The sequence below is a fragment of the Esox lucius genome, chromosome 2 (genome assembly GCF_011004845.1).
Source record: "Esox lucius isolate fEsoLuc1 chromosome 2, fEsoLuc1.pri, whole genome shotgun sequence".
Classification (NCBI taxonomy): domain Eukaryota; kingdom Metazoa; phylum Chordata; class Actinopteri; order Esociformes; family Esocidae; genus Esox; species Esox lucius.
In genome coordinates, this window is record NC_047570.1 from 32050150 (window position 1) to 32122064 (window position 71915).

General features: G+C 40.8%; 3 protein-coding genes and 2 long non-coding RNA genes across 9 annotated transcripts; 3 read left to right on the forward strand and 2 right to left on the reverse strand.

Annotated features, from left to right (window-relative positions):
• Window positions 1-4566: 4566 nt before the first annotated feature.
• On the forward strand, window positions 4567-14896 carry scamp2l (secretory carrier membrane protein 2, like). Of its 2 annotated transcripts, XM_010875615.4 has the most exons (9): window positions 4567-4739; window positions 5240-5317; window positions 5473-5559; window positions 6766-6883; window positions 7030-7158; window positions 7447-7606; window positions 7745-7846; window positions 10300-10417; window positions 12459-14896. In XM_010875615.4, the coding sequence occupies exons 1-9, from the start codon at window positions 4683-4685 to the stop codon at window positions 12603-12605; spliced, it is 996 nt and encodes a 331-aa protein (XP_010873917.1). In that variant the 5' UTR covers window positions 4567-4682; the 3' UTR covers window positions 12606-14896. The 2 variants fall into 2 exon arrangements, with proteins under 2 accessions (XP_010873917.1, XP_019910509.2); XM_020054950.2 differs by lacking the exon at window positions 10300-10417.
• A 268-nt stretch (window positions 14897-15164) lies between these two features.
• Window positions 15165-22781, reverse strand: LOC105013825. Its single transcript, XM_013137384.4, has 4 exons — window positions 16539-22781; window positions 16217-16335; window positions 16037-16122; window positions 15165-15768 (listed from the first exon to the last, which is right to left on the reverse strand). Exon 1 carries the CDS (start codon window positions 22112-22114, stop codon window positions 17222-17224), a length of 4893 nt encoding a protein of 1630 aa, XP_012992838.3. The 5' UTR covers window positions 22115-22781; the 3' UTR covers window positions 15165-15768; window positions 16037-16122; window positions 16217-16335; window positions 16539-17221.
• A 4034-nt stretch (window positions 22782-26815) lies between these two features.
• LOC105013828 lies at window positions 26816-30419 on the forward strand. 2 transcript variants are annotated; one of them, XR_002197993.2, is made up of 4 exons: window positions 26816-26955; window positions 27282-27374; window positions 28612-28748; window positions 29482-30419. It is a non-coding gene; the product is annotated as an uncharacterized LOC105013828 (long non-coding RNA). The 2 variants fall into 2 exon arrangements; XR_828265.3 differs by having other exon boundaries at window positions 26820-26955; window positions 27308-27374.
• Window positions 30420-31265: 846 nt separating this feature from the next.
• On the reverse strand, window positions 31266-32736 carry LOC114840509. Its single transcript, XR_004576575.1, has 4 exons — window positions 32353-32736; window positions 32055-32173; window positions 31881-31960; window positions 31266-31615 (listed from the first exon to the last, which is right to left on the reverse strand). It is a non-coding gene; the product is annotated as an uncharacterized LOC114840509 (long non-coding RNA).
• Window positions 32737-42052: 9316 nt separating this feature from the next.
• Window positions 42053-60544, forward strand: LOC105013791 (Bardet-Biedl syndrome 4 protein homolog). Of its 3 annotated transcripts, none has more exons than XM_010875578.4 (16): window positions 42053-42623; window positions 47141-47183; window positions 48995-49074; window positions 49777-49840; window positions 50029-50140; window positions 50400-50472; window positions 50711-50764; window positions 50871-51016; window positions 55885-55939; window positions 56082-56150; window positions 56262-56414; window positions 56664-56835; window positions 56940-57009; window positions 57314-57452; window positions 58884-59097; window positions 59782-60544. In XM_010875578.4, the coding sequence occupies exons 1-16, from the start codon at window positions 42597-42599 to the stop codon at window positions 59967-59969; spliced, it is 1659 nt and encodes a 552-aa protein (XP_010873880.2). In that variant the 5' UTR covers window positions 42053-42596; the 3' UTR covers window positions 59970-60544. The 3 variants fall into 3 exon arrangements, with proteins under 3 accessions (XP_010873880.2, XP_010873897.2, XP_010873889.2); XM_010875595.4 differs by having other exon boundaries at window positions 42055-42623; window positions 50889-51016; XM_010875587.4 differs by lacking the exon at window positions 42053-42623 and adding an exon at window positions 43182-43694.
• Window positions 60545-71915: the final 11371 nt, after the last annotated feature.

The following is a 71915-nucleotide window of genomic DNA, read 5'->3' on the forward strand; positions in this document are numbered from 1 at the left end:
TTTAGCGGCTTTGACCCATCTGTTAGCTCGCAGGATTCCTGTCATTCTCCTTTAAACTCTCTCGTCAATTAGCTGTTTTTGCCTGCAGGACTGAAACGGACAGGTTTTTATTTAAATTCTTGCACCACTTTTTGAATACTCTAGACACTGTTGTTCTATGAAAAGCCCAGGAGGAAATGGCAAACAGCACACCCAGCCCTGACCATCATGTGTCACAGCAATCACACTCAGGTCCTTTGTGTTGCACATTCTAACGTTCTATCGACCTTTAACTGATGCTTGTTTGCCTGCTTTATATAGCATGCCATGGCCCTGTTACTCATGAGTAATCAGTGCCCATAATAAACTGACCAATAAGTGTAAATACATAACGTCCTTTAGCCATTTATTTTGTGGTTCTGTCAGTAAAATGCATTTTACCATAACCCTGACATTAGCATAACACAGCATTTCAACTAAAAACTACTCCTATTTCCTAAGAAAACTACAGTGGCTGCAGAAAGTATTCAGACCACTTCACTTCTTCATTGTGTTGACTTAATTTTCTATTGATTAAACAACCAAGTCTCTTCCAAAATCAAACTATTAGGATAACCAAGCACTGTGTTTCTCAAAAAGTATATTCCACTCATGCCCCCTACTGCCCCTCCAACACCACTTCCAGTGGCATCTGGTCTCCCATACTGGAACAAACCAGCACACACCTTGCTTCTCTTCCGAAGCTAGCCAGCAGTGGGATACAGGTCGCTATGCTGCTGTGTTATTACCAAATGTACTGAATGCTACAACTTGGTGGTATTAACAGCTGAAGAATGTGTATTTCAATTAAATGATTGCAGCCAACAATACTATCGTTCCTGATAAGATGCAAAGTGTTTTTTAAGTACGTTCCTTTTTCAAAATGTCCCTAAAAATCAACCATCCATTCCTGGTTTGGATTTTTAGGGGGGCGGTAGCATAAATAGATTCAATACTTACTGGCCAGAGTTCGGTGATGGAATTATATCTTTATAATTAGATAAACAAGGCTGTCTAACATGACCACATGCTGCTAAAACAGATAAAACATCGGGTGACATCTACAGAGGTGCTGCTAACAGATTCAGTTGAACATTCCATTAATATATTGAGACAAGATAGACAAGGATTCTGGGACAATCTGAAATAAGTGTTGGGATTAATAGGAATCAAACAGGGCCATGGACTTTCTTGTCTATCATAATCATTCTTCACAATTGGTAGGTTTTTCCGGCACATAGTGTTTTATGGGTGTTTTTAACTTTTTTGGGGGGAACCGTTTTATGTGGAGATATCATAGACAGTCTGCGCTTTGTTTTAAGGAAAAGTCAAAATCCTTTTAACATTCCCAAGGGAATCTGTTCCGTAAGGGAGATCTTTAAACAACAACACAAATGTATGACTAATTATAGCAAATACCATTGATAATTAGATCACTGGCAGCTCAGTTCTTAATCCACTAATTTGTCTTGTGACCAGTGATGTTGCACAACTATGTGGCCAGTAATTGAGGAAGTGATCAGAATTGTCAGAACATTGCCCAGAGCATCAGACTCCCTCCACCAGCTTATTGTCTTTCCACAGTGCATCCTGGTGCCATCACTTCCCCAGGTAAACGGTTTTCCAACATGATATAAAAGAAAACAGAACTCATCGGACAAGGCAAACTTCTTCCATTGTTCCTAGGACCAGTTCCAACATTCGCTTGCCCATTGTAGGCTCTTTCGATAGTGGACAGGTGTCATCATGGGCACTCTGACCGGTCCGCAGCTATGCAACCCCATATGCAGCAGGGTGCGATGCATTGTGTGTTGTGACACGTTCTTCACATAACCATCATAAACAGATTATAACAGATGATCAGATTGAAGGCCAAATAAATGCTTCACAGAGTTGCAGTTACAGAAACATCTCAACATGAAATGTTCATAGGAGACTGTGTGAATAAGGAATTCAAAGTCACATTTCTGCAAAGAAACTACTAGTGGAGGACACCAATAAGAAGAGACTTGCTTAGGTCAAGAAACACAAGAAATTGACATTAGACCACTGGAAATCTGTCCTTTTGTCCACATTTTTGATTGTTGGTTCCAACTAACATAACACATTACTCTACAATGTGGAAAATAGTAAAAATAAAAAATAGCCTTGAATGAGTGTGTCCAAACTTTTGACTGGTACTATATATACAGGATCTCACAAAAGTGAATACACCCCTCACATTTTTGTAAATATTTGAATATATCTTTTCATGTAACAACACTGAAGAAATGACACTTTGTTACAATATAAAGTAGCGAGTGTACAGCTTGTATAACAATGTAAATTTGCTGTCCCCTCAAAATAACACAACACAGCCATTAATGCCTAAACCTCTGGCAACAAAAGTGAGTGCACCACTAAGCGAAAATATCCACATTGGGCCCAAAGTGTCAATATTTTGTGCGGCCACCATAATTTTTCAGCACTGCTTCAACACTTTTGGGCATGGAGTTCACCATAGCTTCACAGATTGCCACTGGAGTCCTCATCCACTCCTCAATGACGACATCACGGAGCTGCTGGATGTTAGAGACCTTGCGCTCATCCACCTTACGTTTAAGGATGCCCCACAGATGCTCAATAGGGTTTAGGTCTGGAGACATGCTTGGCCAGTCCATCACCATTACCCTCAGCTTCTTTAGCAAGGCAGTGGTCGTCTTGTAGGTGTGTTTGGAGTCAGTATCATGTTGGAATACTGCCCTGCGGCCAAGTCTCCAAAGGGAGGGGATCATGCTCTGCTTCTGTATGTCACAGTACATTTTGGCATTCATGGTTCCCTCAAAGAACTGTAGCTCCCCAGTGCCGGCAGCACTCATGCAGCCCCAGACCATGACACTTCCACCACCATGCTTGACTCTAGGCAAGACACACTTGTCTTTGTACTCCTCACCTGGTTGCCGCCACACACGCTTGACACCATTTGAACCAAATACGTTTATTTTGGTCTCATCAGACTACAGGACATGTTTCCAGTAATCCATGTCCTTAGTCTGCTTGTCTTTAGCAAGCTATTTGCGGGCTTTCTTGTGCATCATCTTTAGAAGAGGCTTCCTTCTCGGACGACAGCCATTCACATCAATTTGATGCCTGTGTGCGGCGTATGGTCTGAGCACTGACAGGCTTACCCCCACGCCTCATTTTCACTTAGGGGTGTACTCACTTTTTTTTGCCAGCGGTTTAGGCATTAATGGCTGTGTGTTGTGTTATTTTGAGGGGACAGCAAATTGACACTGTTATACAAGCTGTACACTCACTACTTAACATTGTAGCAAAGTGTCATTTCTTCAGTGTTGTCACATAAAAAGATATACTCAGATATTTACAAAGATGTGAGGGGTGTACTCACTTGAGATACTGTATGTATCAAATATATATTGAAATCCCTTGAAGAAATGGCACTAGACAAATGCAATGAGAGATGCATGCAATGCTTTGCATATATAAAAATATGCTGAAAGGAATCTATGTCAGGCTCCAGTCTCAACTCTAGGGAGCGGTTTCCCGGAAACAGATTAAGCCTACAGTAGTCTGGGGACTAAAAATACATTTCTATGGAGATTTTCCATTGACCTTTGTTTTTAGTCCATGACTAGTATTAATCTTTGATTTGGAATCTCTGGAAAAGATTATCTAAAAAGCATTTTCCAGGACCATCTCACAAAAAAAAATACCTCACCTGTTTTATTCGGTCTTGACTGGCTCCCTGTTCAATGAACTTCTCAAAATCCTTTCCCCAACTCTCACTCTAGTAAAATCACCAGGCTGAAACAGATCCTAGTCAAAACCCTGTGTACCATGGGGGATAAGACTTTCTCCTAAGTGACACTTCAGATGCTGAACACCACATATCAAGCAAGCATCTCCAATTTCTGCCAATTATTTGTGTATTTTTTATGCACTGTGACTATGCTGGTTGGGTTTCCCAAATCACAACTCGACCTCTCTGTGTTTCTGAACCAGTCGTTTGATACAACAGTTTGGTTCAGTGGAATGTGCCTTTCGATAATTTTTTTGGTATGGCCTGTTCTCAAGGTAAAAAAAAACGAATTATGTTTCTCGTATTTTTTGTGTCAGGGACATGTCCTCTTCCTCTCTTTCACTTGGATACAAAATAAATAAACATGTAGCCTATTACAGCATCAGACCAGAACAAAATGCTGCTTAATTAAACTCTGATGGAACACGATACTACATCTGTTGTTCTGTCCCTGAGCAAGGCAGTTAACCCCAACTTTCACCAAATTCTATACATATGACTTTAGGCAGTAACGAGAATGACTAATCAATCTGACCTTATTTTTTCAAAAAATATATTTGATTATGACGGCTCGAGACTCAGAAGAAACATTTCGTCAAATAACGAAACAAGGAGTGATCTGCCGGAATGTCTCCAATACAAACTCTGTTTCACGAAACTGTATGTCATTTTAAATGGTGCTGCTTGACGGAATGAATACACCCCATATTACGTAGCGTTATGTTACGTATATTGCAACGCATGCGCAGTTCACACATCAGCACGGTCGACCTGAGCTATCAATATCAACAGAGACATAAGAGTAAGCAGCCAGACACAAGCTGGCGTTTTGTTTACGTCCAGTAGAACATACACTTATTGCAACATGTCTGGATTTGACCAGAACCCCTTTGTAGATCCAGTTGATGTGAATCCTTTCCAGGTAAGACGTTTGTTTTTATATGTGGCGTACGTTTCCTCATGTATTTTTTAATGCCGCAATTATAGGATACAGATACGCCGCAACAGAAACCTGTTAGGTTGGTTGCTGGGTTGGGTATGAGTTTACTTCCTCATTGTGACTAAAGAACGTGGTTTGATTGACAATGTTTTGAGCCAGTCATTTTAGGAAATTAGTTAGGTGGGCCAATAAGCAAACGTGTAAGTTGGGCTAGTATTATTTTTATCTATGCAAGATGGACTTGTATAGGCCATGGCTATGAACAACCTGTCATTTCATCACCTAACCAAAATGATTACCGGGAGCTTTGTTGTAATTTTTCTCATTTCATTTATCGGCCTAGAGTTATCAGCCAGAATGGCTTTCCAATTAATCAAAATGTTAATACACCCGTAACAAAAGTGCCCTGTTAAAACTACCTGTTCATCAACAAAACTACTTGAATATACCATGAGAAATAAGGAATCTTCTGTTTAATTCAGGATGCCTCAGTTACACAAATCACCAAAGGTGGGATTGAAACCGTTGAGGAGTTCAACCCGTTCACAGCCAGTGCTATGGTAAGATGAGCCTTTGGATCACATATTTATTCATAAGCAAATACATTCATGACTGAGGCCAAATAATGTACACACGGTTGTCTTGTGGGTCTGATCATATGCTTATGATGTGCTTGAGGCATGTCGGACAAACATTTAGTGTGTGTGTGTTACAGGTGAACTACTCTGGGAGCACTATCCCCATCTCCAACACCTCCCAACCAGCTGTCCTGCAGGCTTCTGTAGTGGAGCCCACCCCTCAAGTGAGTAACAGAATTAATGTCAGACGGGTTGAAAAGATTACGGGGAAGGTGGCCCACGGCACTATGACACTCTTAGCCACAAAGAGATCCCTTTGACTGTTGGCTGTATCTCGGAGACGAGTACAACGCACAGTGGGTCTTCTGTCTCGGAGACGAGTACAACACACAGTGGGTCTTCTGTCTCTGAGACGAGTACAACACACAGTGGGTCTTCTGTCTCTGAGACGAGTACAACACACAGTGGGTCTTCTGTCTCGGAGACGAGTACAACACACAGTGGGTCTTCTGTCTCGGAGACGAGTACAACGCACAGTGGGTCTTCTGTCTCGGAGACGAGTACAACACACAGTGGGTCTTCTGTCTCTGAGACGAGTACAACACACAGTGGGTCTTCTGTCTCGGAGACGAGTACAACGCACAGTGGGTCTTCTGTCTCGGAGACGAGTACAACACACAGTGGGTCTTCTGTCTCGGAGACGAGTACAACACACAGGGGGTCTTCTGTCTCGGAGACGAGTACAACACACAGTGGGTCTTCTGTCTCGGAGACGAGTACAACACACAGTGGGTCTTCTGTCTCGGAGACGAGTACAACACACAGTGGGTCTTCTGTCTCGGAGACGAGTACAACACACAGTGGGTCTTCTGTCTCGGAGACGAGTACAACGCACAGTGGGTCTTCTGTCTCGGAGACGAGTACAACACACAGTGGGTCTTCTGTCTCGGAGACGAGTACAACACACAGGGGGTCTTCTGTCTCGGAGACGAGTACAACACACAGTGGGTCTTCTGTCTCGGAGACGAGTACAACACACAGTGGGTCTTCTGAGTTGTTTGTGATGTCTAAGTGGATAAGAGGGGCCACGTGAAAGCAATAACACATGATGATTATTTTTAGTTTAAATTAATTATTTTATTTAAATTGGCGCATTGAAACAAAGGTCAGAGCTAACTGGAAGCACAGCCATACTTGGTCGTATAAAGTTCTTTGCGAGGGCCCTTGCTTTGGTGGTAAATTAAGTGAACAGGGTATTTACACAGGAAAGCACTTGGTAGTAACTGTGTAGCTTTGGTACATAGTGTTCCAACTGTTTGATAACTTCACTTCTTGCACTATTTTTTTATACAGAGATGTGTATGTATTGAGCATCTACTCAATTACTCAAAGGTAAATGTTAATATAGGCTATTTTCCGTCATCCGCCAGGAGACTGCGGCAGCTGCCCAAGCTAACCTGCTTAGGCAACAGGAGGAGCTGGAGAAGAAAGCTGCCGAACTTGATCGAAAAGAAAAGGACCTCCAGAACAGGCCTGGTGGCCCAGCTAGTAAGTCAGAGATTTACTGAAGTTTAACCAGTTAAATGGTTTTCAGTAGTTAAAGTTTAGCTGGTTTGAACTGCATTGAAATTGAGTAAATTTTGAGTGTTTTATTTCTCATCTTGATAGTAAGCAATACTCTCTTTTTTCGATAGCTAAAGAAAACAACTGGCCGCGGTTCCCTAAGTTTTCCCCCATAAAGCCATGCTTCTACCAGGACTTTGACGAAGACATTCCTGAAGAGTACCAGAAGATCTGCAAAAGAATGTACTACCTTTGGATTTGTATGTACGATTCATGTTTTCGGGGGTAATGCAGTTTGAACAGACCCACAAACCCAAAGTACCTTTCAAATGATGTTAGCCAGGTCCAGCTCTAGCCTTTCGGGGGGACCTAAGCAGCATTTTTTTATTTTGGGCCCCCTTGCCTAGTGGTCCCTAGTGGTCGGGGGCCCTAAGCGACCGCTCATGTTGCATATGCCTAGAAACGTCCCTGACATCTGCCGCTATGCTCCCCTCTGACATGACGCTAGTTCTTCCCTGGTCTCACATTCATGAGTTTTGCCTCTGCAGTTCACAGTGTCACCCTCTTCCTTAACCTCCTGGCCTGCCTGGCCTACTTCACGGTGGACACATCAGCTGGGGTGGACTTCGGTCTGTCCATTCTCTGGCTCGTCCTCTTCACCCCCGTGTCTTTCCTCTGTTGGTACAGGCCGGTGTACAAAGCCTTCAGGCAAGTTCTTCGCTCAAATATTGTCCTACTTCTCTCCTGAATAAATGTTTGTATGAGTTATGCTGCTAATGGCAAATTAATTGTGCACTGTTATTGTGTTTCTAACTCTGAATCCTTTCTCCTCGTTTCTTTCTCCAGGTCGGACAGTTCTTTTAGTTTTTTCTTCTTCTTCTTTGTTTTTTTCTTCCAAGTGGGTGTCTACATAATCCAGTGTGTGGGGATCCCTAGATGGGGAAACAGGTTGGTGAAACGTTGTAAATAATATAAACCGACTAGCACAAAGACAAATGTCCTTCACTTGTGCCCCGTGTGTCAGAGAGAGTGCAGTTTGTCATTTGTGTATGTATTTTACACACACACACACACACACACACACACACGAGTGGGTGGTGGTGTGGTGGTTCTGTGTGTCCCCTCACATCTGTGCGTTTGGGTTTGTGTGTGTATGCGCATCCTGTCCTGCATCTTCTCTCTTGCCATCTCTTTGACAGATCTCCTGCTGCCTAATCTGATGGTGTTCTCTTTGTCCTGGGGGGCTATTTTGTAAGTGTGTGGCTCTCTGCTTCTCTCTCTTACTGTTTTCACAATGTTGTGCGGAGCCAAACCTTCTGGTTTTTCATTAAGTAGGTGTCACTGTCTCTTGTCGTCCCAAGTCTTCATCCTCATAAGCTTTTCCTGTGTTTTTCTCTTGGTTATCGGTGTGGGTTTGTGAGTCTTTTCCTTTGACTAAGAGTTGTGTGTAACTCATTGATTTTACACCGCGCCTGCTTTAAAAATGATTATCCGCTGGGAAAAGGGATCCAGACCTTTCCGAAGTCCCTGCTCATGTGTCACGTTTTGAGCGTGTTACTACACTTTACACAGTCTCTGGAATACTTGTTGAGAACAATCAAGTTTAATCAAAGGACAATCGTCTGTAAGATTGCTAAATTATCACAGTATTCTACATAACAGAAATGTAAAGCCTGCTGTTTTTCTAGCATAGCCTACTCTCAATTGCCCATTTGAGTTGTTTTGGTCTCCGATGAGAGAACAAAGTGGTATTATTGTCTTATAGTAACATGTATAGCACTAATTAGAAAAGCGTGACTACTATGTAAACACTGACAGTAAAGGGAAACCAGCTTTTTCTGGAAAGCATATAAAAAACAGCATGTTCACTTTTCCGCCCTAACAAAATGCCTCATTACTGATATTAAAGGCTATTATTAATGTATTTAACCACAACCTTATCTCAGCTGGCTATTGTCCTGAAACAACATTTGCACCTACTCCGTGCGAATTCAGGCGAATATCGCAGCTGGGATCTCTCTCTTCCTGGGTCCTCCAAAACCCCTGTCTCAGTTCATTTCTCTTTGGGGAACCCTTACTGTAGTTTAGCTAGGTAAGCTGATCCATGTGACCTCGTAGCAGACTCCCTTGTTCACCAGTGTTATCAACAGGTTTCCCCAAGAACAGTCTCTTGGGTTTTTACTCTCTACTGTGGCTTCTTGGAACCGCTCATAAATCCTGGATGATCACCTAGCGCAAAGTCAACCGGGGGAAACGCAACACTAATGTGTATGGGCGTGTACGTGCGTGTCCGCCCCCAAACAAACAAGTCAAGTTCTCGTTCTGGCACAAGATTCTAACCTCTTCACAAGCCTCAGTTCCCTCTCCCTACAAATATACTTTCGCTTTCTTTTATTCCTCTTTTTCCATTTTCTTTTCTCCGGTCAATTCATGTAATAAAATATGTTTTCCACCTATCGTTCTAAAAAAACAACATATCCACCAGCGGTCACTAATTCTCAGCTCAGTTTTTCCCCCTCTTTTGTTCCTGCCGTGCTACCATTCAGGAAGATGGTTCCCTGTGTCAATAAAAGGTCATAATAGGGCCGCAAAGCTGGTTGGGAGTTATTCTATCTTCATGAATGATTGTTGGGAAGTTGCCATAGTAATTGTTATCACTTTCTGCAACACTACATGATATGAAAATGTTTTAATTGAACCAGGTCTGTTTCAAGGTGAAAGACAAAACGTAGATATTCTGTGTTCACAAATCGCTTGAAGGATTGTGGGGCTGTTTCTCTATGCACACAATTCTCTCATTTAGGGAAAGCAGAGTTGAGCTAGCTCAAGTGTAGAGAGGAATACATAAAGTAATTTGATAGAATTTTGTAAAGTAACAATTATCTACTTGAAAATTTTCTGTCACATAGAAAACACATAGTTGGGGAACCCCAGTCGATTACGGTTACCAGATAAAGTGTAAGTGATAAAAGTCAGTGGAAAATATTTGCTTGGACCGTCAGCCCGAAAGCAGTCTATGGGGTTCCCCAATGTTGTGTTTATATTGAGACAGAACATTGTTATTTCACAAAGTTTTGCTGGTGGATAGCTAATAATTTGTTTCAGGACACACATGCAAAAGAAAAGGTTATCCCAGACTAAATATAATGGAAAAACACTGCTATTATATTTGCATCTTTTGTGTAGAATACTGTTATCATTATTGAAGTTACATTGGTGTGTAACTATTTAACAAAACCCAATTGGCTAGAGAGTAACCATGTGCAAAAGGTGACCTACTCATGATGCAGATATTTCGGGATGCCCCAGGTCACTTGGTCTGGCAAACACAAAATCCAGACAATGATAAATCCACAGCCACTCGGTTGATGTTATGGTGCTATGTACTTCTTATTTTCCAGCGGATGGATTTCATCAATTTCCATGATAAAAGTACACTTGGCTGTATCTGTGGTCATGATGGTTGTGGCCGGCTTTTTCACTGTGAACGCTGTCCTCGCGGTTATCCTGCTAAAAATGGTACAGTAACAGCTGTTGTTTTGGCTTTCATTCCTTTCAAACCCAATGAAATGTATTGCCAAGTATTGAACCCAAAACTGATAAAACATGCAAACACCAAGGTCATTTCAGCCTTGAAAAGTTCAGAACAGCAACTAATTTGCCTACCATAACATTTAATTTTGACAAGTTTAGTAAAGGGAAAATAAAGCAACTTGTGGAGGACAATGATGACAAACCAGACCAGATCATGTTCTGATATACATTTGTGTTCATGGGTGTTTTCCAGCAGGTTATGTGTGTATTGAATTGCATTGGGCTTGGAAATGTAATGTTTTATCAGAATAAGAGCATCTGGAAAAAGATAAGTCACAGAATCAGCTGTAGTAACCCAAATTAGTAAATTACATTTTGAATGTAGAGGGAACAAGATTGTGTCTTTGTCTTCACGATTACAGAATATATTATGTAATATGGTTGTTTTTGCTAAAGCAGTCAGGACCATTACAATCACTGCACAGTCTGGAACACATAAGTGTTGTGGTTGTGCACTGCAACACGCATTAATTAAAATCCACCTAATGGTAGAGTTTTGCTCAAAAGTTTGCATACCCTTGGAGAATTGATAATATATGAACCATTTGTAAAGAAAACATGAGGGGGCAGGCAAAACAAGTCTTATTTCTTATGGGATTCATATTCAACTGTAGGTTATAACAGAATGGCACAATCATAAAACAAAACATGGCAACAAATAAATAAATTAACTGACCCCTGTTCAAAAGTCTGCATACCCATAATAATGTGTATTGCCCCCTTTAGCATCAATGACAGCGTGCAGTCTTTTGTAATAGTTGTATATGCAGGTGGTATAGCTACCCATTCGTCTTGGCAAAATGGCTCCAGGTCATGCAAGGTCTTTGGTCGTCTTGCATGAACCACATGTTTGATATCTCCCCAGGGTGGCTCAATGATATTGTGGTCAGGATATTCTGATGGCCACTCCAGAACCTTCACCTTTTTCTGCTGTAACCACTGGAGGGTCTACTTGGCCTTGTGCTTAGGGTCATTGTCGTGCTAGAAATTCCAAGAGCGTCCCATGCGCAGCTTTCGTGCAGAAGAATGCAAATTGTCTGCAAGTATTTTCTGATAACATGCTGCAATCATTTTGCCATACATTTTCAGAAGATTCCCCGTGCTTTTAGAACTCACACAATCTTAAAACCTCAGTGAGCCACCACCATGCTTCACAATGGGGATGGTATCCTTTTCACTGTAGGCCTTGTTGACTCCTCTCCAAATATATTGCTTATGGTTGTGAGAATACAGCTCTATTTTGGTCTCGTCACTCCAAATTACAGTGTGCCAGAAGCTGTGAGGCGTGTCAAGGCATTGTTAGGCATATTGTAACCTGGCTTTTTTGTGGAATTTGGCGCAGTAAAGACTTCTTTCTAGCAACTCGACCATGCAGCAAATTTTTGTTCAAGTATCGTCGTATTGTGCTTCTTGAAACAACAACACCGTCTTTTTCCAGAGCAACCTGTATTTCTCATTAGGTTAACAGTGGGTTTTTCTTTGTATCCCAAAACATTTTCTGGCAGTTTTGGCTGAAATCTTTTTTGGTCTTACCTGATCTTGGCCTGGTATCAAGAGATCCCCAAACTGTCCGCTTCCTAATAAGTGATTGAACAGTACTGACTGGCATTTGCAAGGCTTTGCCTGCTCAGTGCATCCACTTGAGAGCTAACAAACTAATTGACTATTTATACACAGACACTACTTGCAATTTTAAAAGCCACAGGTGTGGTAAATTCACCTTTTAATTGACATTTCCACCTTTGTGTGTGTCACCTTTTGTGTCTGTAACAGGGTATGCAAACTCATGAACACAACTGTAAGTCTGGTATAATTGCTTTAACAATGGCAAAGATTATACTGAGGTCATTTACAGAAATAATTTTGTTTTCAACTGAACATTTGACTGGAATTTGTCTTGGATTTCAGCCCAAACCAATTACCAGGGTTTCCTCACACTGACCACTTCGTTCTCCCTCCCATTCAGGTTCACTCCAAGTACCGTCGGACAGGGGCCAGCTTCAGCAAGGCCCAACAGGAGTTCTCCTCAGGGGTACTCACCAACCAGACCTTCCAGAGCGCCACAGCCACCGCCGCCTCCTCGGCAGCCCAGGGGGTCTTCCAAGGGCACTAGGGATCCTAAAGTCACTGGGGCAGTCTCCAACTTTTCTCTTAAGCACCTCTGTAATTGAGTGGAAGCCCTAGCCCCATTCCAATACAAGCAGGGGAAAAGGCTTCCTATTGTGTATGTAGGTCTGTTTATTCACTCAAATTACAGAAAATCTCTGAATGAGGTTCAGATTTCCATGATAAGATATCAAACTGAAATAAAGGTAGGAGACTACTCATTTAAAGGATTAGAAGGAGCGACTAACATATTGCTTACATTCATCCAAGTGTTTAGGTGGTAGGGGGCTATGGTTGGTTTGGGATTGGCAAAGCATGCTCCATGTTGGTACCAAACAGTAATAACATGCATTTTTATTGTAAGTGGAATTTGATGCATTAAGAAAGTCAATGCATAAGTTGTCTTGCGTCTCTCCTTTAGGTTTAACAGTAATTGGCAAATCTGAAATGCTCTCCTAAGAATACTTAACAATTACACTTCATTTGATTTTTGTTTTCTCAATGGTTTGGTACTAGCATGGCACTTATCATAAAAACAGTAATAACTCAATCTGCAGTTGGGTTTGTTAAAATTCAGTATAGTCACAGCTCTTCCAAGTACACTGCCATACTGTCTTCACCAAGTTTCCTGTTCTCTTCGTCCTTACACAACTATCCTGTCCGCTAACTTGGGTCCTCTTTTTCAGACATTCCTTGGTCTGCAACTCTAGTCCTCAAAAGCCACTATTAGTGCAAGGTTCTGTTCTAATGCACCTTCAAATACTCATCTTTGACTCAAATTATGGTTGCCTCAACCTTGATTATTTGAATCAGATGTATTGATCTTGGGCTGGAGCAAAAAGACACAAAATGCAGACACAGTGGCTGTCCAGGAACTAAGCTGTAGACTCTTGTATTAAAATGTTTGGGTTAACAACACTACTGAAGTGAGCATGGACATAGGAACTCCCAAGTAGCATCTCATATTGACCTCTACTGACTACTACTGACCTCTATTGACTACTTCTACTGAAGGAATTGCGTGTCTGATAGTGGAGCAAGTTTTCATTGATGTGTATTTTTGCTCCAAATATAATATATTAATGAAGGGTTTTGTTTGTTAGTTTTTTTTATTGTGCGATTTCAGGTGTTACTGGTATTTGAACCTCTGTCATTTCTGAATAGAGTTGGGCTTGATGAAGTAAGAAATTAAAAGAACTGCTGTGATTTTGTAGATAGGATAATGAAGCCACTGGGTGATGGTTTAACTAAATGGGAATTACTCTATACTCTAATGTAATGTAATCTTGTTACTAATGTACATTAAGGAAAACGTTTATTCTTATCCCCAGTAGTTTCTCCGGTTGGTCCCTTTGGTGTCATTTGGTTAGGGCTTTAGTTGGTGTGGGATTATCAACAAAACAAAGGCTCCATTCTTCCTTTATAAATTAGGTCTGCCATTGTGGGTAGTGTGGCATTTTTATGTTGCTGGAAGATTGAATGTATTAACTGCAAGAATGTACATGTGAATGGAATGGAACCAATAATGTAAAAGTTAGGAAATGGATGAATGAGCTGATAGAACAAACTAATGCATGATTATATGAAAACATGAATGTATTACTGACTACTTATTAATAATTGGGTATATGTGCCTCAAGTGAAGTTGAGTACAATAAACCTCGACATGGAAGTATACCAAGTTACAACATCTAATGCAGCAACGATCAAAAAAATTATGAAAACACGGTTTAGTTGTTGTGTAATGTACATATAGTCAATTCATTTTCTGAAAACATACTATTTGACAATTTGCTGTTATGTTCAACTACCTACCCTATACTAGGTTTCCGTTATTTTGTTACACCTAAATGTTCTTTGTTGCTGACACTGGTTTACTGTTATTTTAGCCAAATACTTGGAGACTAGACACTATTTTTGACATCAATTCAGCCTCACCGTCTGAACACTAATCATCGTCAGGATCTAAGTGTTCTGAAATTTTGCCTCTTGGTTTACGTATGTATTATTTTTGTAACGCTTTTTATTTTGAGAGTTGGATTGACTGGCTTTTGCACAGACAGGCATTAGGTCCTTGCATGAGTTGCTGATGATTATAAGATGATTATAGTAAAGGAATAAAGGCCTTCCAAATGTACATTAAAGCCAAGGGTCAAATCTGGTTAGCACTGCACCTAGTTTTTGACATTTATTAAGCTGTTTGTGATTGAGGGATGTGTAATACTTTGAAGTAATTTATAGATTTATTTTTACCACTATACAATAAATTGATTCGTCTTTGCTCTCTCCTGAACATCACTGATTTTGGGTCTCTTTTTATGAACAATTTGTTACAAAAAAACATGCTTATGGTGCTTGTACAAAAATGCTACCCATGTTTCTACCTTGGAAACTTATATATCCTTAATTAAAATCATAACAAAGCAGTCACCCCACCTTTGTTGTTAAAAAACTGAGCAATGCGTCATTCAGATTTTAGTGTCATACATCTTGATATGGTGTAACATTATAGTAGACTATGATAGTAGGTCAACTTGCGGCTGTGTTGCCAAATAACCTTACAGTGTTGGAAACGACCGAGACTAGTAGTTTAATATGAATAAAAAATAAATTATGTAAATTATTCTCCAGAAAACCATTATCAAGAGTATAACAACGGTTACAATCAAAACATTATTTACAGGATGTCTGTGTTGTAATGCAACAACAGAAAATGTAGTCGCCTATCATTTTGGCATTTAAAAACACACAGGTTGATTATAACAGCCCGGGAGAGTTATAGGACAGATGCAGAAATAAACTTTAACGCCAACATGATGTATGGTTGATCTGCATGAGTTGCCACTGGACTTTGCAACAAGTTACGTTGCTGAATGCATGCAACTCAGATCTGAGTTGAGTTTATTTACTTCTTGACTTGACAAGAAGTTTGTCAAGTCAAGAAAACAGCGTTACATCCCCAAACAAATGAGTTGCCTCTGGGAACACAATGTTGAAATGCTTTAAAGACGATGCGGTTTCTCTTCACCAGCAGGTTTGTTTCCTCTGATTTCACTTCTACTGTCAAAAGGCTGGTGAAGGATGTTCTGGGTAAAGATCCAGGTCAATCCTCCCATGGCATGCAGTTCAAAGACAACCAACATATCCCTCCAGTGTGGTAAACAGGAAATCTGATAATGAAATGGGTATCAAAAGGAGGATTTCAGCAAGTCTTGAGCATTCTGTGTTAACAATGGTCCAACAAAATAAGCAAATACATATACACCCAAATAGTTAAAATAATACAATCTATTGTATTTTCAGAGTTAAGACAAACACGAGACGTTTTCCATATTTTCTTAAGGTTCATTTCCTAGTTTAGTTCCTCCCTTTTAGGATTTGTCAACCTTCACCAAAAGAGTGTATAAATTATATTCTGTTTCAATAAAATGAACTTACCTTTTATGACTGAGAAAGAGTTTTTCTTGTCAAGCTGCTGCTCCTGACACAGGTGGTGTCTTCACCAATATTCTAATTGCAGTAACCTGAGATGTAATGAGAAAGGGAAACAGTGTGTATTTAAATAATACATTTACTTATTTCAATAATGAACGTCAATAAAAAAGTTTGACAGCACACCTGTGATTTGAGGTTCACTTGTTGAAACTTTCACTGAGGTTGAAGCAGATCAGTCCAGGATGTATTCACAGAACAGATGATACAGCTCTGCTGCTTTGGAAATCACACATTTGCATCACCTGTGAATACACACATACATACACACACACACACACACACACACACACACACACACACACACACCACGCAGTCAGAATAATTACTGTAACCTACAATTAAACTGTTGCATTTCTTCGTGTTGAATGTGTTCAGTGTGAATATGAGATGAAGAAAATCTAATTCAATTTCAAATAAATTAATATTAGTTGCTAAAACAACATACCGTTGTCAGAGTCCAAAAAACACTGGAAAGCCAATGACATCGCCATTTAAAAAATAAATGTTCTTCATGAAAACACGATAACTAAGATCTCAAACAAACAACTTGTCCAAAAAAAGCAACAACAAAAATGAAAAATACATCCAGGAATTTTTGATTATAAATAAAAAAAATAAAAAGTCCACTTTAAAATAACTCTTGCTGTATTCAGTCTTTTGGTTTCAACCAAGTAGGTGAACAGGAGGCCAAGGGAAATGCAAGGACAATTCAGCAAACTGAAAACTGTTTTCAAATTAATCTAAAACTCTATGAATCAACACCACTGACACTACAGGTGAAACTATAACAAAAAAGGGGGTTTACTACTGTACTACTCCTAGCTCCAATAAATAACATGATAAATAACTGTTCAGAGATTGCTTAGCCGTTCTCAATCATCATTCTGAATACAAACGTTTTAAGGTGATGGACCAAAACATTTCAGCCACCTGCTTTTAACATTCTGTCAATTGTAACCAAAATATACAAAAGCCATTTAAATGTCTGTGCAGTTCTATTTCCAGTGCAAACCTAAAAAACCTTGTAGGAACTGATGAATATATTTCCATTAGAAGACACTGTTCCAAAATTCTGTTCATGGCAATTTAGCCTAAAATGATATGGAAGCTCAACAGCTGTTTCTTCTCCTACACTATCTTGAGCGCTTTTAAAACGGACACTATTTTGAATGCATCCAAAGACGACAGCCATTCCCACGTGTGATTTGTTTTGCACATTCCCATGCCTTCAACTGCTATACTGATTGAATTGGCTTTCGCCTTTTGCAATTGTTCTATCATTTTCAAATCCTTTCTGCATCTATCATCCATCTTTGACACCTGCTGCAAGTCAACAGGCAGTGCATTCAAACATACTATCAGAAAACTGGCTAGGAGTAACTCAACAATCTGAACGGTCAATTGAAAAAGGTCTGGGTCTGTCCACATGGTAAGCCTGTAAAACACAAGGTCCTTGGACACTTCAATGTCATCAAACAAGCATACGTTTCCTTCAACTAGGTTTCTTCCATCTTCTTGCCATTCTTTGATCTTTGTAACGAGGGTTTGGTATCTCACTTTCATGTCCAACACCTTTTCCTCCGAAGTCAAGGCCTTTAAAAGAGGATCAATTATTTGCTTTGAAATCAGACCCAGAGCTCTACATCCTGCTTTAAATGGTTGAACCTCCATATCAACAGCAACTGCTGCAAGGACACTACTGTCATCTTCATGGTCCCTGCAGAACTCGCTGATGTCACTGTAGATGCAATATACCCCGGCTGCACTATGAAACACACCATCAATTCTGCTTTCAGAGTACGGACATAAAGGCACTTCGTCCAATTCTCCTTTGCTGATCAGAAAGTTTCTGAACGCAGGCAGGTTTTTGTCCCTTTCCCATCCTTGCTGGACAGCATCATGTACTGATTTCACTTGACACACTGTTCTGGACTCCAAATCTGTTGTTCCAGTGTTTTGAGAGGCATGGAGTCTTACTTTGTCTCCTAAAATCATCCTCTCCCACAGAAGAATGGTTGTTTCTGCCTGATGAGCTAAACCTTCAATCAAATGTAAGCCACATAAGAGTTGACTAACAAGGGACACCATTCTCTTTTCAGTGTGGGAAAAGTCACCATGTTTACTAACTGTAAGTGGTAGGACATCTGATCTGTATTTAGCTAGGATTTGTTTGAAATTATTCTGATCAAAACAGCTTTTTAGGTTGGAAGTCATCAGTTTACTTTGATCTGTGTCCCTGCACATTAATATTTCAAAGATGTATTTGCCACAAATGTTTACCTGTTTGTTCTTCGAGTGGAAAGCTTTCTCCATGACCTCAGACTGACCCTCAAACTCTTCCTTTATCTCAGCAGATCGGTCCTCATGACAGAGTACTGCGGTGTCATTAGCAAACTGTGTTGCATCCGTCTTAGTTAAGACGCTCTTTGTCTTTTTAGTCTGAGCAATTTTTTGGGAAGTGAAAGTTTCTAATTTTTTCTTCATTCTCCTGTAATCCACAGGTTGTTTGGATACATTTGCAGTCCCACAACGTTTCCATGGGGGCGCCATGGAGAATTTTGCATCTAGCAATTCACTTCTCAATTCCACCCCTTTTGATTGCCACTGACGGGTTGACATTTTCCTTTCTACGTTTATTATGTTATGGATAATATCATCCATCAGATCCAAATCATTTTGGAAATCCAGATCAAAATTGTACTCAAGAACAGCACGAACAATCTGTCTGTAAGTCCCACACATTTCGGAAGCAAAACGTGTCAATTCGAGCATTACACCTCGGGTCAAGCAATGCAAGTCTAGTTTATCTTTTACTGCAGGTTCTGGTTTCACATTAAGGTCTAAGTCTATTTTCTGACAGAGGGGGTAGAGGTTATTGGTGGCATGTTTTGTTCTGGTTGACATTAAAGATTGGTCCCTTTTAAGGTTGTGTCCTACCTCAGACCATGATACATTTGGGCCAAAAGAAACAGTCTCCATCTTCACATGCTCAGGAGAAATTAGGTCCATATTAGGTTGGTACTTCACACAGATATCAGTAGGTCCATTCCTGAGGCCAGGTGTTGTACGCTTTGATCCAGAAGTTTCATTGGAGATGGTCTCTTTCTCATGGTCCATTAGAGAGACTCTGTTGTCCTGTTCAGCCTTTTCATACCCAACCAATGCGTTTTCCTCAAAAGGCATTACAGGGACACATTGTTCCTCTTGCATCATAACCAATTGCTGCGATTCTACATCTTTTTTAAATTGTAGAGTAAAGGACACCAGGTCATTTAAACTCTTGAGTTCTTCACATGTTTTTGACATTGGAATTGACCTTGGATCAGGTAGACCAAATACTTTTGCCATCAAGTGAGGTTTTTGCTGTTTAGACTTTCCCTTAAAGTACTTTACTTTCGCCATGATCCGAGAAGCAAATTCATACTGTTGAGTTTTATGCAAACCAAGATCAAAGTTGTATTCTAGAATATCAGAAATGACAAGAGCGTGAGATCTATTCATTTCTTTGGCAAAATGTGAAACCTCAATCATTACACCATTGGTCAGTAGATCTATGTCAAGTTTCTTCTTTGTTCCAGATCCAACATTGAAATGTACACCCACTTTCATGCAGTTGGGGTATATGTCATTAAACTTTCCTTCTGCAAAGAGCTGTCCAAATTCTGTACTTTTTGAATTATTTACTGAGAATTGCAAGATTTCATTGGCCATCTTCAGATCATGCTTTTTTTTGGGGGGGTCAGAAACACTTTGAGCAGCAGTATTTTTTATTTTGCATTTCATCACATCAATTTTAAACAGTTTTTGGGATACATTTTCCCGTATATAATGAACAGGGCCACGTTCGTATTTTTCGGCAAAACGTTTTACTTTACTTGCAATATATTTAGACAGTTGTGATGAATTCTGGTGTTGGAAAGGGAAATCAAAGTTGTATTCTAAAATATCATATAGAGATGGTGTATAAAATCGCTTATACATTTGTACAAACGTATGAACCTCATACATTACACCCTTGGTTAAAAAGCATGGGTCCAGTTTCACGGTGCGGGCCAGCAAGGATTTCACATCAAGTTCAAGGCCTATTTTATAACAGAGGGGGTAGAGGTCTTTCGTGGTTTTCTCTGTTGTGGAGCACATTAAGGATTGGTCCCCAATACCTTTTTGTACTGCTTCAGAATCAAAAAGTGTTACATCAGGCTCCATGTTAACATCCTGATGAAATACTAAGTCCAGATTTGGCTCTTGTTTTATGCAAAGTTCAGTAGATCTATTTTCATTGCTGAATACTGCATTTTTATCTGAAAATTGTGTTGCATCCTTCTCAGGAATGTCCCTCCTGGTCTTAAAACACTGAAGAGTTTGTCCTACTCTTTTAAATGAGTCTGCCTCAACCTTCCTCATTAAAGTTACTTTCCCTGAAGTTTGCTTTTCATCTCTTTTCTTGAATAAATCCAGGTTTTGCTCTTTTGACACAACTGACACACTATGTTTCCTTTTTGTTGGAGGCCTAATTGTGAAAGTTTCCCATAACAATTCAAGTCTTTCTTCCATTGACAGGCCTTTCAAATTTGGCCTTATTTTCTTTTCAAGTAATCTTAAGCTGACGACTACATTTTGAATAAGATCTTTATGATTTTGAAAATCAATGTCAAAATTGCACTCTAAAAGCTCAGTAAGAATCTGCCTGTAAGTTCCACACAGTTTTTTGGCAAAAAGGCCCACTTCAATCATTGTACCTTTGGTCAATAAACTTATATCAAGTTTTTCTTTCATCTTAACATTTAAGTTTGCATCAAGGTCTAAACCAATTTTCTTGCAGAGGGGATAGATGTATTTTGTTCCATCTTCAGGTACAGGTGTCATAAAAGAGCGGTCCCTTAGAGGTTTTTGATCTGCTTCCTCATCAGACCATGATACATTTGTGTCAGTATAAATGGTCTCCATCTTCACATGATGAGAAGAAATGAGGTCCATATCAGGTTTTTTCTGCATAAGAATGTCTGTAGATCCATCCTTGAGGCCAGGTTTTGCTGTGTGAAAAGCATTCTGTGGTACATCGGTTTCATTATACATGGTCTCTTTAACATGATAGTGGTTAAAGTTCATTAGAGAAATGTGCTGTTGAGCTTTTACACATTCAACTGACACAACCTCCTCAGAGGCCATAGGGACACAATTCTCCTCCTCTGTAACTAACTCATTTATTTCTACATCCTTATTCAATATTTGGTTAGCAGAAACAATTTCATGTGAATGCTTTGAAGGTGAGCGGAATGTTGTTGATGATTTCATAATCATAGGAAGCTCAAAATATTGCTTTAAGAATTCAGGGTTTTGTTGTTTGGACTTGGTCATATTCATCAAGTATTTTACTTTTTGGTACGTCTTATTTGAGAATTCACTGTGTTGGTTGTCTTGAATACAAAGACCAAAGTTGTATTCCAGAATATCAGAGATGACATACTGCACGCTAGAAATGTCTTTGGCTACATTTGAGATCTCAATCATCACAGCATTAGTGAGTAGCTTTAAGTCAAGTTGCTGTTTTGCTCCAGATCCAACATCAAAATCAACACCAACTTTATCACAATTCTCACAGTGTCTTCGTTTTGAGGCATTTACATAAAAATGCCCCCTTATGATTTTACTCATTGGATTGAAGTCTACTGCATGTGCATTTGGGTTAATTTGATCTGTGGTGCTGGATTCATTTTGCTCTGTATGGACAATATGCATTTCACCTTCAACGCTTGTATTCAGAATTTCTGTCTTTACACCGATGGCCTGAGAAACAAAACTAGGACTTGGTTTGAATTCATAATCTGTAATTCCTTCATCTTGAGCACCAGAAAGAGTCCGGCCCATCGATTCTGTTTTAATCTCCAGATCTGCAATTCCGCTATTGTTTGTCCAAACACTACATGTCTGTTGTGACTTTGTTTCTTGAAATCCAAACATTTCTTGGGGAGATACTGGCCTATCCCTCTCATCCCCCTCAGGCTTAACTTTGATGTCCATTTAAACTACGTTAGTTTGGCAACAGGGTCAACTCAAATTAAGTTCTGTTCATTTTCTGGTTACATAAAATATTTGTGCTTTATTCCATCCGCAGCACTCGAAATAGGTCCTGCTCGCGCAGTTCTATGGTAAAAGATTCAAAAGCTTTGCGGACAGCACCTGACCAAAACACTGAAAATAGAGTATAGTAATTTCAGTGGTAAAAAGAAACAGATCGATACACCTGTGTGGAATAAACAGCGCTAGTTTAAAAACCAGAAGTTAAATCTAAATGAGCTACTTTTCCGATCATAGATAAAGTTAGCTACCATTTCCCCGTATAGCTAGATCTCGTGGAAGACTATCGACTACAAAGCAACTTAAAGGGCAGCATTCAATTATAGACTAAACATCCTATACTTACGCTGCAAACCTACTACTTTACACTCATGCTAACAGTAAAGGTACTTTAATACTAATATGTATCTTTCCAGCTTTTGCTGGATAGACAACCCTACCCAAGTTTTGCTACCTCCACGTTGCAAGTCACCTCAGCCTCCAATCGTTGTGAATTTTCGAAAATATTGCAATCTTCATCTAAAATCTAAAAAGCGAGGAGTAATCCAAATAACACGAGAAGGAAGGCAGTGTCTTTGCAGTAAAGCGCGGTCCGGGTTTCAGAAAATAAAAGATGGCTGCGGAGACATTACCATAATGGACATGAGCATGTGACGCACCAACAACGTAGCTCTACTCTCATTGGTCATGACGATTTGTTTACATGATGTGTGTATTTCGCTGCTAACTAACTTGGGTTTATTTGCAACGCATGAGATGAGTGACATGGAAGAGATACGTTAATCTGCAGAAATACGCATGAATAAATATATACTTATGAATACTTAAGAAGTTTGAAACAATTTGCTAGATTTGAACTTTACAAGTAAAGTTTCTGGGGCTTGCTTTAACACATACCCTTTTAATGTATGAAAAGTCTATGAAGGCTAACATCCATGTTTGTCTATCTGGTTTAGAAAGTACATTCCATGGGATCTATCTAAAGTAGCAAAAATGCTGTTGCTATGGTTACTGCAGTCACAGTATCTTGAGTTTGGTAAATTACTTTTTTGTAATTTTTTCTGATATGAATAGCTGACAAGTATAGCTACATTTTTGTAAATCCATGTTTGTGTATATGGTTCAAATAGTACATTCCATTGGAGCTCTTTATTAAAAGTAGGAAACAATCCTGTTGCTATGGTATCCTGGTTGCAGTATCTCAACTTTTGTAAGATATTTTGGTTCTTTTGTCTGCCTTAACTAGCTGAGAAGTATAACCATAGATACCTATATTTAAGTGTTTGCGTATCTGATTTCATAACATACCACTGGAGCTGTTCATTAAAATTACCCTAAATTACTGTTGCTATGGTTACTCTGGTTCCAGTATCTTGAGAGTAGATTAGATTTAACTTTAATTTCGTTGAACAGTACAAGTACAGTACAACGAAATGCAGTTAGCATCTAACCAGAAGTGCAAATAGAGGAGGGCAGAAAATGTAAAAGTATTTACAAGTATTAAGTATATGTATATACAAGTGGAATGTGTACATGTGCAATAAGGCATATAGAGGAGGGCAGAAAGTTTACAAGCATTAGGTATAGTGTATGTTACAAGTGGGATATTAGTTGTACAGGTACAAATGGCAATTTCGAAATGCCATTCTAGATGTGCAATCGAGGCAAATTAAGGAGTGATGCTGTAAGGAAGCATGTGCAACCGGAATGCAGAGATAGCAGCAATGAGGTCCCCTATATAGACATGCGTGTGTAACAGCTGTAAAAAATACAGGGATTACAGCTGTCAGGTTGCTGGGGTAGACACATACCTGCAACAACTGAAAACTTCCATTATCAGGCTTTGTGTCAGAGTAGTACAAGGGAGTAGTGCAACAAGGTCCCTGAGAAGCCCGGGGCAGGGGGGGGGTATGGTAAGTGATGGATCACAGAGTTTCCAGAGTTCTCTGGGTCACAGAATTAAGCAGGGTTATAGTTCCTGAGCTGTTCCTGAGCCTGCTGGTGCAGGACTGAAGAGACCTGTATGTACCACCTGCCTGATGGTAAGAGGGGAACATTTTGTGGCATGGGTGAGAAGGGTCCCTGATGATCCCGCACGCACTGCGCGGACACAGCTAGAGATATTTTATTTCTGATTAGAATAGGTGAGAACAGAGAAGTATAGCTAAATTTAGGTTGATCCATTTTGGTGTGCCTGGTTCAGAAAGTACCTTCAAATGGAGATGTCTAATAAAAGTAGCAAAAAAATATCTGTTCCTAGTGTTACTCCTGGTGGAACTGGATTTTGAACCGGATGATTCTGAAGAGTCAACAAAAAATTGTAACTGATGTAAATGTATTGTATACACTCTTAACTTTAATTCAAGTATCAAAGATCTCAGTTCTCCAGAGATTTTAGATTGCAAGAGTAAATATGCATGCAGAGAGGCTGTGGAGAAAGCAAGAAAGATGGTTTCCACTACCCGCTCTGACTTATATCCTCAAAACTAAAGTTGTGCAGGTTGGATAGCTGACCCAAGGAAGGATCACAAGGCTAGTCCTGAAGGTTAGTCCCCCTTATCAACTAGGGAAACATTTCAATCAATGCTTCCTGGCACCATATCATAAGAGAGATTGGTCTAACTCAAGGGTTAAACGGGGGTCATTAAGGTATGACCTTTGGTCCTGTATTCAGACCTGAGATAAACATCTGCAACACGTAAACATTCCAGTGATAGCCTCTGACCTGACACACAATGTGTAGGCTAGGGTATGTGGGAGGAGTTGTACTTATTTAGCCTTTCAATTAGAATCCTTTCCATATGTTAATGTCTAGCACAGAGCCTTCTCTTGAATAATGCGATTAAGCAGGCCAAGTTGTTAGAGGTCCATTGGTTCTACCACCCCCATTGTCATGTAACTCTGCGACTCCTTTTCTGTACCGGCTCCTAACTTTATCCCCAAAAGATATACATCCTGACCTTTTGTTACGTTCTGTACCTCTTGTCGGGTACCAATTTTACTGTCTTGGAAAAATCTGTGCCTTGTTACATAAAGCCCTTATTTGGGCCTCAGGAAGTGATGGTTCTGAGGCCCAAAGTGATGGTCTTAACCTCCTCAGTTTAAGATTACAATGATTCTGATTCTGTCTAGCAGCAGGGCCTGACGGTCTCCCCATCCACCCTAAAGCACAGCTTTCTGCTGTGTTTACTGACACCTTCAACACCTCACTGGAGACATGCTGCATCCTGGCCTATTTCAAGTCCTCCATAATCATCCCGGTCCTGAAGAAGTCAAGGATCACAGGACTTAATGACTACAGACCTGTCGCCCTGGTGCTTATGAAGTCATTTGAGCGCCTTGTGCTGTCCCACCTCAAGACCATCACCAACTCTCTACCTGACCCACTGCAGTTTGCCTACAGAGCCAACAGGTCTGTGGACTACACAGTCAACATGGCTCTTCATCCTCCAGCACATATGCCAGAATCCTGTTTGTGGACTTCAGTACTGCATTCAACACCATCATTCTCACTTTGCTCCATGACAAGCCCTGGGTGGTTCCCCAGTCAACTCCGTGGAGTCCTTTCACTTTCTGGGCACCACCATCACCCAGGACCTCAAGTGGAAGCTGAGCATCACCTCTCTTACAAAGAAAGCTCAGCAGAAGATGTATTTCCTGTGGCAGCTGAAAAAGTTCAACCTGACAAAGACTATGATGGTGCACTTCTACCCAATGCATCCTGACCTCCTCCATCACCGTCTGGTACGCAACCACCACAGCCAAGGACAAGAGCAGGTTGCAGCGCACCATCAGCTCTGCAGAGAGGATGATTGGCTGCAATCTGCCATCTCTACAAGACCTACACACCTCCAGGACATGGAAGCGAGCGGCAAAGATTGAGGCTGATCCCTCTCACCCTGGAAATGTTGTTGTGAAACGCAATACAACTCTTTCTGATTCTGATAAGCAGGAGGGTTCAGATCATTAGGGAGAGATTCCTTGCATGCAGCCTCTCTCCACGCAATACTTTGTTAATTAAGGTGTCTTTGTGTTGATTATCTATCAAAATGTATGTACGATTCCACGACAGCAGCTATATTTAATGAGTACATTTAAACTATATAATCAAAAGTATGTGGACACCCCTACTAACTATTGAGTTCATTCTTATAGCCTCTTCATTCTAGGCTATGGATCAGAACATTGGCAGTATAACCAGAGAACTCAGTGCCTGTCATCATTTGTGTTGGTGATACTGTGGAGCTTCTCCCAGACCCTGAAGGAATACCAGACATACCTACTGACATGTCAAGCTTCATTTTCACAACCATATTGATAGATGGACCACGTTTAAATTGCATTCTTGGCAATAAAACTCTTTCTGATTCTGACTTGCTTGTCAATAAATATATCAAGTATACATGACAAAATAAATGAAAAACGAAATCTACCAATAAGCCAAGCTTCACTCTGAACAAAAATATCTGCACGCTAATTGAAAACACGCTCCCTGCGTAATTCATTTCAGCTTATGTCAGTGAGGTTCTGTTTGGTCCCTTTTCGTTTTTTGCTTCTGTTTTTGAACGTAGCCGGTTTTGTTTGGTTTTGTCTTTTGTTTTTGAATGTAGCCTGTCCTTTTTGTTCTGATTGTATACACCCGTTTGCTGTTTAGATTTCCCTATTTAGTTTGTCCTCTTCTGTTAGCCCTTTAAGAGATCGTTATGTTTTTGGTGCCTGTACCTGCCTGGTTTTTCTGCCTCCCCGTTTACCAGTTTGTGCTGGACTCTAGCACATTCTGAAATGTAAGTACAAATTGATAAATCCCACACTTGGCTTAGAAATGATCTTACGCGTGGCTTACAAACATTACTGTTTGTAACAAGTTTTGGCTTTCATTCCCAGTGGTGGACAGTAACGAAGTACAAGTAATTCGTTACCGTACTTAAGTAACTTTTTAGGGTATCTGTACTTTACTTGAGTATCATTGTTTTGTGAGACTTTTTACTTTGACTCCACTACATTTCGAAGTGGAAACCCTTACTACTTACGCCACTACTTTCCTAAAACCTGTCGCTAGGTTTACATGCAAGTATGATTGATACTTGAACAGTAGTCTCGATTGATGTAGGCTGGCTAGTTACTCCGTCTTCTCAGCAGCCTACTTGGTACATGCAGGAGAAGGGGCCCTGAGAACTGTATGCACTGCACTTAAGCTGCCAATGTAAGTAACTTTTTTTTAAATATACCTTTCATTCCAATATGTAATATTGTTTAACTATTCAGTTGCTTTAAGTAAGGGGAAATGGAGGACAATTAGTCTGAGCAGCGTCACCACTCAACACACACACACACACACACACACTCTCTCTCACAGACACACACAAGACTTAAGTGTTCTTTGTTTGTTAGGTTGTGTTCAGTTGAAATTTCCTTTCTGGAGGAATTTGCCAGAACCATGGTCCCCCCCCCCCCCCCCCATGTTATTAAGGTGTATTCCTTATCGTACACAATTTAACTCCATTAAAACTTCATATAGCATACGTGTAGGAAGTTAATGTGTGCCATTAGTAAAATGATTAAAAAAGAGGCCTTTATGAACACTTATTGACCAAGAACACAATAGATGTAAGACCGTCAAATCATATTTAACAATTAAGTATTGGGATCCCCTCCATGAACTGCCACCTTAATGTGGTGGAGGGGTTTGAGTACCCGAGTGACCCTAGGAGCTATGTTGTCTGGGGCTATATGCCCCTGGTAGGGTCTCCCAAGGCAAACAGGTCCTAGGCGACGGGTCAGACTAAGAGCGGTTCAAAATCCTTTAATGATGAGAATTTGAGGTCTGTGACGTCGCCCGGTATGGCGCAGCCCGGGCCCCACCCGGGAGCCAGGCCCAGGTTTGGGGCTCGTATGCGAGCGCCTGGTGGCCGGGCCTTTCCCCGTGGGGCCCGGTCGGGCTCAGCCCGAAGGAGCGACGTGGGGCCGCCTTCCCGTGGGCTCACCACCTGACCACCTTCCTGGGAAGGTGTTCCGGGCCCGTCCCACCGGGAGGAGACCCCGGGGAAGACCTAGGACACGCTGGAGAGACTGTCTCCCGGCTGGCCTGGGAACGCCTCGGTATCCCCCCCGGAAGTGACCTGGTTTCATATATGCCTAAAAGGCAAGTTTGATGTAGATGGACCCATAACCTTATTGTTCAAGGTACTACATGTTGTTCAGGAAAAAGAGCAAGGAAATTTGACAACCCAGACTGAGTTGTGGCCAGGGAAGTAAAGCTGATCTAATGGGGCATAGAAACCGATCTTTGCCCTCATATGTCAGCTTTAGCTGCCTATCCATAACTGTGCATGTTGCTCCAAATTAGTTCATTCTTTTTCCTCTGTACTGTACACTGGAATTGCCCTATCATTTATATAACATGATTTCTGGCATCTGTCCCAATATATGTTGTATATTAGGACTTGCCTACATCAAGGACTATCTGGAGGAAGAACGTTCACATCAGTCACCCAATGGATCAAGTGCTTCAGATGACGATGACCTCTTCAAGCATGAAGACAACTCATGGGCAGGAAAGTGTTAAACAGCTAGAAGGGTACCTTGACTCCAAAGTAGACAACAGAGTTACTGCAATCTTAACCTGCGGTTTGCAAATTCTCTTAAAATCAACACTTACCAGCTTCTGCTACATGCGAATGTCTCTTTAGCACTGCATTCATAAAATAAAAAATGCATTCATTTCAGCCTTAAAGTTCAGAAATGCCACTCATTTGCCTACAATAACATTTAGTATTAAGTCTAGTAAAGGGAAACTAAAGCAACTCTGAGGACAATTCAGACCCGATCATGTTCTGATATACATTTGTATTTTCCAGCAAGTTATTTGTGTATTGAATTGCATAGGGCTTGGGAATGTAATGTTTTATCAGAATAAGAGGATCTGAAAACGATATAGTTACAGAATCAACTGTAGTAACCCAAATTAGTAAATTACACTTTGAATGTTGAGGGAACAGAATTCATTGTGATGTGGTTGTTTTTTGCTAAAATTGTAGTCTTAGAAAAAACTGTTTAGGCTGCTTCCAATTACTGGACAGTCTGGAACACAAATGTTGTAGTTTTGCTCTGTGAAACGCATTTAATTAAAATCCACCTAATGGTAAATCTGATATAATTACTGTAACAACGGCAAAGTTTATATTGAGGTAATTTACAGCCTGAATTTTGTTTTCAGAACAATTGACTGGAATTTGTCTTGGATTTCGGCCCAAACCAATTACCAGGGTTTCCTCACACTTGTTGACCTCTTCGTTCTCCCTCCCATTCAGGTTCACTCCAAGTACCGTCGGACAGGGGCCAGCTTCAGCAAGGCCCAACAGGAGTTCTCCTCAGGGTTTCTCACCAACCAGACCTTCCAGAGCGCTGCAGCCACCGCCGCCTCGTAGGGTTGAACTTGATGCAAGATATTAAGAGATGCTAAGTTTTGGTTCATATGATGAAGACACTGGGTGATGGTTTAGCTCAATGGGAATTAATGTATACTCTAATCTTGTCACTACTGTATAAGAGAACCTTTCATTCTTAGCTGATTGTACCTTGTGAGTTGTGGCCCCCAGACTGTGGAATAAACTGCCCATTATTATCAGGTCACCCCCCCCCCCCCCCACGAGGCATCGAAGTCTCGCCTCAAAATGTGTTTTTATACTTTGGCGTTGGAGTCGGTGTAGGGACATTCGAGCTCAACAGTTTTGTGTGCTGCTCGTTTCTATTCATTGTTTATTTTTATTTTTTTTTGCATAACTTTGGACAGCACTTTGTTCAGCATTGGTTGTTTTTAAATGTGCTTTATAAATAAATTGACTTGACTTATCCCCCTGTAGATACTCCGGTTGGTCACTTTTATTACTCGGCTGGGCTTTAAGTTATGGGGGATTGATCCTGTTTCCCTTTAGAACTATACATTAGTTCTGTCATTGTGGGTAGTGTGGTCATTATGATACACCTAAATGTTCTTTGCTGACACGGTTTACTGTAATTTTAACCAAATACTTGAAGACTAGACATTATTTCTGATGTCACTTCAGCCTCACCGTCTGAATATGAATAATCTTCAGGATCTTAGTGTTCTGAGTTTTTGCCTACTGGTTTACGTATTTTATTTGAACACAATTTTTTGAGAATCTGCAGATGCCCCCAAGACTACCAGTAACATTTTAACTAACCCAAACCATTATCTTAACTTTGACCCTCCCACTAAACCCGGTACCCAGGCAAACCTTAGCAAGCTATTCCTTATCAATAGTTTGTTGGACATTTGTTGATAGTATTACTATCGACAAAACATCAGATGAAAATTTTAACTCTGAAAATAAAGTGTAAGCTTATTTCCTGTTGGGAACTGTACTGTCGCTGGGTGTTATCTAGCATATGGTGTCCAACCTTTCATTTAGAGCTACTGGATTAACCGGTCTTTGCATATGGGCATTATATATGGGCAGTTTCTTTAAGGAATGTGTAATTCTTTGAAGTAATTTATCTATACCACTATACAATTCATTGATTTGTCTTTGCTTTCCTGAATGTCAACTATTTTGGGCCTCTTAAGAACATGTTACAAAAGTACATTCCATCTGTCCTTTCTCTGTGCTTTGTGTATAACTGCTTGTAGAAAAATGCTAACTTGTGAATTTAAAGATCCTTAATGGAAACCATAAAAGTCAGCAACCCACCTTTGTTTTGGTAAAAAGCTGAGTAATCATTCAGCTTTAAGTGTCATACATCTTGATATGGTGTAACGTTATAGTAGACTATTACAGTAGGTGAACTTGCGGCTGTGTTGCCAAATAACCTTACAGTGTTGGAAAACGACCGAGACTAGTAGTTTAATATAAATAAACAAGTGTCAATTATTCTCCAGAAAACTTATCAAGAGTATTACAACATTTATAATCAAAACATTATTTACAGGATTTCTGTGTTGTAATAGATCAAAAGAAAACATAGTCCCCTATCATTTTGGCATTTAAAAACACTGGTAGATTATAACAGCCAGGGAGAGTTATAGGACAGATGCAGAAATATACTTAACTGTCCTTTAATGCCAACATGATGTATGGTTGATCTGCATGAGTTGCCACTGGACTTTGCAACAAGTTACGTTGCTGAATGCATGCAACTCAGATCTGAGTTGAGTTTATTTACTTCTTGACTTGACAAGAAGTTTGTCAAGTCAAGAAAACAGCGTTACATCCCCAAACAAATGAGTTGCCTCTGGGAACACAATGTTGAAATGCTTTAAAGACGATGCGGTTTCTCTTCACCAGCAGGTTTGTTTCCTCTGATTTCACTTCTACTGTCAAAAGGCTGGTGAAGGATGTTCTGGGTAAAGATCCAGGTCAATCCTCCCATGGCATGCAGTTCAAAGACAACCAACATATCCCTCCAGTGTGGTAAACAGGAAATCTGATAATGAAATGGGTATCAAAAGGAGGATTTCAGCAAGTCTTGAGCATTCTGTGTTAACAATGGTCCAACAAAATAAGCAAATACATATACACCCAAATAGTTAAAATAATACAATCCATTGTATGTTCAGAGTAAAGACAAACCCTAGAGACGTTTTCCATATTTTCTTAAGGTTCATTTCTTAGTGACATTACTTTAGGATTTGTCAACTTTCACTAAAAGGGTGTATTCATTATATTCTGTTCTAATAAAATGAACTTACCTTTTATGACAGAGTTTTTCCTGTCATGCTGCTGCTCCTGACACAGGTGGTGTCTTCACCAATATTCTAATTGCAGTAATCTGAGAAGTAATGAGAAAGGGAAACAGTGTGTATTTAAATAATACATTTACTTATTTCAATAATGAACGTCAATAAAAAAGTTTGACAGCACACCTGTGATTTGAGGTTCACTTGTTGAAACTTTCACTGAGGTTGAAGCAGATCAGTCCAGGATGTATTCACAGAACAGATGATACAGCTCTGCTGCTTTGGAAATCACACATTTGCATCACCTGTGAATACACACATACATACACACACACACACACACACCACGCAGTCAGAATAATTACTGTAACCTACAATTAAACTGTTGCATTTCTTCGTGTTGAATGTGTTCAGTGTGAATATGAGATGAAGAAAATCTAATTCAATTTCAAATAAATTAATATTAGTTGCTAAAACAACATACCGTTGTCAGAGTCCAAAAAACACTGGAAAGCCAATGACATCGCCATTTAAAAAATAAATGTTCTTCATGAAAACACGATAACTAAGATCTCAAACAAACAACTTGTCCAAAAAAAGCAACAACAAAAATGAAAAATACATCCAGGAATTTTTGATTATAAATAAAAAAAATAAAAAGTCCACTTTAAAATAACTCTTGCTGTATTCAGTCTTTTGGTTTCAACCAAGTAGGTGAACAGGAGGCCAAGGGAAATGCAAGGACAATTCAGCAAACTGAAAACTGTTTTCAAATTAATCTAAAACTCTATGAATCAACACCACTGACACTACAGGTGAAACTATAACAAAAAAGGGGGTTTACTACTGTACTACTCCTAGCTCCAATAAATAACATAAATAACTGTTCAGAGATTGCTTAGCCGTTCTCAATCATCATTCTGAATACAAACGTTTTAAGGTGATGGACCAAAACATTTCAGCCACCTGCTTTTAACATTCTGTCAATTGTAACCAAAATATACAAAAGCCATTTAAATGTCTGTGCAGTTCTATTTCCAGTGCAAACCTAAAAAACCTTGTAGGAACTGATGAATATATTTCCATTAGAAGACACTGTTCCAAAATTCTGTTCATGGCAATTTAGCCTAAAATGATATGGAAGCTCAACAGCTGTTTCTTCTCCTACACTATCTTGAGCGCTTTTAAAACGGACACTATTTTGAATGCATCCAAAGACGACAGCCATTCCCATGTGTGATTTGTTTTGCACATTCCCATGCCTTCAACTGCTATACTGATTGAATTGGCTTTCGCCTTTTGCAATTGTTCTATCATTTTCAAATCCTTTCTGCATCTATCATCCATCTTTGACACCTGCTGCAAGTCAACAGGCAGTGCATTCAAACATACTATCAGAAAACTGGCTAGGAGTAACTCAACAATCTGAACGGTCAATTGAAAAAGGTCTGGGTCTGTCCACATGGTAAGCCTGTAAAACACAAGGTCCTTGGACACTTCAATGTCATCAAACAAGCATACGTTTCCTTCAACTAGGTTTCTTCCATCTTCTTGCCATTCCTTGATCTTTGTAACGAGGGTTTGGTATCTCACTTTCATGTCCAACACCTTTTCCTCCGAAGTCAAGGCCTTTAAAAGAGGATCAATTATTTGCTTTGAAATCAGACCCAGAGCTCGACATCCTGCTTTAAATGGTTGAACCTCCATATCAACAGCAACTGCTGCAAGGACACTACTGTCATCTTCATGGTCCCTGCAGAACTCGCTGATGTCATTGTAGATGCAATATACCCCGGCTGCACTATGAAACACACCATCAATTCTGCTTTCAGAGTACGGACATAAAGGCACTTCGTCCAATTCTCCTTTGCTGATCAGAAAGTTTCTGAACGCAGGCAGGTTTTTGTCCCTTTCCCATCCTTGCTGGACAGCATCATGCACTGATTTCACTTGACACACTGTTCCGGACTCCAAATCTGTTGTTCCAGTGTTTTGAGAGGCATGGAGTCTTACTTTGTCTCCTAAAATCATCCTTTCCCAGAGAAGAATGGTTGTTTCTGCCTGATGAGCTAAACCTTCAATCAAATGTAAGCCACATAAGAGTTGACTGACAAGGGACACCATTCTCTTTTCAGTGTGGGAAAAGTCACCATGTTTACTAACTGTAAGTGGTAGGACATCTGATCTGTATTTAGCAAGGATTTGTTTGAAATTATTCTGATCAAAACAGCTTTTTAGTTTGGAAGTCATCAGTTTACTTTGATCTGTGTTCCTGCACATTAATATTTCAAAGATGTATATGCCACAAACGTTTACCTGTTTGTTCTTCGAGTGGAAAGCTTTCTCCATGACCTCAGACTGACCCTCAAACTCTTCCTTTATCTCAGCAGATCGGTCCTCATGACAGAGTACTGCGGTGTCAGTAGCAAACTGCATTGCATCGGTCTTAATTAAGACGCTCCTTGTCTTTTTAGTTGTAGCAATTTTTCTGGAAGTGAAAGTTTCTCTTTTTTTCTTCATTCTCCTGTAATCCACAGGTGGTTTGGATACATGTGCTGTTCTACGTTTCCATGGGGGCGCCATGGAGAATTTTGCAACTAGCAAATCACTTTTTGATTTAGCCCCTTTCGATCGCCACTCTCTAGTTAACATTTTCTTTTCTACGGATATTACGTTTTGGATAATATCATCAATCAGATCCAAATCATTTTGGAAATCCAGATCAAAACTGTACTCAAGAACAGCACGAACAATCTGTCTGTAAGTCCCACACATTTCGGAAGCAAAATGTGCCACTTCGAGCATTACATCTCTAGTCAAGCAATGCAAGTCAAGTTTATCTTTTACAGCAGGTTCTGGTTTCACATTAAGGTCTAAGCCTATTTTCTGACAGAGGGGGTAGAGGTTATTGGTGGCATGTTTTGTTCTGGATGTCATAAAAGATTGGTCCCTTTTGAGGTTGTGTCCTACCTCAGACCATGATATATTTGGGACAATAGAAACTGTGTCCATCTTCACATGCTGAGAAGATATGAGGACCATATTAGGTTGGTACTTCATACAGCTATCAGTAGGTCCATTCCTGAGGCCAGGAGTTGCACGCTTTGATCCATATGTTTCATTAGAGATGGTCTCTTTTTCATGGTCCATTAGAGAGACTCTGTTGTCCTGTTCAGCCTTTTCATACCCAACCAATGCATTTTCCTCAAAAGGCTTTACAGGAACACATTGTTCCTCTTGCATCATAACCAATTGCTGCGATTCTACATCTTTTTTAAATTGTAGAGTAAAGGACACCAGGTCATTTAAACTCTTGAGTTCTACACATGTTTTTGACATTGGAAATGACCTTGGATCAGGTAGATCAAATACTTTTGTTATCAATTCAGGTCTTTGCCGTCTGGACTTTCCCTTCAAGTACTTTACTTTCGCCATGATCCGAGTAGCAAATTCATACCGTTGAGCTTTATGCAAACCAAGATCAAAGTTGTATTCTAGAATATCAGAAATGACAAGGGCGTGAGATCTATTCATTTCTTTGGCAAAATGTGAAACCTCAATCATTACACCATTGGTCAGTAGATCTATGTCAAGTTTTTTCTTTATTCCAGATCCAACATTGAAATTTACACCCACTTTCATGCAGTTGGGGTATATGTCGTTAAACTTTCCTTCTGCAAAGAGCTGTCCAAATTCTGTACTTTTTGAATTATTTACTGAGAATTGCAAGATTTCATTGGCCATCTTCTGATCATGCTTTTCTTTACGTCTTCTGTTAGAAACACATTGAGCAGCAGAATTTTTTATTTTCCTTTTAATCACATCAATTTTAAATAGTTTTTGGGATAAATGTCCAGGCCCATGTTCGTATTTTTCGGCAAAACTTTTTACTTTACTTGCAATATTTTTAGAAAATTGTGAAGTATACCGATGTTGGAAAGGGAAATCAAAGTTGTATTCTAAAATATCATATAGAGATGGTGCATAAAAGCGTTTACACTTTTTTACAAACGTATGAACCTCATACATTACACCCTTGGTTAGAAAGCGTGGGTCCAGTTTCACGGTGCGGGCCAGCAAGGATTTCACATCAAGTTCAAGGCCTATTTTATAACAGAGGGGGTAGAGGTCTTTCGTGGTTTTCTCTGTTGTGGAGCACATTAAGGATTGGTTCCCAATACCTCTTTGTACTGCTTCAGAATCAAACAGTGTTACATCAGGCTCCATGTTAACATCCTGATGAAATACCAAGTCCAGATTTGGCTCTTGTTTAAAGCAAAGATCAGTAGATATATTTTCATTGCTGAATACAGCATTTTTATCTGCAAATTGTGTTGCATCCTTCTCAGAAATGTCCCTCCTGGTCTTAAAACACTGAAAAGCTTGTCCGACTCTTTTAAATGAGTCTGCCTCAACCTTCCTAATTAAAGTTACTTTCTCTGAAGTTTCCTTTTTTTCTTTTGTCTTGATTAAATCCAGTTGTCTTTTTTTTGTTACTCTTTTAAGCCTTTGTCCTTTTGACACAACTGACTCACTAGTGACTTCAATGTCCACTGAAATTACTTCATGTTTCCTTCTTTTTGGAAGCCTAATCGTGAAAGTTTTTCTTAGCAATTCAAGTTTTTCACTAGACAGGCCTTTCCAATTTGGCCTTGTTTTCTTTTCAAGTAATCTTAAGCTGACGACTACATTTTGAATAAGATCTTTATGATTTTGCAAATCAAGGTCAAAATTGTACTCTAGAATCTCAGTAAGAATCTGCCTGTAAGTTCCACACAGTTTTTTGGCAAAAAGGGCCACTTCAATCATTGCACCTTTGGTCAATAATCTCAAGTCAAGTTTTTCTTTAATCTTAACATTAAAGTTTGCATCAAGGTCTAAACCAATTTTCTTACAGAGTGGGTAGAGGTCGTTTGTTCCATCTTCTGGTTTAGGTTTCATAAAAGATCGGTCCGTTATAGGGTTTTGTCCTGTTACCTCATTAGACCATGATACATTTGTGTTAGTAGAAATGGTCTCCATCTTCACATGCTGAGAAGAAATGAGGTCCATATCAGGTTTGTGCTGCATAAGAATATCTGTAGGTTCATCCTTGAGGCCAGGTGTTGCTGTGTGAAAAGCATTCTCTGGGACATCTGTTTTATTAGCTATGGACTCTTTAACATGATGATAGTGAGCAACCTGGCTGGCACCATGATCAATGTTCATTACTGAAACATCCTGTTGAGCTAGTCCACATTCAACTGACACAACTTTCTCAGAGGCCACAGGGACACAATCCTCCTCTTTTATAACTAACTCAGCAGAAACAATTTCATTTGAATGCTTTTCAGGTGAGTGGCATGTTTCTGATGCTGTCATCATCATGGGGAGCTCAAAGTATTGCTTTAACAATTCAGGATTTTGTTGTTTGGACTTAGACATATTCATCAAGTATTTTACTTTTTGGTATATCTTATATGAGAATTCACTGCGTTGGTTGCCTTGAATACATAGATCAAAGTTGTATTCCAGAATATCACAGATGACATACTGCATGCTACAAATGTCTTTGGCAAGATTAGAGATCTCAATCATCACAGCATTAGTGAGTAGCTTTAAGTCAAGTTTCTGTTTTGCTCCTGATCCAAAATCAAAATTAATACCAACTTTATCACAATTCTCACAGTGTCTTCGTTTTGAAGCATTTACATAAAAATGCCCCCTTATGATTTTACTCATTGGATTGAAATCTACTGGATATGCAGTCAGGTGGATTTGATCTGTGGTGCTGGAGTCATTTTGCTCTGTATGGACAATAGAAATGTTACCTTCAACGCTTGTATTCAGAATTACTGTCTTTACACCGATGGTCTGAGAAACCAAACTAGGACTTGGTTTGAATTCATAATCTGTAATTTCTTCATCTTGAGCACCAGAAAGAGCCTGGCCCATCGATTCTGTTTTAATCTCCATATCTGCCATTCCCCTATTCTTTGTCCATATACCACATGTCTGCTGTAACTTCGTAAAATCATCCATTGCTTGTGGAGATACTGGCCTATCCCACTCATCCTCCTCCAACTTCACTTTTACGTCCATTTAAATAACGTTAGTTAGGCAAAAGGTTCAACTCAAATGAAACTTTTTGTACATGTTCTGGTTACATTCAATATTTTTATTTTGTGATATTCCATCCGCCGCACTCGAAATAGACCCTGCTTGGGCAGCTCTAATAAAAAAAAAAGATTCAAACGAAAAACACTGAAAATAAAGTGAAGTAATTTCAGTGGTAAAACGTTTGCTTTCCGTTTAAGAACGGTTTGAAACAGATCGGCGGAATGAATGCACACACGTGGGATAAAAGAAACGCTACTTACAATCCAGAACTAGCTAGCGTTAAATCTAAGAACTAATTTTCGTGAATCAGTCCCTAGACAACGTTAGCCACCATTCCCCCGTGTAGCTAGATCTCATTGAAGTCTATCAATTGCAAAGTATCTTAAAAGGGCAGCATTCGCTTAATTATAGACTATACATCCTGTACTAGCCTATATTTATGCTGCAAAGGTACCACTTTACACTTACGTTAAGAGTAAATGTATAGCAATACGGATGTCCCTTTCCAATTTTAGGTGCATAGATAACACTACTACACACGTTTTGCTACCTTGAAGTTGCAAGTCCCCACAGCCTCCGCCTGTTGGGAATTTTAGAAAATGCTGCAGACCTCATCTAGTATCACCAGAGCGAGTAATCCAGCCATTGATTTTGAGAGAGAATTTTAACCAACATAAAAATAATACGTTGAAATGTTATACGTGTCAATGAAGGCAGTGTCTTTGTTGTCACTAGACGTAAAACGTGGTCCGGGTTTCAGAAAATGAAAGATGGTTGCGGAGGTTATAGACTTGATTAATATGACGCGCCGCCTCATCTAAAAATTAATACTGTGGCTGCCACTGGAAATGGCTCTTCTTCTTCGTTAAGTTTATTGGCGGATCACAACCAACTGAAAAGTGCATACACCGCCACCTACTGTACCGGAGTGGGAGGCCAGTCATGTTCTTGCCACTAAATTCGTCCACACAAACCCGTATCCTTATTAAAATGTAACACCGCTCTCGACACTATCCCGCCACCACTCCCCATCCCCTAATACTCCACCCATTCCCCATTGCCTCCCTTCCTGTCTGACCCGTTCATACAACGCTTCTCTGTCCACATCATACCTCTCACAATAAAACAACACATGCTCCACTGTTTCCTCCACCATGCACCACTCACACAAACCAGTCCCGTCTTTCCCTATCAGCTTCAACGTTGCATTCAGCCCTGGATGCCCAAACCTCTGCTTACACCAAATCACCTCTTCTCTCCTACAACCACCATACTGCACTTCCATCCTAACGGACCTCTGCACCCCATAATACCCTCTCCCTTTTCTACTGTCATCCCACTGTTTCGGCCAGCATCTCATCCCCACCCTTTTTATCAGCGCTTTAAGGTCCCCCTGCCCATACGGTACCCTCACATCCACTTCCTCTTTCTTAACTGCCCACTTCACCACTTTTTATACCTCTTCCTTTCCTTCAACCCCGACATGTGCAGGCACCCAGCAGAGCCAGACCACCACCCCCAACCCAACATGTGCAGGCACCCAGCAGAGCCAGACCACCACCCCCAACCCAACATGTGCAGGCACCCAGCAGAACCAGACCACCACCCCCAACCCGACATGTGCAGGCACCCAGCAGAACCAGACCACCACACCCATCCTCTCCAATCCCAACAACTTCACCAACAGCTCCACTAACAAATCACCTCTATCCGATCTACCTCTCTGAAGTCCGCTCAGCACTGCGGCCGAATCAGTGCACAGAACAACCCTGAGTGGCCTCACTTCCTCCACCCGACTCAACCCTAATATCAAAGCCACCATCTCAGCTGTAAATACTGATCTGTGATCAGTCAACCTTTTACCCATCCTCCGACCAAACTCTAGGACACAATCCCCTGCCCCCACCTTACCACTACCTGGATCCTTGGACCTGTCCGTTTACATTCTCACAAAGTTACAATACCCCTCACTCACAAACTTCTCCACACAACCACACACGCTCCTCGTCTCCCACTGTTTCTTCCTCTCCATCATCCTCATGTCAACATTTGGCATGGGGAACAGCCAAGGCGGTACGCTACCTAACGTGACCGCTGGGCCCACATCCTTCCCCTGCAATCCACATTCTTCTGCCTTCTTCTCTATCGTCCATCCATACGCTCTCATCTTTCCTCCCTCCTACCCCCAAAATGTTCCCACGACCTCACCAGGCGGATGACCTATCGTGCTCCCCTTCATTCTCACCCAATACGCCAATGCCAGCTTATCTCTCCTCAATGGCAGCGGCATCTCACCTGTCTCCACTTGCACTGCAGCCATTTGAGGTGTCCTACATGCACCTATGCACAACCTCAACACACGGGCCTGAATCCCATCCAAACACTGTAACACCGCCTTGGCTGCCGACCCATATACAAAGCACCCATAATCCAAAACCGTCCTGATCAGTGCCTGATTTATACCCAGCAAAGCTTGCCTGTCAGTCCCCCAAATCATAACCTACCACCGAAGATTTAACGCCCTTCTACACTTCACATCCACTGCCAACACATGCTTCCTCCAGGTCAACCTCTCATCAAACCACATACCCAAGTATTTAAAGACCGTCACCCTGCCCAGATTCTGTCCATACATGTGTAACCTCACATCCTCAATTTTCCTATTAGAATACACCATGAAGCACGACTTAGTGACTGACATCCAAAAACCCCCTTTCAGGGACCAATCTTCCACGGCCGTCACCGCACTCTGCATCTTACTCATCACTTATTTCACATTCTTCCCTCTTTTCCAAATTGCCCCGTCATCTGCATACAATGATACCCCTTTTCCCACCCCACATCTCTAAAGACATCATCAATCATTATGGTGAACAAAACCGAACTCACCACACTGCCCTGTAGTGTCCCATTCTCCACCTCAAACTCTCTCGACAAATCTGCCCCGACCTTCACCCTAAACACTCTCCCAAACATGAAATCCTTAACCCAGTTATACAACCTACCCCCAATACCTATCATATCTAGCTTAGTCAACAGTCCCTCCCTCCACATAGTATCGTGAGCCTTCTCCACATCAAAATACATTACACACATAACTTCCTTCTTCGACAAAGCACAGGCTATCTCCGTGCTGACCGCAATCAAAGTATCAGCAGTCGACCAACCTATCCTGATCCCACTCTGGGCTTCACTCACTAAACCTCTAAATAGTACATCAACCAATTCACAATCATCTTCTCCATTAACGTACACAAATTCAATATGAGCCTGGAAATGGCTCACTTGCCTTTATTGATGATATGACTATTGACAGCAAAGGTTGGATTAATTCCTACAACCAAATTCATTTTTAACTCAGTGGACAGCACTTTGTCATGCATCAGGATAATGATCCCACACGGCCATTGTCTTGAACCTACAGGTAGCTATGGCATTGTGTTTCTGGTAATTGTACTGAAATATACTTTCTTCTTTCAATTACTCTGGTATATTTTAATCTTTGTCTCATCTGTTGACAAAACCTTTTTTCCAGCTGTGATCTTGCACCTTACAATTCTACTCTCTAACAAGTGCTCTTGATGTGATTGACACTTCAGTCATCCACTGGAGTTCTTTCATGCCTGAGATAGGTACAATTGCTGAAATCACCAGTGCTTTCTTCATTATGTACCAAATAGTTAATGTAGGTATATTTGTGGCTATCTATGACCAATGTATTCAGATGAATGGCCTGTCTGACTTACATTGACACTTGGTCCTAACTGACAATTGACCACATTCTTCTTTAAGTAACCATTTCCATAGGTTTTCAAAATTTGTGAAGGTCATTTTTAATATATTTCACTGAAATATTTGGATGAAAACACATCTTTAAGAATTACATTTGACACAATGTTTTTAGTAATTTTTTATCTTTGTATTTTCTATTTCATTGAATTCTGCTCTGGATTTTGAATAACAAAAACACTACTTCCTGCAGCGTAAGTATGGCGGAATTGAGGGTTTGTTGGGTTCCATCTCATGCTGGATTGGAGGAGGTAGAAGAGGCTGATACGACGGCGAAAAGTGATGTAAAGAGGCAGGAGGTAGTGCTCCAGTCCCGTTGGGTCGTAGGTAGTTCATGTCCTTGATACGGTCAGCAGGGATTGAGTCATGGGAGAGACAGTGGAGTGAAGGTCGTAAACAGAGACATTTTTATTGAATACATGGGTCTGTGAGGGTAGAGATGGGAATTGTGGGGTGTAGGAGAGAAGTGGTACGGAACAGATATGGGCACATGGGCTTGAACGCCAAATTGAGAGTCATGGGAAAATATGACACGATTGTGTGAAGAGTGTTTGGTGTTGGAAATGGTAGAACGTGTGTTGTTTTTCTGTGAAAGGTATGACGTAGTTAGGGAGAAAATGTATGACAGGATTGTGGAGGATAAGCGGGTGAGGGAAAAGGAAGGAGGTAGTTATAATTATGAGGGTACGAATTGGGAGGCCGTAACCTGCCTCACATTCCAGTGCAGTAGGTGGGGGTATATGCGTCTTTAGTTGGATGCGATCTGCCAACCAAAAATGAAAGAAGAAGAAAAAACTCCAAGAAGCGTAAGCATGGCAACCGCTTCTGTATGTGGTCAAAATGGCGAATGAAGAAAACCCACTAACGGTGAGAATAACTTTTCTATTTGCTATGATCAATTTGGACTTATTTCGATTCTAAAACGGATAACATATGCAGTGTCGGAGATGGTCAACTGTAATATTTGCTGTTCGTGAGCTTAGAATTATAAGGTTCCATCTGCGTTCACTATGATTCAGAGATATTGAGCATCAAATATCTCATATCCCTGTTAGCAAATGTTTTGCATAGTATATTTATTTTTTATAGCTTGACAAGGCCATCGCCCTAGTTGTACTTAGGATAAGTCATATCAAAATCCTGGGACAATTAGAAATGTTCTTTTTTGGAATAGTTCAAACGCACCTGGAACCTTATAATTCTGAGAGCTCTCATCGGTTCAGAATTATAAGGTTCCATCTCACTATCACAATGTAAAACCTTCAGTTTCAAGGAATAAATATAGCCATATTGAAACCTGAATATCTTAACACAAACACTACATGTGAAAAATGTATACTTTTATAAGATTTAGAAATAAGACATATTGATATTTGAATTATTTAAACATTTAGTAAATAACTCAGTTTTAACAGAAATGTCAGATGGAACCTTATAACTCTAAGCTCACGTGTTGTTGTTTACTTTGCCTAAAATGTTGTCGAGCAGAATCATGCTGAACTCGCTTAGCTGGCGATGAAAGCGAGTGTAAAAAGTTACTGAAACTACGTTACCGTTTCAGTGGCTATGTTTTGCTCAGTTAGATAATTAACGCACCCACGGCTTATGCGTTTAATATATTGAACATAGTACATTAAAATATCTCAATTATTTTACTTGTGTCAAATACTACGTAAAAACACAACAATTCGTCATCAGACCGCGACATTTTCTTAATAGGCTTAAGGTGGAAAAAGTACTCAACTCAATTAAATAAAAAGGTAGAGTGTAAATGTCCAATGTCACTGGTTAGTTGTGAACTCTGTTTTTCTGGTCATTTTTGCTCTAACTTAAGAACTTCCCAAAACTGGAGAACACAGCCGAGTACTTTTATTTTGTACAGTTTCCACCTCTGTCGTGAAGCTGCAACAAATCATGCTGAGGTTTTTGCCGGACCCGGTAAGCGGAGCGTTCAAGAAGAGCATATGTCTGTTACTTATTGAGTGACTGACTGACTGACTACCCCTTGTAACTTATCGTAGTGGTTAGAGATACAGACCTGCAATCAATAGGTTGCGAGTCTCGTCCCAGTCAAAGCAAATTATGCGTGAGGATTTGTTTGGGCCAAAACTTCATTAGGATTTGATAGACAGAAACTTCGCTTGCTACAACCTTCAGTACCTGTGTTGTATTAAACCTAAAATAAAACTGGTTCACAGTTATATTGCGACTATTTCTGGTGAATTTTCGAAGTACGCATCCATGCATGCTTTTTGGGGTAATATAGGCTAGATCAAAACCCCTTGGGCAGTAAAAGAGTAGGGGTTTCCACATTTCTCTCGTCTTTTCACTTGTCGAGAAAGTCTGTTATCATCACCTCTATTGATATTCATTGTATCAATATCATTCACGAATGAAAGAAAAACAAACGTTGTTGTGCCATGAAATGAAATAGCTGTGGCAGTGTAAAGTTCATATTCAGTCTCGCTAGGAATTGCTTAATTCTTATGGCTATACCAAGTTAGATACTAGTAAGCCTATTACTGGCTAATAAGCTGTTAAAACGGCCAGTAGCAAAAGCCGTTCAGTTCATAGACGCTATTTGTGGTGGAGGTAAACTTCATAAGAAACATTTGTCAGTTGATGGTGAAATATTCAAACGTGGTGTGATGTTAATGCGTGACAAAATTAACTACTGTCGGGATGCTACCCCGGCAGTGGCCAAATGTATTGCGCTGTTGTGTGGTGGTTAAAGACACAGCCACTTACGCGGGTGACCCCGGTTCGAATCCTGTGAGGGCAACTACATTTATCACCTTTAACTGTGGGCCGGCCGACAAAGAATTGTGGGCCGGCCGACAATTCTTTCCTGGTTTATTTCATGTCAGTGTAATCTCGATGGAGATGTACATTTAACACACATGTTGAACGACAGCACAGATTACAATTCTAGCGTTTACACGCGGCTACCGTAGTATCTGTATTAACTCGAGCAGCCGTCAAGGGTGCAAGTCACCAGCGCAGTGTGTGGAAGCGGGAAACAAAGTCACGGTGACTTTTTTTTGCAGTGCGATGTTGGAGTGTAGCGAAGATGACCAGTGGCACAAACATTTCCGCGTGTCTAGGGCCACATTTGAGCACCTTGCAGGCGTACTAGAGTCTGAGATAACAAAACGTACCGCTAAAATCCCAAATACAATTGAATACAGTGGAAGGCTGGCTATATTTCTGTGGTGGTGTTCAATGCCTAGCGAGTGCCAAATTTATTTCCATATTGTTTGGAGTCGCCGTTTCCAGTTTGCATGGTACTACGATAGGTAACTGCAGCGGATGTGAAGACACTGGACAAACGCTTCATTTCGTTACCCAGTGGTAAAGGCATCATGGAAATCCTCTGTGGATTTAAGCAGCTTGGTTATCCCCAATGTGATGGCGCCATTGGGGAGACACATCCCCATCACTACCCCAGAAGAAAACGCAAAGGACTATTTCAACAGCAAACAGCAGATTTCCATTGTGTTGCAAGCTGTTGCTGACTGTAACCTCAGGCAAGTTGTCTGCTTATCTATTTCAGTTGTTGCATAAATAAATCAAGGCCATATTACCGCTTGTTACCTTTTGTTGATTCAAGCCAAGTTTGACAGTTGCTTGTCTTTCAACAGGTTCACTGATTCATGTCAGGTATCCAGGTTGCAGAGGGGATGACAGAATATTCGGCAACTCTGACCTTCTCAAGCTATTAGAGGAGCAGGGTGGCCATCTTTTCCTCGAGGATGTATGTGATTAAACAAGAGTTTTTGCTTCATTTATAGAAAAGATATACAAAGGCTTGCTTAGTTTGTAGTTATGACCTTTTTATGTAACAATATATTTACTATCTCTGCCACACGTTTCAACGATTGTCAACTGAGTAAAGATACCGGTTGATGTGGTTGAAGATACAGCCTACTACACTGAGGAGGTGGCTGATGACAGGCTTTACCCAGGACACCACTCTGAATAAGCAACCGCCGAAGTTCAATGACCACCTAAGTTCTGCCAGGGTGGCTATTGACAATGCCTTTGGACACATGAAGGGCCGCTGGAGATGTCTGGCGAAGTGCATGGACATTAAGTTGACGACAGACGTTGGCGTTGCATGTTGTGTACTACATGACCTGTGCGAACTCGGGAAAGAACAGTTTCTACCAGAATGGAACATTGGCCTGAACAAGATGAAGACGGAACAGTTTCTGCCTGAATGGAACAGGGTCGTAACTGGCCAGGATTATCAGCAGAAAGAGGCTGGGTTCACAGATGAACATAATACTAAATGGCCCAGTGAAGGACCTGCATCTGTCATTTGAGACTCCATTATGACATCTTCACAGGATACAATTATTGCCAGATTATTACCTTGTGTAGTTGTGTATTGTATCCTGTTTTAGCTTTGTGGGAAGTACAGCATTACTCGCATTGTGTGTATGTCATCGATTACATTTGCATAACAATATTTCACATTTTGTGGTGCAGCTTTTACAATATGAACACTACCTGAATGCTTTTACTTATTGGTAAAAGCTGTTACACATTACTTTTATTTTGAAGTAATTTTTATTTGAATGCTTTGTAATTTTGTAGAGAATGCCAATTAATCTATTTTTAATAATGTAAGCTTTAGTCCAACACAATAAAATTAACATTAAATGAAAAAGAGAATTGTCATCTTTTAGGAGTATGAAATGTGAAAATAAAGCAAGTGTTTACATTGCAATAGCAAGAATAGCCAAACCTAATGAACAGCACTCACAACAGAAGGGGTTGCAATCCATGCAACCAAAAGAGCTGACATACAGGTGAGAAGCCGTACTTTTAGAAGGACAGGCTGTGTGATGGTGGTCAGTCCTCTTCTGGGTGTGCTGGGTTAAGGGCAATATATTTTCTAGGCCACGTTATTCTGCAATATAATGTGGACCAGCAGGTTAGTAAATACAGATTGCTTATAGACTGAGTCTTTATGCAGAATCCAGAGCGTGGACAGGGTCGGGGAAGGTGGTTTGTGGGCAGTGTCAGCAATACTCGTCAGTCAGAAACTAGATTTGCCACACAACCAGATGTACAGGGACAGTTAGGAGTTGTCACACCAGGTGGTCCAAAAGGGCTCAGATACTGTTATTAAAACAATCACCAAATTATAAGGGAGCACTTCTTGAATTGAATCTAAAATAACTATGCATATTCAGAGTGACCCTAGTCCCCCATCATGTACTAATGCAATGTAAACAAGAACTGGAGAGAAGGGACAGACTGACCGCCATCTAAACTGTTACCATGTAAAAACTAGGGACATTTTTCTTGAATCTTTCTGACCATGCCACAATTTGTTGCCTCAGATCTCCCTAATAACTTACATTTCCCCCCCCCAGCTCCTAGTTGCCTCTGAGCCAAAGAAAGGTCGGGCTCCAAAAGGTAAATGTATTTTTATTATTTTGAACAGTGACAGTATGTCCTATGTTTTAACATCTCATTTACAGTAAAGGGCCTTAGTTACCTTAGTTAATGCAATAGGCTTGTTTGTTGAGTACTGGCCTACTGGTTTGGTCCATCACACAAATTTACCCTTGATAGAAAATTACGTGAGATCCTATACCAAGCTTTATTTTGTGTACGCATACTTTTCTTGCAGAAGTGTTATTTAATTAATACAGTGCCATTGGAGATGTACCAACCAACCATCTTTTCAACTTGACCTACATTTCCGATGAGGTGACAAGTTGAAAAGTGAACGTGATTCTCTCCAGGGGTCTTTTGATCTCTGCAGTCTTTTCTTCCGGCATTCTGCATCACTTCATTGTCTTCGCTCAGCTCTGGAAATGTTTCTAGCAGACCAAATAATGCAAATCTGCCTCTTCTGTACAAATTACAGAGATTATAGAAATACAATGACCGAAATCCAGCATGTTTGGGATTAAACCTTTTCGATGGCTATATTTGGATGGTTCCCCGCGGGGTTCCTCTTCCTGTCGCTGGTTTTCTCTTTATTGTCTCGTAAAGACGTGTAAGAGATGAACCCCTCTCCCCGCTCAAAATCGCCCTAGCTTTAGTGAGTGTGGACTTAAGAATGCCACAGGGCTGCAGCTGAAACCCAGAGACAAGAATATTATTGCTGTCTCAGCAGGAGAAAAGCGGATTAAGCCCACAAATAGGGCCAGTCCACATCTGATGTGGCAAATATGAGAGAGGGGTTGCCGTCTACATGCACTGCGGTCTACCACTTACCGAAGAGGGAACGCTGTTGAGAAGAGTGGAGCCCTAGTCAGGGTTCTTGCTGTGAGACACAACAGCTCCAACTTAAAGACTGGCCAGATAAAACGGGGAGAGCTTTAGTGTGAATGGCAAAACTTCCAGAGGTACTAGACTATTGGCATCCACCATCTATCAGTAACAGAGCCTGTCTAGTAAAGTCTCAGTTGGCTTCATTTCATATAGCCAATATCCCATTGCTGCCTCACAGATAGGTACATGGTTAAAGGATTACTGAAATCAAAGAAGTTGCTATTTGGAATTACAATGGCTGCCTTCTTGAATCCTTTCGACTGGAGGAAAGATTTAATTTGCTGTGATGCATTAGCATGGCTGTTAGGGCTATGGTTGCTCACCAAATACAGTATATCCCTTTGTTGAATTAAATGTTCCCTTTGTCTGCCTTTCTGTCTGTAGCGCATGATGTCTCTTTTCCGTCACAAGCACTGAGCTTGTTTAAGACATGGTTGCCTGGGCAACAAAGGGAACATCTTAGCCTGCAGAAGTGTAATAAAAAAGCAATACCATCTGTAACTAACAACTCACACCCACTGTAGCTGTTGTTGTGTTTGAATAGTGTTGCACGAAGAGGTGTTTTTAAGTATGTATCGTATCTGGTGTCATCTTAATAACGCACATCGCCATAGTTTCATGTCGTGAAATGTCTGTAACTTGGGAGGAAATACTCTTATCTGATTTAAGGAGCTGGCTTAATTGCTCTGTGAGCTCCTAATGAGCCACCAGTCTAACTAAACATGGGTGCATTGATTTTAAACCCCGTCGTGGATCTTGTCCTGAATAATCTGGCCAGTTTGTCAGAAGGGGTGAAAAAAGCAGTCAGTGATCAGTACCCTTAGGCTCTTATTGACTGCCTTGTATAATGACAGCAAAACCATTCAACTCACTTCCTCTCCGTTCTAAAGTGCTGCCTTCTCATGCGCCACAAATCCCTATTCTGTCCCTCTCCGACTCGACAGCTCCAGAACTTCCCATTCCGGAGCGCAAAAACTGGCTCATCCACCTACATTACATCCGCAAGGACTACGAGACCTGCAAGGTAAGCCACGCCCCTGTCTTTTGATAGTCCGGTCCAATGCCTCACTGACACTCATTCTAACTAACTGAATATTAATTGGTGTCCCTCTGACCTTTCTGTCAGCCTAGACCGCATTCACCTGAGTGAAGACAGTAACCGGGCCCTCCCTCCCTCTCGCTCAGTTATTGTCGTCCACTGAAAAAGCCCTGCTGAGAAAATTATGTGATCATTTGGAAATGCTTCTAGGTCACTCTATTCTCTCCATCTCTGCTTGTATGGTTGTATGAATTAAATTACAAATGAAAGGTCCGGTTACACAAGATGTGCTCAGATGTAGAGTTTTATAACACCACCTGTTATAAAACTTCCTGTGGTTGAATAGAGGCATGAACAAAGAATGTTGGGTTACGTTGTCCATCTTTGTTGTGCCAATGCCAAACCTGAGTGGGACTAACATGTAGTCTTCAGATGGCTGCAGTGGAACCGTCTCACATGCACCCATATAAAAAGAAAGGATTCTAGCATAAATAGCTTCAAATAATAATGTATTTTCGTGCATCAGCATTTCCCAGCGTAGGCGCTCCTGGTGAAGATCAGCATAGATCTGGTGTGTCTGTGCAGGCTCGAGGTTTTTCACTGTCTCCAACCTCCTTGCGGATGTCTTGTAACGTCTCTCCGTGCTCGAAGAGCGGAGATCATGTTTGTTGTTTTGTGTTTTCAAAGGATATCATCAAAGAACAGCTGCAAGAGACCCGGGGAATGTGTGAATATGCAATATACGTACAAGGTGAGCTGAACCACGGTGCGCTCCACAGCTCTCCCTATAACGGAGCTAGTCTATACAAATCAAAATTGAGCTTTAAATGAACCGTTTCCACACAACTGGTCTACCCTCTAGCCCCTATTGTTCCATAAATTGAATGTATTTGCTGAATGTGCTGATGTGCTGTTAAATCCTATTTTCTTGCCCTGAAGCACTGATCTTGCGTCTGGAGGGGCAGATCCAGCAGTCACTAGAGCTGTTCCAAAGCTGTGCCATCCTCAATCCTGCCAACCCGGACAACCTCAAGCAAGTGGCCCGATCACTGTAAGTAGAAAATAATCTGGGCCTACCTAGGGTGGACATTCCACGGATGTAATTATATCACTCAACTGGCCCAGTGAGCTCATGCAGAACATTGTATTAGTAATATAAGTGTTGTTACAACTGAGGGTTTTTTACTTGATTAAAGTCATTCATATCGTCTGATGGATGAGGAGCTATATTTGGTGATGGAGGTCATTTTACAACCGAATTGAATACCATTTTACAACCGAATTGATCTAAAATAAATAATTCCCCACAGTTTTCTGCTTGGGAAACACAAGGCTGCCATTGAGGTTTATCACGAAGCCGGGAAACTCAATGATGAAGACTGGGTAAGGGAAAAGACTGTACTTATTAGCTCCTTGGCTGAAACCTGGGATCACTGGCACCATAATATGTACCCATATTCAGTATTTATTTTAGTGGATTGTTACAGACTTCTCCTCAGCTACAGATATTTGTCTGTCTAGACATTAGTGAACAATGTACCTGATTCCTATTGAGCGATGTTGATTTAAGTTGATTTGAGTTAAGGTCCCATATAGCCATCTGTTATTGTTCTTATTGCAGGAGGTCCACCATAATCTGGGTGTGTGCTATTCTGTCATAAAGGACTACAAAAATGTGAGTGTGAACTGGATTAGTTTATGTTTCTTCCCCCCCATACAGATGTCAGTTGGAAACGACACCTCTAAGTGAGCATACAATTAGTTAATGTGGATGATTTCAGGTCTGTGTTGTTTCCCAGGCTGAGGAGCAGTTAAACGCAGCCTTGCAGTTGAACAAACAAGACCGGACATTCCTCACACTGGGGAAGGTCCATTTGTTGTCGAGAGACACAGACAAGGCAGTTGACGTGTACAAGGCTGCAGTGGAGTAAGTTTGGACGTAGAAACCGTGTGAAATGTTTTAAAAGGTGGGCAGTTGTTTTAGTATGACCTAGAAGATGTCCTTAGGGGAAAATATTCTTTGTGGTTTTGCAAGTAGATGATGTTTACTGATAACAGGCTCTGTAATGAATTTTTATTCAAAAGACGTCCTCACTCTTATGGGTGGAACTGGAGGTTTGTTGGAAGGTTGCTTGGTGGTAAACAACTCAAATGTGTTATGTTTGAGTTACAACCCTGTTTCCAGAGAAGTTGGGATGCTGTGTAAAATGTAAAGGAAAAATAGAAGGCAAAAAACAGTGCAATATGTGCAAATCATGTAAACCCTATATTCAAAAGAATATAGTATGAAGACAACATATCAAATGTAGAAACTGAGAAATTTTATGGTTTCTTGAAAAATATATGCCCACTTTGAATTTGATGCCTGCAACTTGTTGGGTCAGGGGCAACAAAATACTGGGAAAGTTGTGTAATGCTAAAAAAACTTGGTGGAAAATCTCACAACTAATTAGGTAAATTGGCAACAGGTCAGTAACATGATTGGGTATTAAAAGAGCATCCCAGAGAGGATGAGTCTTTCAGAAGTAAAGATGGGGAGGGGTTGTGAAAGACAGTGCAGGCAAATAGTGCAACAATTGAAGAATTGTTGCACTATTTGCACTATCCATCCATCTTCTTCCGCTTATCCGGGGCCGGGTCGCGGTGGCAGCAGTCTAAGCAGAGATGCCCAGACTTCCCTCTCCCTAGACACTTCCTCCAGCTCTTCCGGGGGGACACCGAGGCGTTCCCAGGCCTCTCGGGAGACATAGTCCCCCCAGCGTGTCCTAGGTCTTCCCCGGGGTCTCCTCCCAGCGTGACGGGCCCGGAACACCTTCCCGGGAAGGCGTCCAGGAGGCACATTTTGATTGGTTGGGCAAACTCCCATGAACCCTCCATCACCCTGTAGAGGATATAGAGCTGGTCCAGTGTTCCACGGCCCAGACGAAAACCAGTCCGCTTGGCCTGCCGGTACCCGTCAGCTGCCTCAGGAGTCCCACAAGCCAACCAGGCCTGATAGGACTCCTTCTTCAGCTTGACGGCATCCCTTACTTCCGGTGTCCACCAACGGGTTCGGGGATTGCCGCCTCGACAGGCACCGGAGACCTTACGGCCACAGCTCCGAGCGGCCGCTTCGACAATGGCGGTGGAGAACATGGTCCACTCGGACTCAATATCTCCAGCCTCCCTCGGGATCCAGTCGAAGCTCTGCCAGAGGTGGGAGTTAAAGATCTCTCTGACAGGAGACTCGGCCAGATGTTCCCAGCAGACCCTTTCAGTACACTTGGGTCTGCCGAGTCTGTCCAGCTTCCTCCCCCACCATGGGATCCAACTCACCACCAGGTGGTGATCAGTTGACAGCTCCGCCCCTCTCTTCACCCGAGTGTCCAAGACATACGGCCGCAGGTCAGATGAAACGACAACAAAGTCGATCATCAACCTACGGCCTAGGGTGTCCTGGTGCCACGTGCACTGATGGACACCCTTATGCTTCAACATGGTGTTCGTTATGGACAAACTGTGACTAGCACAGAAGTCCAATAACTGAACACTGCTCGGGTTCAGATCAGGGGGGCCTTTCCTCCCAATCACGCCCCTCCAGGTGTCACTGTCGTTGCCCACGTGGGCGTGGAAGTCCCCCAGTAGAACGATGGAGTCCCCAGTCGGAGCACTTTCCAGCACCCCTCCCAGAGACTCCAAGAAGGTTGGGTACTCTGCACTGCCGTTCGGCCCGTAGGCACAAACAACAGTGAGAGACCTATCCCCGACCCGTAGGCGCAGGGAAACGACCCTCTCGTTCACCGGGGTAAACTCCAACACATGGCGGCAGAGCTGGGGAGCTATGAGCAAACCCACACCAGCCCGCCGCCTCTCACCATGGGCAACTCCAGAGTGGTGAAGAGTCCATCCTCTCTCAAGGAGTGTGGTTCCAGAGCCCAAGCCATGCATAGAGGTGATCCCGACTAGGAACCTCTCAACCTCACGCACAATCTCAGGCTCCTTCCCCGCCAGCGAGGTGACATTCCACGTTCCTAGAGCTAGTTTCCGTGTTCAGTGATCGGGTTGTCGAGGCCCCCGCCTTCGACTGCCGCCCGATCCTCTCCGCACCGACCCCTTATGGTCCCTCCTGCAGGTGGTGAGCCCACGGGAAGGCGGCCCCACGTCGCTCCTTCGGGCTGAGCCCGAAAGGCCCGGCCACCAGGCGCTCGCATACGAGCCCCAACCCCGGGCCTGGCTCCAGGGTGGGGCCCCGGCTGCGCCATACCGGGCAACGTCACGGTCCTCAAAATTGTTTTCATCATTAAAGGGTTTTGAACCGCTCTTAGTCTGACCCGTCGCCTAGGACCTGTTTGCCTAGGGAGACCCTACCAGGGGCATATAGCCCCAGACAACATAGCTCCTAGGGTCACTCGGGTACTCAAACCCCTCCACCACATTAAGGTGGCAGTTCATGGAGAGGTATTTGCACTTTATCAGCATAAAATTACAAATAGTTTGGGGATCTCATCTACAATACATATTATTATTATTATTAAACGATTCAATGAATCTGGAGAAATCTCTGTAAGCATGGAACTGCATTAAAAACAGGCACAATTCTGTAGTAAACAGCACTGCATGGACTCAGGAACACTTCAGAAATCCGTTGTCTGAATACAGTATGTCGCTGCATTCACAGATGCAAGTTAAAACTCTAACATGCAGAGAAGAAACCATATATAAACAAGATCCAGAAACTATGCCACCTTCTCTGGGCCCGAGCTCATTAAAGATGGACTGAGGCGAAGTGGAAAACTACTCTGTGGTCTAACAAAACAACATTTGAAATTATTTTTGGGATTAATGGACACAGTGTCCTTTGGACAAAAGAGGAAATGGACCATCCGGCTTGTTATCAGTGCACAGTTCAAAAGCCAGCATGCGTGATGGTATGGGGGTGCATTAGTGCACATGGCATGGGTAACTTGCACATCTGTGAAGGCACCATTAATGCTGAACAATATATACAGGTTTTGGAGCAACATATGCTGCCATCCAGATTGTCTTTTACAGGAAAGGCCTTGCTTATTTCAGCAAGACAATGCCTAACCGCATTCTGCACGTATTACAACAGCATGGCTATGTAGTAAAGGAGTATGGGTGCTATACTGGTCTGCTTGCAGTCCAGACTTGTCACCCACTGAAAACATTTGGCGCATTATATATGAACAATACGACAAAGGTGACTCTGAGCTGTTGAGCTGCTGCAGTCCTATATCAAGCATGAATGGGAAGACATTTCACTTTCAAAACTACAGCAATTGGTCTCCTCAGTTGCCAAACGCTTACAGAGTATTGGTAAAAGAAGAGGTGATGCAACACAGTGGTAAACATGCCCCTGTCCCAACTTCTTTGAAATATGTTGCTAGCAATTTCAACATTTGATATGTTGTCTATGTACTGTTTTCAGTTAAATATAGGGATAAATTATTGGCACCTCATTGCATTCACATTTTTATTTGCATTTTATGCAGTGTCCCAACATTTTTGGAAACAAGGTTATATAAAGGAACACATTTTACTGAACTTCCATGATCCAAAATGTGTACCCAAAGCCAAAGCAGTTTGATACTTTATTAGGAAATTGGTTGTACATAATAGTGCAATGATAATAGGGACAAGCTTGTAAGGCATTCTTTTTAAAGTAATGATTATGCAACAGAAGGGCAATTTGTCTCTACATAGATATTAATGAAGATTTTCATTTAAGACAGAATAAAATATGACAAAAAAGAAAATCCCTGAAGGGTTAGGAAACCTGCTGTGCATCAAACAGCGGGATCTCATCCCGGCTATAATCATAAAATCTTAAGAACCTTTTTTTTTTTTAAATGCCTCTGAAAAACTGAATAAAACTCACTATTGATCTCTGACTGATGACCACCCATGGCCTTGTTCAGCATATTGTACACGTCCAAATTAAAGTTTCAGTATCATCACTAGCATACCACAGTACCTAAATGGGCACGGTGTAGAATACTGCCTCCAACGTTTACAAGACTTTTAACAATACTTTTTTTTTAATTCCTCCTCCCTTTCCCTTACTGAACGGAACTGGAATACTGTTAGCTAGTCCAGGATGGTTTACGGTGGGGACTCTAAAGTGGATATGAGGAGACTACACGTCAATGCAAACTGATGTGTATCTTTAGAATCTTTATTAGTATGTACATTATGATGTTTATTACTATATATATTTGTAGTATGTTTATTAGTATGTATATTATTAGTATGTTTATTACTATATATATGTGTGTGTGTGTGTGTGTGTGTGTGTGTGTGTGTGTGCGCGTGCGCACATACAAACATATCTACATACATACACACATATATATTAGTTTGTTTATTTGTATGGATTTGAAAATGTTTATTTTTAGTATGTATGTCATTAGTATATAAATATTATCCCTGTCCAGGGCAGTATAATAAATAGGGTAATGACCGATATCGGTGAATATATGTGTCCACTTGCAGGGCTTGTTATTACCACCTCCTATTCAGTGAATTAATTAATCAAGTAGCCCGGCCCCTTGGTGTGCTTTTAATGAGACTAACCACTGGGAGCCTTAATTCAACGTCCTCGCTTCTATACATCTTCTCTTTCCCCCCAGTCATAATTAATACTCCGCTCTGACGCTGAACTGAAACTATTAAATAATCAGCAGATTCCAGGAGGGGTTCTTATTTTATGCATGTGACAAAGTTCAGGCATTATTCTGTGTTACTACATGCATGAGGGTAATGTATTTCATTGGGAGTGTCTGTTCCTGCGTCTAGGTTCTCTCCTGAGAATACAGAGCTGCTGACCACTCTGGGGCTGCTGTATCTGCAGGTGGGTCTGTAATCAAACAGTGTGGGCTTTTCATTAGCTACCGGATTAGCATTGTTGTTGTGTGAATCTTCCAAACAAAGCTTGTTTTTTCCCCCCCAAAATAATATTTTTGCTCTCACTGATCGATGACTCTCTTAAACAGCTGGGAAAATACCAAAAAGCATTTGAACATCTGGGGAATGCACTTACTTTTGATCCTAGTAACTATAAGGTAGGTTGCCCTGATTTTGTACAGTTTCTATGAACGATTTTTGTTCTATGAACACCTAACATGTAAAGCGGCATCGTGTCACGTACCGGTCATGTATGTTTTCCCTGCTAGGCCATCCTGGCAGCCGGCAGTATGATGCAGACCCACGGGGACTTTGACGTGGCCATGAACAAGTACCGCGTGGCGGCGTGCGTAGTCCCCGAGAGCCCCCCGCTCTGGAACAACATCGGCATGTGCTTTTTCAGCAAGAAGAAATATGTAGCTGTGAGTGAATTACTGTTATCATATATTTCACGTATACGTGACCTTAAAATAACCTCAAAGGACAGATCTGTTTCGCGCGATGGATCGAATGTGACAGACGTGTAATAAGTTATACGTTGTTGGTGATTGGTTTCCGTGACATCACATTGGGCATACGGAGATAAGAGTACAGTACACGCCTCAGATGCCCTTTGAATGGCCGTGGTCGTGTCGTTGTCTAGCCATGTCACTCTCCTCGGCATCGACCAGGCCATCAGCTGTCTGAAGCGGGCCCACTACCTGTCTCCGTTCGACTGGAAAGTTCTGTACAACCTGGGCCTGGTGCACCTCACCATGCAGCAGTACGCCTCCGCCTTTCACTTCCTCAGCGCCGCCACCAACCTGCAGCCTCGCCTTGGAGAGCTTTACATGCTGCTGGCAGGTGAAAGTACACACCATTAATTTGATTATGGATGTCAAGAGGTTTACGTACTGTATATTGATACATTTAGTTACTTGGAAGTGACCGCGGAAGTTCTCTTGCAGTTGCGCTGACCAATCTGGAGGACTTGGACAACGCCAGGAGATCCTACGAACAAGCTGTGGCTTTAGACCAGTAAGTTCCGTCCAATCAAACCTAAATTCAGTTTGAACTTTAGGGTCCTGAGTACGTCCAGAGAGTTCAAGTTGTGTTGAATTTAATGACACTTAAACATACATACAGTATCTCACAAAAGTGAGTACACCCCTCACATTTTTGCTAATATTTGATAATAGCTTTTCATGTTATAATCAACTCATACAACTCTTTACCCTATAAATGCCCTTAGTTGATGCGAAAATCAACCCAATATGGCTGTCTATTTCATGCATCACTTACTCCACCATTGGTTACTGATCTGCCTCCTTGTTTCTCCTAGTTCCAATCCTCTGGTCAACCTGAATTTTGCCATTTTACTGTACAACCACGGGGACAAGAAGGGTGCCCTGCAACAGTACCAGGAGATAGAGAGGAAAGTCAACATGCTGAAGGACAGCAACACTGAGTTTGACTCTGAGGTGCTGTGCTCCGTACTTTGGCTGACACAGCATATAGGTCCTTAATGCTGATAGGGACAACTTTGCGGATCTTGCCATAACGTTATGTGATGATATTGCAGTGCAGCTGTGCCTTCATTCCTTAAGGTTCATTCCTAAAGCCTCGCTCACACCAAGCACGGCATGAAATTACCGTACGGTACCTTAACGCAAACATCGCAATCAATCTATGAAAATATTGCAATCAATCTTCCGCATCTTCATAACCAGCATCACAAAGATGCAGGAGAGCCTTGTTTCATTAGTGTCTAACATGGAGATGAGCAGGAGCTTTCTCAATATAGGTTTCATTGTACTAGATGAAGTGAAGACATTGAAGTCACGCAGACTATATATATTCATTTTCCACGAAAATTTTCCTCAAATATTTAACAAATCAGCAGTAGTTAATTTGAGCTGGATCCTGCCAGAACAGGATCCAGCACCTCTCAGATTTTCCTCAGTTTGTTCCGGCATCTACTTCATCTACTTTCAAAGATTTGGTCTGCTGTGCGTGTCTTGTCCTTTTTCATCACTCTGTTCGCTCTGCACTGGAAGCAATCAGAGTCAATACATTTGTCTTTTCCTGCAGCCTCAGCCCTGCCTGACCAGATGGTGAAAGTTTTTTTGTTGTCCGGTATTTACGCAACCAATGTACTTTATTTGCGTCGATTTGCCAACCGGATCCATGTCTCTCGTGCGCCCCAATGTGTTCCAAGACCTCCCGATTTACAAATTAAGCACTGCCAATCAGGTCTAGCAAATATTTAGCATACGTCTTAAACTTTGACCTTGTAGACAGCTAAAGATATTGAGCTGTCAAAGCTTTTCTTGCAATCCCGTAAACACATAGTTGAAAACTACACATTCACTCTTCTTCTGTGGTTCATCAATTTTAGTTTCTGATAGCATACAGAGCACCGCGCAAGTTGGAAAAACTCAACTCATGCGATACACTTGTCTTACCGCATCCAAATCTGGCCAAGTGCGGTAATTTAGCTGCAGCGGTGCAGATCGCTTTCAATAGAAATGAATGGACTTTCGCCGGAATGCCTAGTTTGCCGTGCCTGGTGTGAACGAGGCGTGGAATAGCAACCGAAACTGGGAGTCTCACAAAGGGTGGTGGAAATTCTGGGTGGGATTGTCAGATAGGATTGCCTTGCAATGGGGAAATCTAGTGTGTGGCAGGTCATGTGCACGCAAGCCAATTGTGGTCATTAGCCAGAGAAGCGTTCTCCATCCAAATTGGTTCCAGCTTATGTCTTGGTCGGAGTGGAACCCTTTGTGAAGATGATGTTGATATGATGAACCTAATACTGTTCCAACCATGTATGGCCATATATTTCTATGATATTCCCACTTCATTTTCTCACTTTTGACGACATTTCTAACATCTGCTTTTTGTATTCACAGCTGATGGACATGGCTCAGAAGATGGCCACAGCTTTGCAGGTAGGAGAAAGCCTGGTTTGGACCAAGCCAGCCAAAGACACCAAGTTCAAGCAGGGCTCAGCGGGTGTCCCGATTAAAACCCTTGGCAGCTCCCAGCAGCCCCTTGGGACCAACCAGGCTCTGGAGCAGGCAATGTCCTCCGCAGCAGGCTACAACAGAAGCATCACACCCAGAGGTAAGGCGTCCAGTCCGACGTCATGTTAGGTACAGTGACGGCATTTGCTACACGCTGCAATACGCTTTACATTGAAAGACACATAATTAAAATCACACTCACGAAACCCTTCAGCCAGAGTCATTAGTCAGTTGTAATGCAGTAGGATGTGACAGTGGCACGGCTTGTCTGAAAAGGTCATTATGAGTGATGTCTTGTCAGACACATTTATTTTATTTTACAATCTAGCACAGGGGTCTCAAACAGGTCGAACATAAGCTACTCGTAGCTCTCAGCCAATTTATGAGTAGCTCCCAAAAAATGTCTGAAGGTACAACAACATCTCCCATGTATCAGACGACAAAGGTTCCCGTCTACTATCGAATCAACGTAACATTGACATTACCAGACCCCTGCTCAGCCAACTACTGTCTTAAAAACACAAATATCAAGCGATTAATTGCCATTGTGTTTCTTGTGCGGTGTTTGCATTTATTCACTCGTTCATGTTGGTTATTAAACCTATTTCACCCAGTGCATTAACAGATGTAGCCATACCGGGTCAACGTACCGGGTAAAATAAATTTGTAGAACAAATTCTGAGAAGGCAATATGGTCACAGTACCAGTCCTACATCCAGGTATTCGAAACCCGTTACACAACCATTGACTGTCCAAGGTTCTAAATCCTGTCTCTCTGAACCAGTGTCTCTCAGCCAGCCCAAGCGGTCCTCCGTGCCCTTGGCGGAGTCGTCGGGCTTGGAGAACCCTCCTGCCGTGCCTGGCGACGCTTCCGGTACCCCCCGGCCAGAAGAGTCCGACACCCCTGACACGTTGCCCCCTTTGGCAGCCAAACCTAAAGTCAAGAGCAAGTCGAGGCAGGAGCTGAACTAGGGTTCCCTATCTACGCCATGGCCTTTAGTGTTTAGAATATAGTATGGCACTAAGCTGAGTCTCTGCATGGGAACACCTGAGCAAGAATAGTTAACTGGCTTCTTGAATATGCATGTTACAAATTGATGTGTTGTTCAGTTTTGTAAGCCTTATTGCTGTTTTCTACTGTTTCTCCACAGTGAGTTATGGTCTTACTAACCACAGTGAGTCTTACAAATGGTAATAATGACATTACTTTCTGGTCATCAAAGGCCTTGACATTATCTCTGCTCTGTACATTTCAGATCTTTCTCTGTTCAACTTTCTCTTCATGTCTCTGCCATTTGTTAACATGCCGAGCTAAATGCAGTGTATCATTTCTTAATTAAGCCTGGGCAAGAGTGGCAAATCTGGATTGCCGTTTGTTATTCCAGTAAAGATGCATTCCATCCCAACTAACCTCTGTATCTGACAATCAAGAATGAAATAAGTGAAAGGAAGATTGGTGTATTGAATGTTTTATGAATGTCAAATGTTTTGCTTGTTTTGAAAATATGTATATTTATTGTTGGAAAATATAAAGTGTCTTCACAATGTTTGATAGTGTTGCACTCATTTCTTCAGCCACAGATGTGTTAGGCTAAATGTAACAGCTGGTTTGATAAACCATGCTTCCATGATGGGCCACCTTGTCTATGGCTAAAGACTTGAGTTATCTCCCCAAGCTAAATCCTACAGTTCAGCTCAGTGGCTAACAGTTCTTGAATGCATTTGATTTACCTTTGGTTATATACCTTACCTCATCAGACATCCTACATAACGGCAGTATTTTGACCTGCAGGGGGCAGTGTTGGATAAGAACAATATGCCATACAGTCGTTTATCTGTGGCGTGTTGATGCAGGCAGGCACAGTACAAAACCATAACTTGAACACCATTACCAGTTGCTCATTATATTTATATTTTTAATGAGAATTTTGTCTTGCGACAAGCACAGTGTGGAATGAAGCGCTCAGTAAATGAATGCCAAACCAAAGTTCATGAATATTGGAAAACAATAATGACTGTAAATAATCTGTATGTATTTATTAAATGTAGCACACTCGCAGCATGAATCCTCGAGGAGAACGGGATGGTGTGGTTGATATGGCTATTAAAAGTATTAATAATTAAGTCTGCTTTGCTCACTCTGAGCTCTTCAGACAGAATTTATACTAAAGACTTGTAGTTCAAAACATCTCAATGATGATCAAATCACATACTGAGTAATATAAGCCGCAAATTTCCGTCTGGAGGCTTTCGGAGAGAAACCATTGTGGATAGTTGTACTGTTGTGTTGCACGTCATTGGTCGTCATTGTTGGGATGTCATAATCTAGATTAACTGGATATGAAGCTCCTGTGGGATGTGGTTTCTCTGACTTGGACAAGTGACTCTGCTGTCTGCTCATACAGTCTGAAGTGTTTCCTGAACGTTGCTACCTCTGGCCCATAATTTGGTGTTCAGCCATGAATGTTGCTGCTTGAGTCATCATTGGCCCTTCACAGAAGACCAGTGGGCCGAACGCTTACATATTCACTCGTTTTGAATTATTTTCTTATCGTGAGACCCCCCCCCCCAGCTGAGGAACAGAAAAATCCCCAAAACTAGTGAGTTAATTATATTGCCAAGTAATTTAAGAGTCCACTTATTTATTGTTCAGCCTCTCCAAGTTCTTATATAAATTGTGTTTCTGTTAATAATTCTGATTAATGCATTTGTTGTGTTTCAACTGGATTTCATTGCATATCAAAATACTTTTGTGTGTTTTTCTTGGGTCCAGGCCCAGGGCTCTGGTTTATGAACTAAACCTTCTAAATTGAAGCTGAAGTCTTGGGTGGAGAGATCTCAGTTTCAGAGCGTGGCTTTGTGCCTGATTGGAACCAAAAGCCCAAAGACCCTGTGGGTCCTCTTTCATGAGATTGACGACCTTGCTCGAGATGAGCTTTCAACCGCAGCCCAGTGTTTACTGCCTGCTGAAAAAACATGAGAGACTAAGCCTGTGTGCATGAGTGTGGGTGTATGAGTGTTCCGCACACTCTACTTTCTGTCTTGTTCAACCAATGAAAGTTAGTAATATATTCAAGAGCCCGTAAATGGAAACCTTTTTAATGTGTGCGTTTTGGAAGAATGCACTTTCAAGGATGGTTCATACTTCATCTAACAATATGTCTATAGACAATTAGAATTCAGCAAATGTTCTAATTTGAAGCCTTGTGTTATAATTGCCAACAGGGATATTGTTACCTGTAGTTTAAACCAGCCGTTACACTTGTGTTCAATTTTAATAACTATTTACAAAAGTGCAAAACCATTTTCATTATCCAAAGGCTGTAGTCATTATATTGTCAATATAATTACTAGTGATGGGTCATGTTTTTAGGAAGAATATGTAATGTATTATATAATAAAGGTTTAAAAATAACGGTTAAGTTTAAGATATTTAAGTGGGTTTGGTCTCTAGCATGAATGGTTCAAAAGATGAGCGATACTCTTTAGTGGTTAATTCATGCTAATTATGCAAATATACACACATTTATATTGTCATAGTTAATATACATTTAAGCATTATAAGTTGAGATAGACTAAATGTGAAATAAACGTGTTTTGATTTTGTTTAAACTAAATAAAGTTTAGGATTTTGTGATAGCCTGTCCATGCAAAACAAAATGTCAATCTTGATTCGTTAAAAAGATATTGTTAGTCTGTTGATTTATTCTCATTACTCTAATTAGTAGTCATAGGTGAAGAATATTTGAGACAAGTTGAAACAACTTAAATGTGAAACAAAGGTGGTTTGGTCACTCCCTCTATCTTGAGCATTTTAAGTCTTACTCTTTTGGGGTTTATCAATGCTACTTATGCAAATGTATGCATATGTAGACAATTAGAAATAATTATGTTTTTTAAGAATTGTAAGTTGGGCTAGCCTAAACATGAGAAACAAAGCTGGTTTGGTCTCTACCTTAAACAGTTCAAAAAATATAGTTTTGGGGTTAATTAACTCTAATCATGCAAATGTATATTGTCATAATTAATATTTTAAGTTGTGATTGCCTAAACATGTAAAACCAACTTGGTTTGGTCTCTATCTCCAACAGTTCAAGATATATATTAATTTACTCAAATAATGTTTATGTCTGCAAATCTGCATCCTTATTGTCAAGAAACTGGTCAAGAATTGGTCAGAAATATGCAAGTTCATCCCCCCAGCATCTACAAGGGGAATATCAGAAACAATGTATTTATGACTCTACATAGTTTGCTTATCTAGCTAACATTATACAATGTGCGGTTTGGAATTCCCATTGTTATAGCCTACTCTTTTTTAAACATTGCAAGATGCAGGCCTTATAATTGTACCTAGAATTTCTAGACAAACAGCCAGAGGCAGGGCTTACACTCAGAGCTTCACTGCTGTGGAATGATCTGCCAATTAAGGTTAGAAAGTGCAAACTTTCAAGTGTCTACTAAAGACTCATCTCTTCAGCATGGTCTATGATTAAGTGCAGTCAGGCCCTGTGGTGCAAAAGTGAATGCCATTTGGGGGTGGAGTCACTGTCTTGCTGTTGTCTCCTCATTGTGCCCCTCAAGTAATTGGAGTGAACTCTGTCAGCAATACTTGGCCCTCATTCAGGGTGGTTGCTGTTGTTTGGTGTCCCTTTGCTTGATCCTTGGCAACGTTTGTAGATTGACTTCCTGCATGTTGGGCCCTTTCCAGGGCCTCACACGGATCGGGCCACAGTGTCACTGGAACCCCCCGTCTCAGCCCCAAGGTTGTGCAGGGGGAGCAGGGTCAGCTCACCTTCTCCATTGTAAATCCTTGTTAATCTAAGGAATGCGCTCTCAAAATTTTTAGTCTCCTGCTTCATTTAAACTTGAGGTCTTGGCCCACACCTCCGGAGTACCAGGCTTGAAAGACTCATTGCTGTCCCTGTCCAAAGTTCTCTTGATTGTGTTGCAGATGGACAAGGCAGACAAGGCAGTTTGTCCCTGTCCTTGTCCATCTGGTTAAGCTTCTGACAGGGATTATGTTTTATATACTCTGGACACAGCCCAAATGCATTTATTAATGATTCCAACTTGTGTTCATAAAAAGTTCACTGGCACAGCCAGAAGAGGACTAGGACTTCACACTTTCCGAGTTCCTCTCAAAATGTCGCCTCCTTTTAGGGAGTTTTTCCTAGCCACTGTGCTTCAACATTGCTGTTGCTTGCTCCGTGAGGTTTCCCGCCTGGGTGTTTTGTAAAAGCACTTTGTGATAACTGCTGATGTAAAAAGGGTTTTATAAATAAATTCGATTGATTTATGTCCTAGGCTAGTGGGACCGCGATAGTGCTGTGCCAATACAACGATTGAATGTAAATCGCGATTCTTTTTTTCACTATATTTTATCGATGTTCTGATCTCTAGGATCGGTGTTGGTTTATTATGCTGTCGACAGGCGTCTTTTAAATTACTGTAGCGGTCGTTGAACGGGCGTGATTCTTTAACAATAATAGTTGTGTATATATCACACAATCTACGTGATAAAAGCCTGTTAATGTATTCCCATGGTGTCGTCATTATTAAGAAACCAGAAAAAGAGTATGATTGAGTAATTTCCTTACTCAAAATGATAGCGCCAAGCAGCCACGACTTCTTACTTTAGAAGAGTTGTTTTATTGATAGAAACGCCCTTGCTCTTTGAAAGCGATAATGATGTCGAGGTGAGTAAGAAAGAAACTGTGTCTATACGGTTTGTGTTGTCCATACTTTATGCTGTGAAATATTGGTAAATATATTTTGAATGACAACAGCAGCCCTGTCGTGAAAACTTGACAGACAAGCACAATGTGGAGCTCAAATGGTTGCTTGCTCAGTCTTGTAATGGAAAGCGTAGCTGTGTAGCCGGCTGACTAGTTTGTTGTTTTCTCGCGATTCTTCCGATTTTATTCAAATGTGGGAAATGCCATTGGTAACTAGACAACTAATTGTCCGTTTGTTTCGTCTGTCAGACTAAAATAAAGTTGTCTGGCCGCAAATTTTTCGCTTGTGCAGCAACAAGCTGTAACTTTCACTAGCTATAGCCAAGAAGCAGTAATGTTGTGCTTGGCTGGCTACGTTATCGCTTGATCGCGATGATGTCCTTCATCTGCCAAAAGATGCACGCCATATATCTCTCCTTATCATTTATAAAAACTCTTAGGCCTGTCTTGAAATTTGCCTTGTGCTTACTTTATTATGATCACATTAGCTGTACTGACCTAATTTGACTGCTGGCTCAATCTCGTCGCAATATATAGTTTTATACAAACTTAGACGATCGTTCTTCAAATTCATTGTTAATGGGAGAAGACAAATTATATTATTCCAAGTTACATTAATGTGTTGACAAATTAAAGGAGAGTACTTGCTCTTTAAAACAAAGTTAACTTGTAATTTTAATGTTTTTGGTTTTTGTGCTGTATGTCTGTTTGTTTGAAATGTATGAAAAAATATTATTTATTTTGAGAATTTTCAGTAATCAACAGCAGCATTCTAGAATTATGTTGGGGTCTAAAGGGTTACATTTAGAAGTTTTAAGTAATTTCAAATTGAGTGTTTCTTTTTTATTAGCGGCTGCTCGTGGGGATTACCTAAAGGTTGTACTTTCTAGTATATAGCCTAAAATTATTTGAGGTTTTCTTTAGCACTTCAATAAGTATTGTGATTAAATTCGTGATGAATCGTGATGTATTGAATCGTAACATATGTATCTTGATATATATCGTATCGCAAGGTACCACCTCTATATATCGTATCGCAATACCCACCCCTATTCTAGAACACACCCACCATTAAATTCTGTCTTCATCTCCTTGAACTAGGCTAAGCTACAACCAGGGACCAAACTTGACCCTTTGACACGTGCCAGCCACAAAGTAGTGTTACCAGTCTCAACACAAATGTTTGGGTCAATGGAAATTAAAATGAAATAGTATGTAGTGCAGTAAATATATTCAAATGAGCTATGTCAAAGATAGGGTTTAGTAAAGTGAAACAAGATCATTCAGGTTTCATCTTGAGTTGAGGAACGATCAGAGTTAGCTTGATACCTTAAAGAAAAGTCAGTTCTTTAAAGCCTTTCATGTACCCTTTAACCTTAACCACCAGGGTTCTTCAGGGGTCCTGTAATTAAAACGTGTAGTACACCAAACAAGAAGGCGTATAGGCTAAAAAAAACAACCTGTGAGGAATACACATTTACAATAAAACAGACTTGTGTAATAAAAGCTTACAAAAAAGTATTTTTAACAGTGCAATCTGTAATTTTTCTGTGTGAGTCAAAACATATGCCCTAGTATTATTTGTCTAAGCCTAAAGGGGTTATTCCAGAAAAATGGTTCATATAATTAATATCTGTCTTCTCTTAACCAGGTGAGAGAGTTGCTGAGTTTTTGGTTTCAGAATGGTAAGCTCTTGTTTAAATCATCAGACTAAGTTTACAGCAGATTGGATCATCTGACAGTTTGTGCGTGCATGCAACATTTCAAAAGGTCCCCATGACGATGACAGAAAATGTGATCGACATTACAGAGTCAAACAGTGGAGCAAAAAATGTAGTAGTTTGGAACAAGTAATTATTGTTACTGCCTACAACAAACTTGTAGTTGTTTTCTCCATCAGAATTTGTATGGTAGTCTTTTTCATCACCATGGAATAGAAACTGATTGGTGGACAGGCTCTGGATTTTATTTATTTGTACAGGATTAGATCCACTTAACCTTTAGGCTATAGAATCTGACTTGGAAATATAGAATCATAGAATGCAACCATTTGTATTCAGGACAGTGTCTAGAATACACAATCTATATATTTTTTTCTTTATCTTTTTTTGTCAGTCACTCTTTCAGTTAAAACTCTTTGAAAAGTACTGTAGTGAAGTTGCTTGCTATCTTTTAAAATAGTCTGTGCCATCCTGTGTTTTGGATTTGGTAGACCTCTGATGAATTGGAACCTTGGACTGGAATACAAAAAGTGATTCATATTCTCATAGTCTTTAAGATTCCGTTTCGCATAATTAATCCGATAAGTTTCAGTGGCTATAACCCATATTTCATGATGACACTAATAATGCGTAATTATATGATGTTGTAAAATCTTGGCTGGTGTTTAAACACGTAATTTAGCTAGTGTAATAGTGCATATAATGTATTTTCTTTTTAATTGTCTCACTTTTTCGTCAGGGAAACTGAGAACGAGGCTTTGCATCTTAATAAAGCCTTGTTGATTAAGGAATGGTTGTTGTTGTTTTGAAGAGAGACTGTTTACTTCTCAGCTCTGCCTCCAAAATTCACCCCCCTCTCGTGGTTTAGGCCTGGACTCAAAGACCCCCTGCTGGCTGCTTAGTGGAGTGGCTTTATCAGTGAGTTCTCTGCTCTCCCCTTCGTCTCGTCTCAATATGTCAGCCGCAAGCTGCGAGCGAGAGTCAGAAATAACAACCTACCAGAGTCTCTGGGATGAAAGACTGAATTCATTAAAGCTCTACAGCTCACTCTCTAAAGAATGTTTCATTTCTTCTTTTTTTATAATAAAAAACTTTTTGCCCTTCTTTTTCCTCACAATGTTTTGTTATTCAATTCGTGATTATGGCCTTGTCTCGCAGCAGGCTCAGGATAAGGCACAGGAAAGTCAAAGATCAAGAAGTGTCTTCTGAAGAACATTCCTCCAAGCCATTCTGCTTCTTATCAAAATGCTTGCTGTACAAGGAAGTAGGCTTGGAGGACGGTGCACCTCAGGCCTACCACCACAACTGAGCTTGCAGAAGCCCGAAATGTCACACAGGGTCACCTAGAACTGATGTGGCAATGTAGCTTTATACAACTGTATATTAGATAGAATGAACAGAACAGACTGGGAATCTCAAACCATGGCAATTTAATTGGAAACTCATGGGTACACTTGCATTGGCTGCCTGGTGTTATGATGCAATTATTTCCATGGTAATGTAGAATGTTCAGTCAAATTATTGTAACTGATGTGGCTCATGCAAAGGAATGTGTTTTTGTGTTGTAATGTCGGCTGAACAGATTTAACTGACCACAGCACAGATTGATGGGCACAATTTCTGCTTTTACTTCCGACTTGGCTCCTCATTAACTTGGCATTTTTATTTATTCTATTTCTGTAGGACCCCCCCCCCACACACACACACACATGCACATACAACCTGGATAGCGTTGCACCATCACTTCAATCTATATCTTTGTCATTTAAAAATCTCAGCGGTCATGCAAAGAGGATGACAACTTTTAATACAATTGGTTCTCCTCAAGCCGTACACATACTGTGGCCCTGTAGGATCTACAAACATCTTGTTGTATGTTCAGTGTCTCATTCAGGTTTTTACGAATGTATATTTAGATCTCACGTCTCCAGCCAGGCTGAAGAGTCGTGCTGCCTAAAAGAGCAGATTATCTCCAACAGCAGTTTAAACCATGGTGTGTGAAGGCCCCTTTGATGGGAGTTAAAGCAATGCATAGATTACAATGATATCTCAAAGCCTGCCGAAGCTGGGGAACATGATCAGAGCCGAGGCAGGGGTCCCTTTTCTTCGGCTTACCAGAAAACTTTATCTGAACTCTCAGTAGAGCCTACGTTGTGTGAAGAAAGTCATTGCGGATGGTGTGAGCTGTTAGGTGATTTGGAACTGTCAGTCATGCAATGTCAGTGTGTCTTAAATCCCTCAGTAGTGCTACATTCCGTGTAATAAGCCATTCTTGTGTTTGCAGGACCCATGCCGGGTTAAAATGACCACCACTTTAAATCGCACACAATCAGTGACTATTGTGACCATTCTTCATTAAATATATTTTTCCTATCATGAACAGACTTGATTTGGTAGTGGTAAAGTAAAGTAGTAAAGGATTAATATTTCTTTTTTGCTAAAAGAGCAGCAGACTGTTTTGTAGCTTGTACATTGGAGGTAGCCACCTAATCCACTAGGCCATGTCATTGCGAGCATTTCCATTTTTCGTCTTGTGATCAACTCATGGTCAGTCTGAAAGGTCATTCTGATGGGCATTCCCTGAGTAGGAACCAGGAACCCCAAAGTATGTGTAGGCAGAAACGTAATCTATAACAGAACTATTTTGGGCAGGGATTTCTGGGTAATGCAAAAGTACCTATAAAATAGCATATACTTTATACGTCTTATTTGCATTTAGTACCAAACTTTGATCCTTAAGTGAATTTTGTAATAGTACTAAATCAGACTGCTTGTGTGCAAGAGACGGAGCTGCAGCATATATAAGAACATTTTAATTTCTCACAGTAACAGGCGTCATGAATGTACAGAGTGAACAATAATGGACCCCAAAATGAACACAGTGGATCCCTTGTGAACTACAAGAAATCCTAACTCAATCAGTTACAATAGGATGGGCTCTACCAGTATCCTAGTCCACAGCTTTTACAGTAAGATTAAGCAATAAACTGAATGAAAACACCTTTGACAGGTCAACGGACAGCTTAGACACTAGTCTCCCCATCCTTATGCAGTGGCAGAACAGGAGGGGTTTTACAAACTCTACTGGAGGGGTTTTGCTCCCGACTGCTTGGGCTAAGCTACCTGAAGAAAAAGTGTGAGCTGTTTACCTGAGCTAGTTTTCAAGCTGTGAGGATATTTGGGTAAGTATGTAAGTTATTTCCACCCAGAGCTTTTTTATGTGACACCCAGCATGGTATAGGCAGGCTATTATTTTGGGTCCTCTGTAATTCACTCTGTATATAGATGACTTCGGAGATACTGTCAAAAAATGTATTGTTCTTTTGTATGCTGATGATACAGTATTATATTCCACTGCAGTTTTGTAAATGAAGCCGTTGTCTATTTACAGTTTGATTTCCAAGCATTATAGAAGTTCCAATTAGATCTTAAAAGAAAAAAAATTTAAAACATGATTTTCTCTAGATTGTGTAACTCAGATCTAAATAATTTTCAAATTACTACTCTGGAGTGTTCACATATTGAACAAGTTCCATATTACAAATATCTTGGTATCTATCTTTGTTTAAAATACATGTTACTGATTTAAGAAAGAAACTAAAAATCAAGATTGGATTTCTTAACAGAAATAGGGCCTATCTATCTCTTCATAATAGAAAAGAAATAGTCCAGGGAGCCATTATGTCTGTTTTGGACCATGGGGATGTAATCTATATGTAAGCAGCAGCTTCTACACTTAAACCATTAGACGCTGCCCTTCAGTTTATATCTGGGGCTGGCTATAGGATTCATCATTGCACTTTGTATGAAAAGATGGGATGGGCTTGTTTGTATGTAAGGCAAGAGAAGCACTCTCTTTTGTTTGTTTACATTAGGTAAAACTGCTTTTACTTTTCTTGCCCCACAGAAGTGGAATAAGCTGCAACATGAGCCATGTACTGATGAATGAATTGCTGTAGTCTTCACTTGAGTAGAAATGTGTCTATTAACATTTTGTAAATCTTTTGTTGGAGTGCTTATTTACATATTATGTGTGAACATCGTGTTTATTGTAAAACTCTGTATGGAACACAGTTTAGGTCTTTGCATTTCAAACGTAACAAGTTAAACAACATCGTTTGAAGCTTAACCAGGAACTGCTAAAGCTTAGGCTATGTAGCGCCCATAGATAATTAATATTCAAGTAATAACTAAAAAACTAATTTAGAAATTGTCAGCACCCAGCGTCCAATTTCCAACTAATTAATTTCATATTCAACTGAGGTACATGATTATTTACTAACACGGCTTTCCGATAGCAATCAGCGCGCTTTGACTTGAACAGGGCAGAGAACCCAAAGAAAACTGACATGCTCTTCCTGGTCCTGCTACCCAATCAGCATCCTTGCAAAGCACAAACCAATACGGAAGAAAAGATGGACATGAGCATAGCTATAGAGATCAGGCAAAAGACGACGTAGGGCAAAATGAATATGCATCTGGTGGACTCTCGACACACCGTTGCGTGGTCGTCGTGATTGGTCGTCGTGATTGTAACTTGTGAGCTTGTGTCTGAATTTCTTGTAGTTCACCAGAGTTCCACAGGGTTCATTTTAGGCCCAAAAGGAAGTCATATTTTAATCTGTCACATACATTTTAATGTTTGTGATCATGGTCATTTCAATGTTGTTGGTTTTAAACTGTCAAAAGTGACCTTAAATGAGGGTCCCCATAGTTTAGCTGAACCTGTACAGTGTAATGTATGGTAATGTACGGTAATGTATGGTAATGTATGGTATAGCTGTGTGCGTACATTATAAATGCTTACCTACTGTAAAATGCATTACACAACAGGTGGCTCTGAAAAAGTGTAACTCATGCTTTTCCTGAAACAAAGACACCGTTGCTGTACTGAGGCTGTTTCATTTCATTACCAGTGCTGGAGCCATTCCAAACAATATAGTCATTTACTGTTGACAATATTTCCGGGCATTAATATGATGATCTTTCACTTGCTTCAGTTGCTTATTGAAAGAATGTGTACGCTATTTGCCCTGGAGCAAAAAATATCCATACATGCTAGTAATAGCGACCATTGGTTAGAGTATGTTCACTGACTTACTGTGTGTTAGGAGTATTGATGTCCAGATTTGATTTCATTTTGAGACGAGAATACAACATGTGCTGTACGTTTTTTCAATACTTTCTTGTCAAAAGTATTAAACATGACACCTATATTATAAACATCATGTTTGTTTTTGTGGTCTCAATAAAGCATAATCCCACCAAAGCATCACAATATTGTCAATGACCAAATTATAACAGAATATAACAGAATATACTCAAGATTCACGACTAATTCGTTGGAAATACATTGAAGACCAAAGTTACAGATTATAAACCATTTACTCATACACTCAAAATGATTGATAAAGAATAAACAGTGTATATATATCTAAACTATGATCCATATGTATTTA

Bases quoted from the DNA above. Each gene is read 5' to 3' on its own strand.
- scamp2l (XM_010875615.4), top strand. From the start codon at position 4,683: ATGTCTGGATTTGACCAGAACCCCTTTGTAGATCCAGTTGATGTGAAT. The intron at 7,607-7,744 runs GCAAGTTCTTCG...TTCTTTCTCCAG, and splicing joins CCGGTGTACAAAGCCTTCAG to GTCGGACAGTTCTTTTAGTT. The intron at 7,847-10,299 runs GTTGGTGAAACG...CTTATTTTCCAG, and splicing joins ATCCCTAGATGGGGAAACAG to CGGATGGATTTCATCAATTT.
- LOC105013825 (XM_013137384.4), bottom strand. From the start codon at position 22,114: ATGGACATCAAAGTTAAGCCTGAGGGGGATGAGAGGGATAGGCCAGTA.
- LOC105013791 (XM_010875578.4), top strand. From the start codon at position 42,597: ATGGCGAATGAAGAAAACCCACTAACG. The intron at 47,184-48,994 runs GTAAATGTATTT...CCGACTCGACAG, and splicing joins GAAAGGTCGGGCTCCAAAAG to CTCCAGAACTTCCCATTCCG. The intron at 57,010-57,313 runs GTAAGTTCCGTC...TGTTTCTCCTAG, and splicing joins CAAGCTGTGGCTTTAGACCA to TTCCAATCCTCTGGTCAACC.